At 37.8% G+C, this 62,691-nt stretch overlaps 1 long non-coding RNA gene and 1 pseudogene across 2 annotated transcripts; both read right to left on the minus strand.

Moving 5' to 3' along the window:
- Nucleotides 1-33,286: 33,286 nt before the first annotated feature.
- LOC118534186 (uncharacterized) lies at nt 33,287-60,708 on the minus strand. Of its 2 annotated transcripts, none has more exons than XR_013443141.1 (3): nt 60,485-60,708; nt 58,135-58,248; nt 33,287-34,071 (listed from the first exon to the last, which is right to left on the minus strand). It is a non-coding gene; the product is annotated as an uncharacterized LOC118534186 (long non-coding RNA). The 2 variants fall into 2 exon arrangements; XR_004916533.2 differs by lacking the exon at nt 33,287-34,071 and adding an exon at nt 56,234-56,370.
- On the minus strand, nt 41,089-42,190 carry LOC118534183 (lathosterol oxidase-like; annotated as a pseudogene).
- Nucleotides 60,709-62,691: the final 1,983 nt, after the last annotated feature.

The raw sequence follows: 62,691 nt of genomic DNA on the forward strand, positions 1-62,691 counted from the left end.
ATCAGCATCCACTTTAATGGCGAGTCCCATGGCTGTGAAAACATATCGGTGGCAGTTGGGCGATGGGACTGAACCTCGCCACACATCCTTATTATACCAGATGCTTGCCTTCCAGAGACTCAGCAGCTTCTGTAGTGGGAGTGAGCCAAATGTGCATGTTAACAGAGCAACTGAGAAGTAGAAAATCCAGAAGTTTCCAGGACCAAGTAAAACAACCATAAGGCAAGTTTAGGGGCCCTTGGGGAAATCTTACCTCCTTTCTTTAAAGCCAGAATTTTATAATATTTTTGTTAAGATTTCCACTACAAAGTAAGAAAATACACCTCTGTATCAGGGGAAACATACAATTCCTTCCTAAAATAATGTAATTATAGTAAGAACATTTTGGGGAGGCAATTTTTCATTCAGTGCTATTGGTGGTATCAAAATGAAATGAAAACTTATTTTTAACCTAGAAACATTACACTTAGGGAACTAAAACTGTCCTTTGGAAGCATGGGGTGTGATTTTATTTGTGGCCTGCCCATTTCTTGACCTAATGGGACCACTTTCCAGCCATCGCTATTCACAAATGCTGAGAGAACTTAGCATAATTCATGCATACATGTCTAGAGATTCAAAAGCAGATCTCCATTTTACAGTATGGGAGGATCACACGCAGTTTCACGGCATGATACGGATGCTTCTCTACACACAAAGGCATTTCTCAGCATGGTCGAGACGGTTGTCTTTAATATCAGTCACATCTCAGTCCAGGTGCTGCCACTCACTGACTAAAGAAAGTCACTTCCATTCTTTCTGTAAGATGCATACCTCCTAGGATTTTTCCGGTTTTTAAATGAGATGATACCTGCACAACCTGACAGATACCCAGTGCTCCATTCATTACGTGCCTTCTTTAATACCGATCACCAGGCTAACCCATCCCCCCACCCCCCTCCCCTCTAGAACCCTCAGTTTGTTTCTCAGAGTCCATCGTCTCTCATGATTCGTCTCCCCCTCCGATTTCCCCCCCTTCATTCTTCCCCTCCTGCTATCTTCTTCTTCTTCTTTTTTTTTTTTTTTAACATATAATGTATTTGTTTCAGACGTACAGGTCTGTGATTCAACAGTCTTACACAGTTCACAGCTCTCACCATAGCACATACCCTCCCCAATGTCTATCACCCAGGCGCCCCATCCCTCCCACCCCCCACCACTCCAGCAACCCTCAGTTTGTTTCCTGAGATTAAGAATTCCTCATATCAGTGAGGTCATATGACACATGTCTTTCTCTGATTGACTTATTTCGCTCAGCATAATACCCTCCAGTTCCATCCACTTCACTGCAAATGGCAAGATTTCATTCTTTTTGATGGCTGCATGATATTCCATTGTATATATACACCACATCTTCTTTATCCATTCATCTGTCAATGGACATCTTGGCTCTTTCCATAGTTTGGCTATTGTGGACTTTGCTGCTATAAACATTGGGGTGCACGTACCCCTTCGGATCCCTACATTTGTATCTTTGAGGTAAATACCCGGTAGTGCAATTGCTGGGCCATAGGGTAGCTGTATTTTCAACTTTTTGAGGAACCTCCATACTGTTTTCCAGAGTGGCTACACCAGCTTGCATTCCCACCAATAGTGTAGGAGGGTTCTTCTTTCTCCACATCCCCGCCAACATCTGTTGTTTCCTGACTTGTTAATTTTAGCCATTCTGACTGGTGTGAGGTGGTATCTCATTGAGGTTTTGATCTGGATTTCCCTGATGCCGAGCGATGTTGAGCACTTTTTCATGTGTCTGTTGGCCATTTGGATGTCTTCTTTGGAAAAATGTCTGTTTATGTCTTCTGCCCATTTCTTGATTGGATCATTTGTTCTTTGGGTGTTGCGTTTGATAAGTTCTTTATAGATTTTGGATACTAGCCCTTTATCTGATAAGTGTTTTGCAAATATCTTCTCCCATTCTGTCGGTTGTCTTTTGGTTTTGTTGACTGTTTCTTTTGCTGTGCAAAAGCTTCTTATCTTGATGAAGTCCCAAGAGTTCATTTTTGTCCTTGTTTCCCTTGCCTTTGGCGATGTTTCTAGGAAGAAGTTGGTGTGCTGAGGTCAAAGAGGTTGTTGCCTGTGTTCTCCTCTAGGATTTTGATGGACTCCTGTCTCACATTTAGGTCTTTCAACCATTTTGAGTCTACTTTTGTGTGTGGTGTAAGGAATGGTCCAGTTTCATTCTTCTGCATGTGGCTGTCCAATTTTCCCAACACCATTTGTTGAAGAGACTGTCTTTTTTCCATTGGACATTCTTTCCTGCTTTGTTGAAGATTAGTTGACCATAGAGTTGAGGGTCCATTTCTGGGCTCTTCCCTATTCTGTTCCATTGATCTATGTGTCTGATTTTGTGCCAGTACCATACTGTCTTGATGATGACAGCTTTGTAATAGAGCTTGAAGTCCGGAATTGTGATGCCACCAGCTTTGCTTTTCTTTTTCAACATTCCTCTGGCTATTTGGGGTCTTTTCTGGTTCCATACAAATTTTAGGATTATTTGTCCCACTTCTTTGAAAAAAGTTGATGGTATTTTGATAGGGATTGCATTGAATGTGTAGATTGCTCTAGGTAGCATTGACATCTTCACAATATTTGTTCTTCCAATCTATGAGCATGAAACGTTTTTCCATTTCTTTGTGTCTTCCTCAATTTCTTTCATGAGTATTTTCTGAGTACAGATCCTTTGCCTCTTTGGTTAGATTTATGCCTAGGTATCTTATGGTTTTGGGTGCAATTGTAAATGGGATCGACTCCTTAATTTCTCTTTCTTCTGTCTTGTTGTTGATGTATAGGAATGCCACTGATTTCTGTGCATTGATTTTATATCCTGCCACTTTACTGAATTCCTGGATGAGTTCTAGCATTTTGGGGTGGAGTCTTTTGGGTTTTCTACATATAGTATCATATCACCTGCAAAGAGTGAGAGTTTGACTTCTTCTTTGCCGATTTGGATGCCTTTTATTTCTTTTTGTTGTCTGATTGCTGTGGCTAGGACTTCTAATACTATTTTGAATAGAAGTGGTGATAGTGGACATCCCTGCCATGTTCCTGACCTTAGGGGGAAAGCTCTCAGTTTTTCCCCATTGAGAATGATATTCGCTGTGGGTTTTTCATAGATGGCTTTTATGTTATTGAGGTATGTACCCTCTATCCCTATACTCTGAAGAGTTTTGATCAAGAAAGGGTGCTGTACTTTGTCAAATGCTTTTTCTGCATCTATTGAGAGGATCATTTGGTTCTTGTTCTTTCTTTTATTAACGTATTGTATCACATTGATTGATTTGCGGATGTTGAACCAACCTTACAGCCCAGGGATAAATCCCACTTGGTCATGGTGAATAATCCTTTTAATGTACTGTTGGATCCTATTGGCTAGTATTTTGGTGAGAATTTTTGCATCCATGTTCATCAAGGATATTGGTCTATAATTCTCCTTTTTGATGGGGTCTTTGTCTGGTTTTGGGATCAAGGTAATGGTGGCCTCATAATATGAGTTTGGAAGTTTTCCTTCCATTTCTGTTTTTTGGAACAGTCTCAGAAGAATAGGTATTAATTCTTCTTTAAATGTTTGGTAGAATTCCCCTGGGAAGCCATCTGGCCCTGGGCTTTTGTTTGTTGGGAGATTTTTGATAACTGCTTCAATTTCCTTAGTGCTTATAGGTCTGTTCAGGTTTTCTATTTCTTCCTGGTTCAGTTTTGGTAGTTTATAGATATCTAGGAATGCATCCATTTCTTCCAGGTTATCTAATTTGCTGGCATATAGTTGCTCATCATATGTTGCTTATAATTGTTTGTATTTCTTTGGTGTTAGTTGTGATCTCTCCTCTTTCATTCATGATTTTATTTATTTGGATCATTTCTCCTTTTTTTTTTTGATAAGTCTGGCCAGGAGTTTATCAATCTTGTTAATTCTTTCAAAGAACCAGCTCCTAGTTTCGTTGATCTGTTCTACTGTTCTTTTGGTTTCTATTTCATTGATTTCTGCTCTGATCTTTATTATTTCTCTTCTCCTGCTGGGTTTAGGCTTTATTTGCTGTTCTTTCTCCAGCTCCTTTAGGTGTAGGGTTAGATTGTGTATTTGAGACTTTTCTTGTTTCTTGAGAAAGGCTTGTATTGCTATATACTTTCCTCTGAGGACTGCCTTTGCTGCATCCCAAAGATTTTGAAGAATTGTGTTTTCAATTTCATTTATTTCCATGAATTTTTTAAATTCTTCTTTAATTTCCTGGTTGACCTATTCATTCTTTAGTAGGTTGCTCTTTAGCCTCCATGTATTTGAATTCTTTCCCACTTTCCTCTTGTGATTGAGTTCTAGTTTCAAAGCATTGTGGTATGAAAATATGCAGGGAATGATCCCAATCTTTTGGTACTGGTTGAGACCTGATTTGTGCCCTAGGATGTGATCTATTCTGGAGAATGTTCAATGGGCACTAGAGAAGAATGTGTATTCTGTTGCTTTGGGATGGAATGTTCTGGATATATCTGTGAAGTCCATTTGGTCGAGTGTGTCTTTATTTATTTATTTCCTTGTTGATCTTTTAAAGTCTTTATTTCCTTGTTGATCTTTTGCTTAGATGATCTGTCCAGTTCAGTGAGGAAGGTGTTAAAGTCCTCCACTATTATTGTATTGTTGTTGATGTGTTTCTTTGCTTTTGTTACTAATTGGCTTATATAATTGGCTGCTCCCATGTTAGGGACATAGATATTTACAATTGTTAGATCTTCTTGTTGGATCGAGCCTTTAAGTATGATATGTGACCTTCCTCATCTCTTACTATAGTCTTTGGTTTAAAATCTAATTTGTCTGATATAAGGATTGTCACCCAGCTTTCTTCTGATGTCCATTAGCATGGTAAATGGTTTTCCACCCCCTCACTTTCAATCTGGGGGTGTCTTTGGGTCTAAAATGAGTCTCTTGCAGACAGCATATCGATGCGTCTTGTTTTTTTTTTATCCAGTCTGATAGCCTGTGTCTTTTGATTGGGCCATTTAGACCATTTACATTCAGGGTAACTATTGAAAGATATGAATTTAGTGCCACTGTATTGCCTGTAAGGTGACTATTACTGTATATTGTCTGTGTTCCTTTCTGGTCTATGTTACATTTAGGCTCTCTCTTTGGTTAGAGGACCCCTTTCAATATTTCTTGTAGGGCTGGTTTTGTGTTTGCAAATTCCTTTAGTTTTTGTTTGTCCTGGAAGCTTTTTATCTCCTATTTTCAATGACAGCCTAGCTGGATATAGTATTCTTGGCTGCATATTTTTCTCATTTAGTGCTCTGAATATATCCTGCCAGTCCTTTTTGGCCTGCCAGGTCTCTGTGGATAGGTGTGTTGCCAATCTAATGTTTCTACCATTGTAGGTTACAGATCTCTTGTCCCGAGCTGCTTTCAGGATTTTCTGTTTGTCTCTGAGACTCGTAAGTTTTACTATAAGGTGTTGGGGTGTTGACCTATTTTTATTGATTTTGAGGGGGTTTCTCTGTGCCTCTTGGGTTTTGATGCCTGTTTCCTTCTCCAAATTAGGGAAGTTCTCTGCTATAATTTGCTCCAATATACCTTCTGCCCCTCTCTCTCTTTCTTCTTCTTCTGGGATCCCAATTATTCTAACATTGTTTCGTCTTATGGTTTCACTTATCTCTCGAATTCTGCCCTCGTGATCCAGTAGTTGTTTATCTCTCTTTTTCTTAGCTTCTTTATTTTCCATCATTTGGTCTTCTATCTCACTGATTCTCTCTTCTGCCTCATTTATCCTAGCAGTTAGAGCCTCCATTTTTGATTGCATCTCATTAATAGCCTTTTTGATTTCGAATTGGTTAGATTTTAGTTCTTTTATTTCTCCAGAAAGGGTTTCTCTAATATCTTCCATGCTTTTTTCAAGCCCAGCTAGTATCTTTAAAATCGTCATTCTGAACTCTAGTTCTGACATCTTACTAATGTCCGTATTGATTAGGTCCCTGGCAGTCAGTACTGCCTCTTGTTCTTTTTTTTGAGGTGATTTTTTCCATCTTGTCATTTTGTCCAGAGGAGAATAGATGAATGAGAGAACAAAATGGTAACAGGGTAAGAACGACCCCAGAAAAATATACACTAAACAAATCAGAAGACACCTGAAGCTGGGGGAAAAGAAAGGGAAAGAAAGAAAAAAGAAAAAAAAAAAAAAAGAAAAAGATAAAAACAAAAAAACAGAATATGATCAAATATGATCAGGCTGGTGCATAGATCAGTGCCACACACTAGATTTTGGGCGTATTTTGGTCTGTTAGAAGAAAGTGCCTCCCAAAATTTTAATGAAAGAAAAACTTACACATGTACAAAACTAAGGGTAAATACAATGAAGGGATGGAATATGACTGTAAAGATGAAAATTATAAAAGATTTTGTAAAAGGAATTGATAAGAAGTTGGTTGAAAAAAGAAAGAAGAGGATTAAAAAAAAAGGGGAGAGAATGTGATCAGGCAGGAGACTAGAATAAAGCCATACACTAGAGATTTAGGGTATATTTTGGTCTGTTAGAAGAAACTGTATCCCAAAATTTTAAAGAGAGAACAACTTATATATATATACCAAAAATAAGGTTAACTACTATGAAAGGATAGAATATGACTCAAAATGAAAAATAAAAAAGATTTTTTTTAAAAAAGGGATTGATAAGATGTTGGTTGAAAAAGGGAAGAAGAAAAATTCAAAAAAAAAAAAAGAAAAAGAAAGTTTAAAAAAAATTAACTTTGAAAGGCTAAAGAATCATGGGAAAAGAGCCATGAATTCTATGTGCAGTATTCCCCTAGTGCTGGAGTTCTGCCGTTCTCATTGATCAGTAAACTTGGTCTTGGCTGGCTGGTCTTGCTGATCTTCTGGGGGAGGGGCCTCTTGACGTGGTTCTCAAATGTCTTTGCTGGAGGCGGAATTGCCCCGTCCTTGCCTGTCAGGGCTAAGTAATCTGCTCGGGTTTGCTCTCGGGAGCTTTTGTTCCCTGCAAGCTTTCTGTACAGCTTTGGAGGACGAGAGTTAAAATGGCGGCCTCCCAATCTCCACCCCGGAGGAGCTGAGAACTCAGGGCCCCACTCCTCAGTGCGCCCCCAGCGAAAAGCAGTCAATCACTCCTGTCTCCCTGGTCTCCGGCCACACTCCATGCTCACCTGGCCTGTGACCAAGCATTTCTATTTCTGGCATAGGACCCCGCTTGGAGTCTCCAAACCCAGTACATCGCTGTGGTGTGCTCCCATACCACTCCTCCCGGGGGAGGAAGGGGAGTCTCCCCGGATCTGCCGCTTGTTGGGTCCCTGCTGGAAGAGCAGTGGCCCAACTGTGCCACGGATCACAGTTTATGGCCACCCCGAGCTGAGAGCCCACTCCTCAGCTCGGTCTTTGCAGCCAGCTTCCCTGCTCCGATACCTGGGAGCTCTGCTGCACTCAGGCACCCCCGGTCTTTCTGTGACCCCGAGGGTCCTGAGACCACACTGTCCCAGTGAGGGTTCCACCCCCCACTTAGCCACTGGAGCGATGTCCCTCTGGAGAGCCAACTTCTAAAAGTTCGATTTTGTGCTCCGCTGCTCTATCACTTGCCAGTAGCGGCTGTCAGAGGCCCCCTCCCCCGCTGTCTATCCTCCTGAATATTGCCTCAGATTCCCTCCTCCAAATGCCCTACCTTCCAGAAAGTGGTCACTTTTCTGTTCAGAGAGTTGCTGCTATTCTTTTCATCGATCTCCTGTTGAATTCGTAGGTGTTCAGAATGGTTTGATTCCTATCTAGCTGAATTCCTGGGACCAGATGAAATTTAGGTCTCCTACTCCTCCACCATCTTGCTCCTCCAAGATTTTATTTATTTGAGAGATAAAGAGCGAACCTGTGAGCCCGAGGTCAGAGGGAAAGAGAATCTGAAGCAGACTCTGCACGGAGCTCAGAACCCGGCATGGGGCTTGATCTCACGACCATGAGATCATGACCTGAGCCAAAATCAAGAGTTGGACACTTAACCAACTGAGCCACCCCAGCACCCCCTGACTTAGTTCTTGAAAACACATCTCTGGATCCCAGCTCGGGAATGCCATAAAAGGCACAAGGATGAAGTGGTAGCTCATGTGAGAGATGGTAGGTGGTTGCAAGAGTTTTGATTGATTACAAAATAGAAGCTATCCACATTTTCATTAATTTGGATGAGAGGGTGATAGCAATGCCGCCCTGATTTTGTGGTTAGTAACTCTACCAATAACTCAGTAGTAACTGTAACTGCGAGTGACTAGTAATGGTAACTGCCCATGCAGGTGACTTCACAGATGTTCTTCGTTAATCACAAGAGGAGCACGGATGAATCAGTCCAAGTCCTCTCTTCTACTGAAGAAAGAATCTCAGATTCCTACTATGGAATGAAAACCATTTTTTAATGAGAAAGAAAATGAAAGTTTGAGAAGCATTAAGTAATAATAATATGCTATCCGATAGTATGGTGCATGAGAGTTTAAAACACTTTCATATGAGTTAATTCATCTGATGAACCCAGAATCCCAGGAGCTAAATGGGAGGGCAAAGATTACTGGATGTTTCCTCCCACTTTGTAGATGAGAAAACCAAGACTCTAGGAGGATAAGTACTTTTTCGTTTCCACAGCTAGAAAGTGACTGCAGTGGGATATAAACATTATCTCCTGATTCCTGCTATTAAGAGTATTACCTCTAAATGATATGTGAACTGCCTCTTGTGGGGTCTGATTCTAAAGGAATTTTCAGAGTGTAGGCTGGGCCTGCGTTTGGACTTTTACTTTCTGTCCTGGGCTATTTCTATTCCCAATGGCCAACTCCAATTCTGTTCAGCCCATTATTGCTACCTTTGTTATTGATGAAAAATTTGGAAATATAAATATGCACTCATTATAAAATGAGTTCTGATGACCTTTTACTATTTGTTGTGTACGAACTGTAAGCAGCAGTTAAAGATGAAAAGGAATTGGCATTGAGCCTTCTTAATTATTGTTCCTGTTTCAGACCTTTATTATAGCTCTGGCTGTTGCTGACACATCTAAATGAGGTTTACAGAACCTGGAGCTGTGAATTCAGTGCTCATTAACAGAGGACTGACAAGACTGTGGAGTTTTCCTTTTTGCCCTTTTAGAAAAGAAATCATCTTAGATATCAAGTTTAGATGTTTTATTTTACATGTGGATTACCTACTGATTTGGAATTATTGTAAGTACGTGCTTCTAAAGAAAAGCCTAAAATGAGATCATAGAAGCATGGCAAGAGAGAGAATGGAGGCTGCGCTTGGTTAGGCTTTCTGGATTCTGTAAGTCACAACCATTATAACTAGTAAGAGGACTCAATGTACCATTGTAAATGGTGCTATGCAAAGAACGCTCACTGGCAGAGGTTCATGTGTCTGGCGAATTCCACCTCCATGGATACCGTGGCCAATGCCATCTTTTCTGGCTGCAGGTTGTTAGAACTGGTCTTCTGACCTCTAGGGTCTTCTCATTTTGAGCTCACCTATACATCACTGCCAGATTTGACTTCTAAAAGGGGCAGCTCTGGTCAGGTAATGTCCCCATAAATCCTGTTGCTGGTGCCCTGTTTTTTAGTGAATTATACATAAGTCCTTTTAGTGATTAACAGCTTTCAGTTATGGTGTACGAACAATTAAGTCAACTAGTTAATCTCAAAAGGCAAACTTCAAATTAGTAGATCTGCTTGGTCTGTTGTAGTTTACATATTTAATGGGCATGAAATTCTCATTTAATAGACTTTTACGAGAACTACCGTAGCATCCATATTTCTGATAAATCTGGAATTTAGGTTTTCTGACAAAAACAATGTGACTTCTTGTCTCTATTGTGTGGGTAGAGCACAGAACATGGACATGAATGGAGAGGTTTACGGCAAGAAACACATAGATAAGGAAGTGAGTTCCAGGGCAAAGTAGATGGGAAAAGATGCCATGACTGAGCTGAAAGTATATGGTGGCAGGTACTTAGCATAATATACAAACTTTTAAAAATAAAATTAATGAAAAATATACACCAAAAATCTTTAGCTTGAGCAATGACTAAGAGAATAAGAACTTTCTATAATAAGGAATTTGCCATAAGGAAGCAATTATCCCTGCACAAAACCATGTGAAATAAAGTGGTGGAGGACCAGAGAAGGATCAATAAGACTTAGATTCTAAAAGAAGAGTAGTTTTAGAACATAGTAAATGGAAGTGATAATTTCTTGACCATGCCCACTTCTTATTAACCTGCTCTCTAGTAAGAAGACTTACAGATATTGGAACTAGATACTGTAGTCATTTTTGTATATACCTGATGTTTATTTACATTTACTCTGTAGTTCTGATTTTAGCCATTCTCAGCTCACACTTCTCTAATCCATATAAAATCCCAAACATGAATATACATATGATTACAAATAGATTCTGTCTTTATGCCTCTTAGCTTACCAGAGTTTATTCCTCTGTGAGTGAGCTCGATGTTACAAATGCATTCTCAATTTAACATTCTGTTTCTGTCCTATATGATTGATCTTGTTAGGGGCTCCCTGTATCTCAGTACCTTACCATGGTCTCCTGGCACATAGGCAGTATTCTCATGCCTTCATGTTTTACTTCAACCTGGTGACCAAGAGAATTAGCAAATGGAAAAAAAATGCTAAAATGGAATATCCAGATAGAAGAAGCAGTACCAAATGTAATTTTCCTCATTCTGAATCTAGAAGACCTCATGATGGCACAGGTCATTTGCTGATTTGTTCATTGAATAAAGTTATTAGTGTCTCATATACTATTTACTTTGCTTGGTCCTACAGATATTTAGATAAATAAAATTGAGTTACTGTCTCCAAAAGTTCAGAGTCTAGTTAGAACCTAGATATATAAATAAATAATATAATACAAGGTACAAATATCATAATGAAAAGATGTACAAGATATTCTGATGATAGATTTATCCAGAACAGATTGAGGAGGGATTAGTAACATCTCCAGGAAGTAAATGACCTTTGAGTCATAAAGGGTTAATTCAGTAAAGTCATTTGATAATGCGGGAAAGCAACATGATAAAGAGTGGATGTCTTAACCCCCCATCCCAAAGTATGGATGTCTCAGCCCCCCATCCCCAGCACATGCTTGCACACATTCATATATATCTATAACATTGTTCTAAAACTTAGTTGGTCCTCAGAACATTTGCATCAGGATCATCTATGACAATGTTATACATGCAAAGTTGCAGACATCACTCAAACTTCTTAGATCTAAGTCACTGGGAATCAACTTGGAAATCTGCTATCAGAACCAGATTCTAGGTGATTTCAATGCACACTATAAATGGATAAGAACTTAAAATAGTTCACTGTAACTGGTGCTTGTAGGGAATTTCACAAGTGATATGAACATTTTATCTTAGACATTTCATCCTGGCAGCAAGACAGAAGGTATATTGGAAGTATCTTAAGTTTATGAAAGAATGATTATTCCTTAATACAAACTGTGGATATGGTTCTGGAAGAGAAAGAATAGATTTCAGGAACATCTGGAAAAGAAAATTTATAAGATTTATTGCTAGATTGCTTTGGGTAGGAAGAATTAAGGGAGAAGGTATATTCCACATTCTAGGAGGACTCACAGAACCTGGGTGACACAAATTATAAAGGGAAATTTAAGAGGAGATAATGAGACTGAGATGCTTATGGTATATCCAGGTGATTATTAGCAGTGCACAACTAGATTTCTAAACTTAGTAGAAAGACCTAGATATTTGTAAATTACAGACTTACAGATGTCATTTCATTGATGAGATTTTAGAAGGTACACACATTAAGGGGGAAGAGAGTCAGTGGAGCTGTCCAGAGTACTACCATACAAGCTATGCTCTGAAAAACCAGGTGGAGTTAATGGTGCAGTTCCAGGGTCAAAGAGAAGTGGGAGAGAAGGGCTTTAGGGAGTAGGGAGCTCCAGCCCTGCCCACAACTCCCCTCTCCACAAAAAATAACATTAGCACATTGATCTAGGTAGGACTAGTTGTAGGACAAATATGACTCATGACTCAAAATGCCATTTTATTTTTGTCTCTAATTGCCCCTTTAAAATATCAAGTGGGGCTTTCTTCTCTGACCTCTTATTGAATGCTCCTACAGACTGATGATTTTTCTTCTTAGTTGTAGGTGACAAAGAGCTCTGGGTTAATATTAAGTCATAATCATAAGCTCAATTATTTAATTAAAATTTTTATTCCTTCCTCTTTTTTTAAAACTCCAAACTTGACATAGCATCAAGGTCTTGTCTCTTCTCTTGGCTGTGTGTGTTTCAGGTTGGAAGCTTGTAGTGGGAAAGGGGGCTGCTCTGGGACTGGCAAATGGGAAGGGGAGGATGGGGGAAAATGTGGAAAGTATTTTGGTGAAGCAGTTCTCAGCAATCTGGCTTCTCACTCTCTGGTTCTAAGATATCAAGATTGGCTTCTTTGTCTGGTGGGACATTTTCATGATACCTTTATGAGTTCCTTCCTGGGACCATCTAACTGTAACGTTCTTAATCTCCATGGATGCAACTTCATTCCATATGAGTCACCTGCCCCTTCTTCCTCAGCCCCTTGGCTTGTCCCAGCTTCTTGTTTGTGGGCTTCTTTTAGTGATCCTACTGAGCAGGACTCGGGGTCCCATATGCTCACTCTTTCTCTCCTATATGTCCCACATATGACCCATGGGAAACATACTCACCTCTTGCTCACAGCCTCTGCAATTGCACAGTAACCCCAAGGCAGCAGAACACTCTAGCTGTACATCTCTCTCTTGTGCTAGATCCTTCAGTGGGTCCCAGTCCCAGATCCTAAAGGATATGACAGAATCAGTTTAGCTCAGGTAACCCTAGATGAGGAATACACTAGACCTGGATTCCTATTTGGCTTCTTTGGACTCTGAAGGTCCTGACAGGGGTTTAACAAAGATGCAGTTGGTCTGCACATCGAAGCCTCGGAAGCCCAAGACTGGGAATGCTGGGACAAAAAGACCAAGTCATAGAGTTCCTTAGCATTCCTGGAACTTGCAGTGTTCATATGACTTGTGATTTAGTTTCAATATATCACCCATGTTTTCTCCCGAGTGTGCTAGAGAATGATGAAAGATACGGTATAACACTTGCCAGAACAAGCATTGGTGGAAAGAAGAAAATCATGTGGGATGTATCATCTTTCTACATGCAGGCAATTCTAGAGTATAGCATGATGATAGTTTTAAGTGTAGTTTAAGGCCTTAATTATTGTTGTATTTTATGCTTAAGGAGAAAAAAAATCTCAACCAAAAAATGAGGACTCTTTCTACTTCCTTCTTTGCTTTTGATGCCCTGTGAGGGAAGTCGAATATACCATGGACTGTTCGATTCTAAGAGACATTTAATTTTCATTTATCATTGGCATTTTGTAAGAGTAGGTGTATTAATTTTAAACTGAGAATGGATCCCAGGTGATTATTCAGAGGGAATCTTGGACAGATATAGTAATTGTTCTGCTTAAGTGTGAATCTGAAACTCCATCCCTAGGTATAGCTCTATTAGGAGATATTTGCTTCATGTTTGAAACCTTTTATTTTAAATGTTAGATTAATTAATCAAGTTAGGAGGAGCCTTAGTGTTGCTGATGATGACAACTGTGACTCACTGAGTACATAGCATAGTCCTAGCTTGTTCAAAGAAATTTACATAAATCTGTTTCTTTAATCCTTATAACAACCCTATTAATATGCTCCATTTTATAGGTGACAAAACTGAGTCATAGAAGGGTGACATTTTGTTGTGTTATTCTAGAATGCTGTGAATAAGGGGTGAAGGCAAATTACTAAGATAGTTGGATCCCTTGAGCCTAGGCTCTGAACGTCTGTCTTTATGCCTGGTTCTGAAGTTTCCAAGTCTATGTCATATTTTCCATCCAACATTCATTATTTTAATTTAGCAAATCCTTCAACTTTCATGATTCTCATTTTGAGATTTGTGAAACAAAAAGACAGTCATGTTCTTCTGCTATATCTTAGATGAGCAACTAAAGATCATATCAAGCCTTCCCCATTCTCACCCAGGAGCACTGTGTCAATTAGCAGGTTATCCTCCTCCCTTCTCTCAGTGATATGCCTCTGTTTGGCTCAAGAGAAAAGAAAATTATTCTCCTGGCAATTTGGCCAGTGAAGCTTCTGGTTCAAATGATTTTTCATCCTTAACAGTAACATGGGATACTAGGTTTTGGATACACAGTCAGAGGGAAATAGTGCCAGTTTCTCCTGGCACCATATTCCTCTGAAGGGCATGCTAATTCTAAACCCAGGAAAAGCCATGCTGTTTCATAACCCACAAAATTAGGGAAGAGAAAACAATTTTCAAGTGCTCCATGAGATGACTCCTTCTCCTTTTCCTTCCTTGAATGGTAAGTTGTATTTACAGAAAAATGAGCTTATTAAGACCATTGTAATGACCTTTCTCTATTTCTTTAGCATTTCATAGTATAGTATATAAATGTCCTCCTTGATATAATGAATATTCTAATACCAGTTCACATTGCACAATAATATTCTTTGGTATGTTACAAGACAATAATAATACATACCTGTTTAAATACATTTATATCATCAGCTGTAATAATTAAGCTGGTACAAAAAGCTATATGTCATTGCACATCTTTCCCTTCTTCTGATCCTCTTCCATGGATTTGTGCTTCTGTGTTATAATAATAATGTAGAAAGAAAATTATCTCTCACTATTTAATATGCCATAAATTTTCTAAAAAATTGAGACTCTGTCATTCACAGATGACCTGCTTCTTGGCTAGGATCTGTTAGCACACCAAGCCCTTGTTGAAATTTTCTTAAATTTAGTTTGTGATGAAACCTGCTGTCAGCACAAAGACTAATTTATCAGTGAGTATCTTCCAATTTAGATGTTCTTCTTTTTTTTTTCTTGGACAACTTGTTCCTCACTTTTATTCCCTATCGCCACCCATACCCCAAAATAAAACAAGTATAATTATTCACTAGATGACAGAAAAGACCTAAAATTCATTTCAGAAAAAAAAAACATTATTTTTAATCACAATAAAATAGAAAGTATTAATAGCAATATGAGAAATTAAAAGGTAAAGCAATAAAACCCCAATCATTTGGAAGTTAAAAAAATAAAACAGTTTTTTCCTATATAACTATTTTGTCAAAGAGAAAAACAAAATAACAATTATGGACCATAAAAATAATGCATACTAGGACTGTCAGAATGACCCTGTGAGGATCTCAGTGGGCACATTTAACATGCAAATAATTAAACAACAACAAAAACCATTTAAAGTCTCTGGAAAATGTCATAAGGACATACAGCAAATGGAGACGTACTTATTTTATAAAATGAATAAATCTCTACGGACAGTCAAGGTCTGTTGTGTTTTGAGCAAAGGCCTGCTCCCATTCTTCGTTCCACTCCCTCAACTCCCCATGTTACAGCAGCTCTACCCTGCAATGTGTGGCCAAGAAGATGGAAACTCTCTCTTCTCTAATTTCGAGTCTGGGTCTACAATTTAATCCTAGGAGGGGTAGGCCACTGATATCAGTCATCTCTCCACCTTCGCCCCATCTCCATGCTCTGGAAACTCTATTCCAAACGGGCATGGCCAAGAAGATTAGGCTTCCTTGTGCCACCCACCTAGCCCTCAGTGGTAGGGTGGAAGCCCACCCCAGACATGGAGGTTATGAATACAGGGCTCCAGTTGCCCCAATATAGTTCTCATAAATTGGAGGTTCCATTCTGGGAGGGATTAGCTGAGAAGACCAGCAGCTACTATCCTCCCACTGACACAGACCACTTGTAGAGTGGAGGTGTCATTCTATGAGAATTCGGCTACTTTCCCTGACCCCAGCATGTCACAGTAGTGTCAAGGCTTTCCCCAGGAAAAGAGGCAGGCCATAAGGACTGAGATCTCCACAACTTTGCCTGATTTATTTATTTGGAACAGAGCTTAGACAAGTTTATGCCAAAAGGCACTTTAAAAAACAGTGGAGACCTTGGTGGTTAGCAATTAAGAGGGGCTTGTTAGCTCCATGATACTAGTAGCAGCAAGGAAAGGGGCAGACCAGTTAGGAGATTAACAGAGAGAACCAGAGTAGGAAGATACCTCTGGGACATCATGTATCACCATGGCTTCAGAAGGGTGTGTGCAGATGCTAGGTTGCAGTCAGGAATAATAAAAGTGAAAAGTGAGGTAGACCTGAAGGCCTTCCCCAAGTTACGTACAGATCCATCAGCAAAGGGCCTTGAGCCTTATTGCCTCAAGGGGCTGAAGAACAACCTGACCAAACATGGACTGAAAAATAAGCTACTCTGACCCATGGATGACTTCTAAGAAGCCAGGCTTAAAAATAAAATCACACTCACCTCTAGGGATCTAGAATATTGTGTGCATGCCCAAGACACTTGCCCTCACATAAATGACTGTAGAGAGAACCTCCAAGCTACTAGTCCCTGGATAAAAACAAGTCAAAATCGTAAAAAGTCTCTGAATTATAAAAGCAGTCTCCAAGCTACACACACATGCAATGGGAAAAGGCAAGAACCTAACTAGCTCAGAAGAATTAAGCAGAAGTCAGACCAGTAAGCGATATATGTGGACCCAAGGAGAACCTTAGGAAGCCTGGCTAAAAGATAAAAACAAGGAAAAAATAGTGAGTTGTAACATAAGAGGCTGCATACTGCAGAGGAATGGATTTCACAGATTTTTTCCTGCCAAGTCATAAACACACAAACAGTAGCCAGAACAAGAAGTCTAAAAGGAGAAGATTGATCAGGATCCAGAGTTGCTGTACTACGTGTCTAAAGTGTCAGGTTTTCAATAAAAATTATGAGACATGAAAAGAAACGATATGGTTCATATGTAGGAAAAGAAAAAGCAGGTGATAGAAATTGCCTTTGAGGGGCTCATATGTTGGACTTAGCAAGAACTTCAAAGCAGCTATTACAGAATTAAAGGCAAATATGATAAAAATGACTCATCAGATAGTGAATATTAATAAAGACATAAGAATTATTAAAAAAAGAAACAAATGGATATTCTGGAGTTGAGAAGTACAAGAACTGAAATTAAAAAATCACTAGAAAAGCTCATTGTAGATTTAAGCTAATAGAAGAAAGAATCAGCAAGCCTATAAAGATAATACAATCTAAAAACAGGAAAAAAAAAGAATGTAGAAAAATAAACAGAAACTCAGAAAAATGTGGGACATCATTAAGACCACCAACATACACATAATGGGAATACCAGAAACAGATGAGAGACAAAAAGAGATACAAAAGTTATTTGAAGGAATAATGGCAGGAAACTTTAAAAATTTTATTAAGGGGACTCTGGGTGCCTCAGTCAGTTGAGCATCCAACTCTTGATTTCCAGTTGGGTCGTGATCTCAGGGTCGTTGGATTGGGCCTCGTGTTGGGCTCTGTGCTTGGGGTGGGGGTCGACTTCTGCTTGGGAGTCTCTTCTTCCCTCTCCCTCTGCCCCTCGCCCCTGCATGCTCTCTTTCTCTCTCTCTCTCTGAAATAAATAAGTCTTAAAAATAAATAAGTAAATAAAATTTTATTTAAAAACCTTAATTTACACATTTAGGAAACTCAGCCAACTCTAATACATTTGACAGTAATACAATGGAGTGGGGTGGGAGTGAAGCTATACTGGAATAAGGAAATGACACCAGATGATAACTTGAGCAGGAGAAAAAAAGAACCAAAAATGGTAAATAAGAAAATTAACTATAAATATTTGTGTACTCCTTTCTCCTCATAACTTCTTTAAAAGACATAATATTGTGTAAATAAATAATTAAAACAATGTATTATTGGGTTTATAACCTATATAGACATAATATGCAAAACAATAGAAGTAAAAAAATAAATAAAGGGAAGTAGAATAGCACTATCTAGAAGTAACACTTCTATACCCTATTGGGACATTTAAAGAATTTAACACAAATTCAGTGGGGGAAAGAATAGCCTTTTTTACAAATGGTGCCAGGACAACTAGATATATACATGCAAAAGCATGGAATTAGACCTCTACTTCACACTGTACAAGAAAATAACTCATAATGACTCAAAGACCTAAATGTAAGAATTAAAACTCTAAAAATGTGAGATGAAAGCATAGAAGTAAATCTTTGTGACCCTAGATTAGGCAATGATTTTTTTTTACATAGGTTTACATATGACACCATGTAGATAAATGGCAGTTCATAAAAATTAAAAACTTCTCTGCTTCAAAGCATGTCATAAAGAAACCAAAAAGATAATATACAGAGTTGGATAAAATATTTGCAAATTATATATCTCAAAAGGGACTTGTATTCAGGATATATAATGAACTCGTACAAATTCAACAATCAACAGATAAATAACTCAATTAAAAATGGGCAAATGATTTGAATAATTTGATTAAATATTTCTCCAAAGAAGATATACAAATGGCCAGTAAGTACATGAAAAGATGCTCAATATCATTAGTTATTAGGGAAATGCAACTTGAAATCCCGGTGATATTCCACTTCATGTCCACTAGAATGGTTGTAATTAAAAAGGCAGCAACAAATGTTGGCAAGGATGTGGAAAAATTGGAACCCTCATATACTGCTGGCAGGACTGTAAAATGGTACAACCACTTTTGAAAATAATTTGGCAGTTCTTCAAAATGCTAAATATATAGTCACTGTATGATTCAGCAATCCCGCTTTTAGAAATGTACCCAAGGTAAATGCAAACATATGTTCACACAAACACTTGTACATGAACATTCACAGAAGCATTATTCATGATAGCTGAAAGTCCAGACAACCCAAATGCTTGTCAATTGATGAATGGATTAAAAATGTGGCTTTTTTCTACAGTGGGCTATTATTCAGCCATTAAAATGGAATTCGATACTGATACAGGCTACAACATGGATAAACCTTGAAACCATTGTGCTAAGTGAGAGAAGCCAGACACAGGGGCACCTGGGTGGCTCAGTCGTTAGGCGTCTGCCTTCGGCTCAGGTCATGATCCCGGGGTCCTGGGATCGAGCCCCGCATCGGGCTCCCTGCTTGGCGGGAAGCCTGCTTCTCCCTCTCCCTCTGTCTGCCGCTCCCCCCTGCTTGTGCTCTCTCTCTCTCTGTCAAATAAATAAATAAATAAATAAATAGATAGATAGATAGATAGATAGATAGATAGCCAGACACAGAAGGCCACCTATTTTATGTTAACAGTCATATGATATAGCCAGAATAGGCAAATATATATATATATATGATATGAATATGTGTATATATGTATATATGGATATACATATATATATCCATGTATATATATATAGAGAGAGAGAGAGAGAGAGAGGGAGAGTTTAGTGCTTGTCTAGATTGGGTGAAGCTTAAGGGGATGGCATGTAGGGAGGGGAAAAGAAGGAACTGCTCATTGGTACAGGGTTTCTTTTCTTCTTTTTCTTTCTTTCTTTCTTTCTTTCTTTTTCTTTCTTTCTTCCTTCCTTCTTTCTTTCTTTCTTTCTTCTTTCTTTCTTTCTTTCTTTCTTTCTTGCTTTCTTTCTTTCTTTCTTCTTTCTTCCTTCCTTCCTTCTTTCTTCTTTCTTTCTTTTCTTTTCTTTTCTTCTCTTTCTTTCTTTCTCTTTCTTTCTTTTCTTTCTTTCTTTCTTTCTTTCTTTCTTTCTTTCTTTCTTTCTTTCTTTCTTTCTTTCTTTCTTTCTTTCTTTCTTTCTTTCTTTCTTTCTTTCTTTCTTTCTTTCTTTCTTTCTTTCTTTCTTTCTTTCTTTCTCCCTTCCTTCCTTCCTTCCTTCCTTCCTTCCTTCCTTCCTTCCTTCCTTCCTTCTTTCTTTCTTCTTTCTTTCTTCCTTTCTTTGGAGTATAGTTGACACACAGTGCTACATTAGTTTCAGGTGTACACCGTAGTGATCTGACAGGCTTGTACATCATGTTGTATATTCACCACCAGTGTCGCTACCATCTGTCCTGATACATCACGATTACAGTATCACCCACTATATTCCTTACGCTGTGACTTTGATTTCTGGGACTTACTTATTGCGTAACCGGAAGCCTGTGTCTCCCACTCCCCGTCACCCGTTTGCCTAACACTCCAGCACCCTCCCCTCTGGCAACCCTAAGTTTGTTCTCCATATCTATAGTCTGATTCTGCTTTTGAGATAATGAGAATGTTCTAATATTTGATTATGGGGAGAGTTGTAAAACTCTGTGAACACCTAGAAACAATTGAATTGTACATTTAAAATGAGTAAATAATATGACATACAATTATATTTTAATAAAGTTAATAGGATGCCAGCCACAAAAATAGTAAATATGATTCCCACTGTGTCATTGAATATATTAATTAGAAACCTAGCTAATCACATATAATAATTGTTGTCATTGGGTTTTCCTGATATAGAGGGTTTTTTTTTTCCATTTTTCTGAGTTTTCTAACATTTTCTCAATGAATAGGAATTACGTTAAAATAACTTTTTAAAAACTCTTATTTCAAGAGAATAATGAAAGTGGTTACATTTTCAGCTTTCTTTGAGAACATAGACCTTGTTAAGTTTTGTGGTTTTCTCTTAAATTGTAATAAATATATGAATTTTTTTTTTTTTAATGCCTTGTATCTCTGCTTTAGGAATAGAGATAGTGCCTCTCTAGTGAGGTTAGGGCACCATTCCTCGGTCTCTACTCCCCACTCCTGGGCTAAAAGGACAAGGTCATTTTATTGTTTGGGGCCCAAAGTGAAGCAGCACTCCAGCCTCCTCCCTCAAGAAAACCTCAAACAAGATTTTGTGTTTTGAATATACAGGGCTCATGGAAGGCATAAAAAGCTCCAGTTGAGAGAGCAGAGTAGTTGGGGTCAGTACTTTTCATTTTGAGTGCTGGTAAAGACAAAAAAACACTCAACTCCTATAGTTAGGGTAGAAAAAAATGAAGCTGGTGGCAGAAAAGGACAGACTCTAGGTCCTGGGAGTCTGAATTCAGAACCATTCTGAGTGCTTTTCAATGTCTGCTGCCTTGCTAGAAAGTCTATGCGATCTCCAAATTGAAAGATCTAGGAATAAGGGAATGGTGCCCTGGCAATCAGGAAGAAGCATGCTTGAACAATTTGAGCTCAGAGGCTGAGCAGTTGGTTTCTGTTAAAGGAAATCAAGAGGACTGAGCAGCGAGGCACCTTACATTATGGCCTCGGAACAGCTCTCTGTCTTGGGAAGCCCACATTCACCAGCAGGATTGGAGGCAGTGTGAACTACAGCTAAAGAAGGTTAATTAGACATCAGTGTTCTCTCTCTGGACTGTGAAAATCCAAGCAACTCTTTCCTACACTGGATGGGATATAAGCTGGGAGTGTGTTATGGGGGGAAATGCAGGGAGTGGAGTTGCTCGTTAAAGGGATAGCAGGACCTGTCAGCTAGTCTAGTAGGCAGGAACTTCACAGTTTTGATCTGGAGAAATAAAAAACAGTAATAAAACTGTCCCTGGTGTTGTGGGCAGTGCACGTGGACTACACAAACATCATCCATGTCTATTTTTGAATGTTATATTTTTCTTTTGGTGATTGGTATTTTATGCTGTGTATTTACTACAAGTGTGGTTGGGAAGAGGTGAAATGAAGCAGGGAAAATGGTGATGTGTGAATGTTATTTTATAATTAAATAATTTATATGCACCTCTTTTTTTCCTTTGACAAGTTAATTATACTAAATGCAATGTGCTATGCTGGATCAGTTCCTAGAACAGAAGAACAGTGTTATTGGAAGAACTGGTAAAATCCAAACAAAGTCTGGAATTCAGTTAATAATGACCCACCGATGCTGGTTTCTCAGTTTTGACAAATGTAAGATGCTAACAATAGGAGAAATTGGGTGAAGGGCATACAGAAACTCTCTGAATTATCTTTGAAACTTTTCTGTAAATTTAAAATAGTTCCAAAATAAAAATTTGATTCAAAAAGTAATTATGAATCACATATGATCTTTGGCATGCTGTTCTTCTCAAAAATTTCCAGCTGAGAATTATGAAAGTTTTAGCAAAGAGCCAATTCTTGTGAAATTGTAACACTACAGACTCAAGATGTTGGCACATGGTTTATCCAAGTATTCGATCTAGGTGCTGCTTATTCTAAGGAAAACTCAGAATCATTTCCTATTTCCTGTAATTGATGAAGCAGGGAGTACAAAGGGACATAATTAAACCTACAAAGGAAAAGAAATCCACAGTTAACATTGTTAAATTTGACATACACTGTCAATTACAAATCAGGTATTTATTCGTTCTTTACAATTTACCTGGGCTTCACTTTTCACTTGAAAATTTCTTCTTGTATTCTTTTTAGTGTGTTATGAAGCATTATTAATTTTGCAGTAATTTTACTGTAATTTTTAGTTTAGTGGCCAGGGAGAACACACACCGAGAAGAACACCTATGCAAAGCACTGTCTCGTGTACCTTTTGGCACTGTTTCTAAGTCATAACCCAGTCCCACTATCGGGATGAAATTTCTAACCTTCATTCTTCCAGTTTATCTATTCTGGAGGTGAACAAATGCCTCATAAAACAACCCAATGGTGCGATGATCACTTTAGTATTAGAGGGACACCAGAAAGTGCTAGAAATTCCATATTAGATACAGCATTTTATTGTAACTATAAACCCACAGTGGCCTTTAGGTGTTTGCTACAGTGTTAGTAACGATTCATTCTTGGCATTTGCCAAGAAATGGAAGGATGTCTTATTGTTACTTTTGATAAAGCCAGTATAGGGAGGTTAAGAGAGGAGTTCAGGTAAACTGTGTGAAGCATAATGGTACATCAAGTATCCAGGGCCACACTTCAAGAAAGTGGTGGCAATTTAGCATGTTTTGTGGGAAAATTTGCTATTCCAAGTTAAATGTGACTATGATTTTCAAAGTTTATAGTGATACCCTGAGCAGTCTTCTTAACAGATGAGAATATGCAGCAGGCTTTCTTTCCATTTTTCTCTTTGCACAAATAGCTCATAAGCTAATCCTAGGTTATATGATTGAGTTGAACCTAAAAGAAAACACTGTACCTTTTACTTGGTAGCAGGTAACCTTTACCTTTTGCTTAGTCTAAATGACAAAATTCTTGTTTTGAATTAATTTCCCCTTTCTCTGGAATTTATGCTTCAACTGTTTGACTTCACTTTTTGATAATAGAGAAAAATCACTGAAGAAAAGGAATACTTTGTGAAAAAATAAAATCCTTATGACTCTTATTGCCTTAATCAAATATACTCTTTATGTAGAATCCTCCTTCACAATTTTTCCAGATGAAAAAAATTAACATCACTATATACCTCTTGTATATTTTGTATTTTTTCAGTTAACATTGATTAAAGTTTTCTATTTCCACATAGATTTTATAATTATAAAGGATAAATAATATTACATCAGGTGAGCTACTACGTCAGAATTGATTGAACTGCTCATCTGCCGTAGAACATTTCGATTTCCTTCAACATTGTGGATGGTACTGCAATTGGGATCTTTATGCAGATTTTTTTCATGTAATTACTTTCTTAATATAAATATCCCAGAAGCACGATCATTGACTCAAAACAGTAGCTGTGTTATAGTCCTTGAGATACATTTCCATATTGTTTTATCACTTTGCTATACCACTCGTAGGCACAGAAATTTCATGAAATATTCCTTTTATGTTAACAGAACTCGTGTTTTCTTTATAATCCCCCAGAATACCATGTGGGTAGAGAATTTGGATACATTCGCATATTTCTGTAACAAAAGTGGTGTGCTTATTTTATTTTTTTAGAAGATAGAATATATCTGCCGAGGATATGAGCAATCTTTCCTTTTTGCCTTTCCAGATTTTAAGAATTGTGCTGTTACCAGGTTGCACATTCAGTATCCGTATTGGACAACAGTCAGTGTTGCTACTTGACGTTATGTTGGCTTTTTTCCCCCAAGGTGAAATTAAGTCTAGTTTCAGTGCTTGCAGTACTCAAAGTTACCAGCTTCATCGAAGTTTTCACGTTGTTAAAGAAGTGGCTTATCGATGATTTTTCTGCTAGCGGAGTTTTTGTGTGCTTCTGTAAAGCTTTATAGTGACATGCTGAATAACAACAAACACTGTCACATAATTAGTTACAAGGAATCAATTCAATTAGTCGCTTATAATCATAAAACATGCAAAACTACTACTCTTCTTAGGATCAGTGAGAGCAATTACAGAGACAGTTTGGTTGGTCTGATTTTTGAAAATTATAATGATTAGATTTGCTTCCACTATTATTAGATAATAATACATTGGTGCTGATTAATAAGCTCTGAACAATGCAGTGATTTAGAAAAAGGTATAACAAGACCAGATAAACAAAAGGATCTATTTTAATTAGAATAATATAATCATTGATACACTTTCAAGGTGTACTTGCTTTCATTTAACTGACTTTCTTCTGTCTTATCATTTCTGTATTAATTGGGATGACCTTATTCAGAGATAATATAATATGTGAGGAGGAGGGTAGATTTCTGTTCTCACTCATCTATTATCAAGCTGGGTATTGTAGAGGATATCACTGAACCATTTTTTTGTGTGGACATGGCCAATTCTAAAATACCGTAATCATACGATGAAGAGTAAGTCGTACTACGACACTGTAAGTCATGGAAAAAAATTGGAAATGGGTGAAGGTTCACTGTTGTCTTGAGAGACACAAAAGAAATCAGTACAAAACAGCTTTCTCTGTGGAGCAGTTTTGAGGGTGTGTTCGAGTGTAATTCGACCACTACCTGTGTTCTCAGAGGATTATTTTCTTATTGTTAGATATGCTGTGTAGTACCCTGTGCAACCACCAGTTGTCTTCATTTTGCTTATTTGTTCACGAGAGGAAAGACATTTATATGTTAGTCCTAAGTGGATTGCTCCTCAACTTTTATGTAGTGAGTAAGATTTCTGGGGAGGGGGTACAATCAAAGGAATTTCTCAGTAAAATTAAGCCACTTCTTGCCACGTAACTAATCTAGTGAGGGCCCTAATAAATCCACCTGGACTGAAATGTCCTTCATGTAAGGCAATTCTGTGCAATAAACAACTAAAACTTCATAAATCATTTGAGATTGAACTGTCTGCAATAGAAATTGCCTGACAACCACTCCTTCCTGTGAAACCCCCTCATGGTATTTCTACATAAGTCTGCCCCGTGGACAGAAAAGAGAGATGGTCCCAGGAAAACAGGAGGCATGGATAAATTTGCTTCTAAAACACTTGCTTTCTCAGTGGTGACCTTAGTGTTAACCCCTTTTCAGTTTTCTGTGCCTTCCAGAAATTTGAAGCCCACCTGTATTAATATATATTTGGTTAATTTCTTTGTTTAGCATGTATCTGTTGAGTAATTAATATATGCCCTATTGATGGTGGGTGGGCAGGTGGGGTGGGTTAGACAGATTTGTATGAATTTTTCCCTGATGAAGCCAGAAGCTGTAGTAAGTTCCTCAGAATTCCTGCCCACAAGCATGGCAATGTGGTGGGAAGTAGAAATTACAAGGTCTAGTCTTGTTATAAATAGGCCTGAGAGAGACCCCATGAATTTTCTGTGGACACCAAAGAGCATCTCAGACTTTCTGGGTCACTGAGAATGATTGAGGGTGTCTTGGTTTTCTCATCAGTGAAATGGAGAAGTAATGTGATAATTAAAGGAGTAGGACGCCATAGAATACTTAGAGTTAAAAATAGGGCATATGATAAGTGATCAATATTATTATTATTCTTACTAGTGTAGAATTGGGAAAAAAATAGACTGAAATGTACCCTCGCTCCACTTGACTATGGGCATTGCAAATACCAGGATAGGAAAGATTACAGAAAAGATTATAAGCTAACAGCAAACCTGCATATTAATTATACATGCCTCTGTATATATTTTGTGTGCACACACCTACAGTTCATTTCAAAGATCAAGTGTAGCTCTTTGCCCATACTTTTTATAGAAAGTCCTTAGTTATAAGGACTAATTATATTTAGTCTAATTATATTTATATAAATTTATATAATTATAAATTTATATATTTATATAATCTAATTATATTTAAATAAAAACACCTGAAATGGGTCTCCTCTGACGCTACAGCCACTAATTTCATGTGGGTTCCCCAGTTGGGTAGACCCATCACAAAGTCTTATTCAACTGACACTCTAGCAAGAAGAACAGAAGGGGACTTGATTGGAATTTGTTTAATTGACCCTTCAATTGATTGGAGAATAATGCAGACTTGCTGTGTTTATTTAATAGATTCCCTCTTCAGAGTAGAGGTCTGGATATTGCCCCCTAGTTATGCATCAAATATTCCCTGTAGATAATTGTATATTTCTATTAAATATCTGTTGAAATGTACCACAAAAAGCTCCAGGTCTGCAGTTTTTTCATGAAAAGAAAGACGAGGCATGCATTTAGTCTGTAAGGTCGATTTAGGGGGTTTAAATACTCACAGATACAATGTCAGAGAAAGAAAAGTGATTTATGATCTAAAAATCCCTACTCTGTCTTTTTCAAAGATCTTACATTAATGTTGCTCATTTTTATGCTTTTCTCAAAATGTTAAAACTCAATTACCAGAATGCCCCTAACCTAATCTTTGTCTTTGTTAGCAAGGTGTTGTGTTTTGGGAATGTACATTATTCAGTATTTGGGATCAAGGCTCAGCTTCACTGCCATGTCCATAGGAATATTTCACTCAGCATTGTGCAGAGAGGGCCAGCAGACTTTCAGGAGGAGACCTGTCCACAAGTAAAGGCAGAGGATGGAATGTGGAAGTCATGTTGATGACAAAGTAGATAGTCTGGCTCTTCAAGAGCAGGAATTCCTAATTGTGAGGTAGAGGGGTATTTGGGTGGAAAGGAACTCTGTGGAGGGAGAAACAATTTGAATACCAGGAAGGTGAGTGTGGAATTTCCTTGGCAGTAGTTGGGTAGAGACTGTGGAAGAAATCTTAAGACTTCGAGGAAATAATTGGCAGTTTTGATCCAGATTTACTGGTTGGTCACTCCTTGTGGCAGGCAGTTGAGAAGCTCTGAATATGAGGGAAAGGTATTCTACATGAAAAATGTAGCTATAGATTCAGTAATTTGGTGCTATTTAATCCAAAATCCAAAATGGAAATAAAAACAAAAACAAAACAAAAATCCTCAATGTACTAGATAACAAACTAGTTGCATTCAAATCCCTCTGTATTCACCAAAGAGACAGAGGAACTTCAAGGGCAAATACCTAATGTGTTGCCCTCAAAGAACCATAATATATGTAGGCTTGTGTTATGCTCATAAATGAGAAAGAGAGCAGCCATTTGCAAAAATAAGATGTTATAAATATGTCACTGGTTGAAGAGGAGGGGAATAATGCAGACCCACTGTTTGTTACCGGCCTGTGGCTAACAGCAGAGTTCTCTGAAATCATGATGTGACATCACTTGTAAATTGATGACATTCATTTAATGGGCCCTTGCAAAAAGTAAATTGCTGTTTCAGGTAATGCTGCATGACTAAAATGAAAGAGAATGAACTGCCCCTTACTTAGTGACCTGCTACTTCTTATTCCCTCCTCATAATTCTAGAAATTTCTCTGGTTCTTTTGGGTTTTGGAAACAAGAAAGTATTAGATGGCTCTGTAAACATTTAAATGCTTACTATATTGGTTCTCAGTCATACTAAAGAAGCAATAAGGAGCAAAAACGGAGAACCAACGGGAAGAGGGGAAGAATGCACACATTTCGTAGCTCTAAGGAGTCATAAAAGATGTGGGCATTAATTATAAAGTTTGGGAAAGTGCATTTTGATATTTAAACAAATTTAGTGAAAGTATTCTAGGAAATTAGGAAAAGAAGAACATAAAATTTATCCCAAATCTTATCACCTTTATATTTTGGTGTCTATACTTTGATTTTCTTTTTTGTGTTTGTATGTGTGTATTTTTACAGTGGAGTCATATGGTACATCTTGTTTTATAAATTGACTTTTTTTTACACCACCTTGATTAATTTATTTTTTAGGTTTTTTTAATTTTTATTTTTTCACTTAAATTCAATTAGCCAACATATAGGACATCATTAGTTTCAGATGTGTAGTATTCAATAATTTATCAGTTATGTATAACACCCAGTGGATTAATTTATTTTTTTAAAATAGGCTTTATTTTTAGAGCAGTTTTATGTTCACAGCAAAATTGAGTACTACCCTTACTGAAGTCCTCTCTATCTGCATCTCATCCTTTAAATGATGCATGTTCAAATAAGGAGGGCCTTGTATTTTACACCAGTTTACCCTTCCCTCAAACAATGTCTTCAGAAATACTCTGCTATACTCCATGTTCCCATTTTCTTTTAAATCAACACAATCTATTAATCATGGTCCTCTGTTGTACAGAATTCCACCTGGAGCTGTCATTCACCCTGCATCAACTGAAAATATTTTAGAGCCTTCTCTTGTGCTCTTCCCCTTCCCCAACAATCTCATGTGTAATCTTTGGGTAATTCTATAGTACTTTTTTTTTTATGACTGAATGTATCCCTGATCAGGAAGTAGCAATCACAGAATAATAAGTGTAATCACATCAAGGAGGGTTTTGTTGTTCTGTCTGTGGAGCATGCCTATTGAAACCTGCACCTGCTCCAAATCAGGAAATGCTTTCAGGTTGTCAAATATCAATTGTCAATGACTTCCAACGGAACTGTACTGAAAACAGAGTTAATGTGTTTCCTTGAAAAGTTATCTGAATTGGCTTGTCCATAGTTCTCTCTAATTGCTTTATGGAGAGGAAACATACACCATATCACAGAAACAGAAAAATGAAAATGAGGATTTACGTTCATCTTTTGCTCCTTTTATAGTCTAAAGAACAATTATTCTTTTGGTGGGTGGCTGTTTAAAGGAATAACACACACACACACACACACAAACACATACACACCCCTTCTGAATTACTTAATCTCAAAATGCTAACACTGTTGAAATTTGGAATCCTTATAGAACCTGTAAGATTAAAACCAGAGTGGATGAGTATTGACTTAATAGCTTTCATTTGGCATTGTTAGAGAATTCAAGGTTAGCCCCCCAAAATATGTTATTGTTTTACAATAAAGTTACTATCTTTCATGTCAAAACAGAAGACATATTTCCTATGAAAACTTGACAAAATAACTTCTCATTCCCTTCTATGCAAAATGACTATAAAATTGTTTTTCAGTGTGTCTCTAAATCCTGTTTAATCAGTAATCTGTGGGACATTTCCTTTTAATTCCCAAACATATAAGTCTCATTCACTTGATATATATTAACATTTACTATCAGTTAAGAAAAGAAGTGAGATTTAAAATTTGTAAGATGGCTATCACATAAACAAGTTGTGAATGAGGCAATGTTACAGGAATTTTAGAAAAAAACCTGCTTACTGTCTAATTTTTTTCAGACTCTGATTGATCCTTTCCCCTCTTTTGCCCACTCACATCTTCCTTAACAAAGGCTGCTGTTCAGATTGATGGGGGTTCTCCATAGAGGAGACGCACAAGGGGTGAAGAGCTGAACGAGAAAAGGGTGGATGATAAGCAATCAGAAATCCTGCATAATTAAATGATGCTTTGCTGGCTTCAGCTGAGAGCTTTTAAAATGATTTTAATGCGCATTAGAGGGCCTTGATGAGATCTTAGTCAGCTGTGACATTATCCTTAAAGGAAGTCTTCTGTGATGTCTGGAGAAATACCATTTCAGAGATCAGATGGAGCTGTAGTTAGGATCATTTTTGTTAGCAGTCAGTTTGAATGTTCTCTTTAGATAGCAAATTGGGGTTCTTGGACTTGGGATTGCCTCTTTTTCATAATGGCCTCAGGCATTTGTCATTATTCTAAGCTGATTCGTTGAGTTTAAGGGATCAGAAGTCAACTTTTATGAGAGTCTTAGAATTCAGCCATCATTTATTGGATGCTTAGGATGAACCAATCATCGTTCAAAGGCTTAGAGGGTCTAAAACAAATAGAAACATTACTACCTACAAATATTTCATACTATATTGGCAATAAACAAACACCAATAAAATAAACAATAACAAATTATGTAAAAACTTGGAAATGGAATTTGTTCTCTAGCTGTGTTAACTTGATTTGGTTATGTTGTCTACTAGTTGGCATTACTTTTTAATGGAAGAGTGTGCTGACCAAAAATGGCAAGCATCTAACTTTTTGTCTGTCTGTACATTTCTATTCTTTTATTATAAAAATGTATACTCCCCTTAAAAATATCTTCTGTACCTATACTGTGTTTCAGTATCTTTACTGACAAGCATTACATTTTAATGAATAATTATTATAATGAAATCCAGCAAAATAGGAGTGTTTAAAGTATAAAGTATAAAGCTCCCTGATGTGTGTGTGCGGGTGTGTGTGTGTGTGCGTGCGCATGTGTGTATGTATATATGTTGGTTTATTTAAGACAATTGGGATGGAAATATATCCATAGCACCAAACTTTGCTGTTTTTAATTAAAAACATCTTTACAGGATAATATATGCAGATTCATCCCATTCTTTTATGATAGCTATATTGTATTTCATTTCATGGTCATATTATGTTATATTAATTTGATGTCCTTTTGGTAGACATTTAGACTGATTCTAATTTTCAGTAGTATTAACATCATTGCCATATGGGAGGGTTTCTATGGAATATGAAGGGTTACTGGATGCAAATGATTTTTAGATTTAGAGATATTGCCTAGTTGCCCAACACAATTTTTATGCCAATTTGTATTTTCCCCAATTATATTTGAAAATAACCTGTTTCTCCCACTAGAATGTTGGTTCTTTGCAGGCAGACCTTTTCTGCATTTCTCACCACCATTTCTGGTCATGTCACTCGTCTCCTTAAATCTCTGCAGCAGCTTCTCATTGCCCTACAATCTGCTCCCTTTTTGTCTCTCCACCTCATCCCTGCTGTTCCCTTCTTGGCCCCTCGCCCCTGTGACTCCAGCCACACTGATTTTTCTTATAGTTTCTCAAACACACTTGTTCCTACTTACCTTGTGCTTTTGTTCGTGTTGTGGATTTTGCTCAGAAAGTGCTTTCTCCACAATTGGCCCTACTAATTTCTGCTTATCTTTCAGAGTTCAGATGAAGTGTTAATTCTTCAAAGGAAAATTCTCCTGCCCTAACTAGGTTAATTGTAATATTATTAACTCGTATAGGAGCCACAATATCTCCTTTACAGCAGTTTTCACTGTTTTATATATATTTTGGGGTGTGTGTGTTTTAAATGTCTATCTCCTCTGCTAGCATGTAAGCTCCCTGAGGGCAGGAACCATATCCATCCTGTCTACCAGGTACCCCCAATCCTCGGCAAGCCACCTCATACACAATAGATGCTTTGTAAGTGTTTGTCAAAGAAATGCATGTATCATTGCTGCCTAGCAAAATACTCCGGACACAGTAAGCACTCAATAAATCGTTATCCAGTAGAATAATGTATGGTTTTCCACAGCTCTTCCCAACATTGGATATTATATTTTAAACAATCCATACTAAACTAAAAAAAGGAAAAATCTCATTGCAATTTGATTTTCACTTCTTTAATTATATTGGGACTTTCATGTTTGTTGCTTCATGTTTATTATTGTCTTTGATTTCTTTAGAGAATTCTTTATTCTTGTTCTTTGCCTACCCTTCTGTTAGGATGAAGAATAGTGTCTATTCTCCAACACGAATGAAAATATGAAGACCGATCCAGCTTTTAGCTTAGGCTGCTGTGTTCCTGCTGCCTTCCACAGAAACTCAGGTAGGAAAAGTACCTTCTCACTCATACCACTATTACAAAAATTACAAACTCTGCTTCTAATGCTGCTTGATGGCTTTCCAAAAAACACTTCCTTTAGTTTTGCTCTCTTGTCCTCTTCTTAGGACTCAGGAATAAGCCCTTTTCCTGTCTTTCTCATAATAATTTTCAATACCTGAAATGATGCTAGTTATTGATTTGTTTGCCTGTTTATTATTTGTGCATTCCCTCCTCTTCAATCCCAATAAGAGAACACTGTTTTGAAGACGGAGACTCTGTATTTCTTGTTCACTGATGTCTTTACTGGTAACAACAGTATCTGGAACATAGTAGGTGCTCAAGAATTATTCATTGACTAATTGAGACCGGTCTAAAGAACATTCCAAGGTACAGGCATCGTGATGTCAAAAAAAAATTGTGTGTTTCTTCCAATATTGATTTTTGATCCATATCTGTGCTCTTTGGCCATCTCTTCCAGTGGAATTATTCTTCCGTCTGAACGGTTCTCAGTTTGTCAGACAAACAGAGCCCAACAGAGTGAGGATGGCTGTGCCTTCCAGGGTGGGGCTAACTGTTCTGCATCAGACCACAGAGCTAAACATGGCTGCACCCCATGCTGGTGGTATAACCTTGGGCAATCTATTTAACCTCCTTAGTGTCTGCTTTCTCTCACCTACCCAACTTTCCTCAACTGAACTAACAAGAGTGTCTGCCTCTTACGGTTAGTGTGAGGATTAATAGAGGTAATATATGTAAAGCACTTAGAGCAGCGCCTGACACATAGTAAGTGCTTGATAGATGTTGTTATTATTATATCAGTCTGGGCTCCTAGCAGGAGTTATGTGTCTGTCTCCCTCTCTTGAGGTTAACAAGGAATCTGCATATATAAAGGTGGTGGCTGAGGTAGATAGAGCTTGTTTGCAAATTACTGCCCGGGAATTATTTTTTTCTAAAGCCTTTTTATGTAAAATGCCAGAAAGTTTTAATTCTGATTTTTTTTCTACAAATGCCTGTGATGGGAATAGGTATTATCCTACTTCTTAGAAAAGTCTGAGGCATAGAAAGGTTAAATGATTTGCTCAAGGACGTAACAAATGAATGGTGGCTGGGAGATAGAAATTATATGACTTCTAGTCCACTGCCCCAGACCGGGCTCATTCTATTTAGATGTTATGTTCATACTTGATATTATAGATCCAAATGACCTGAACTCATCTCCCATTTCCTGTATCGTAGCAGTATGCAGATGGTGCACATAAAGGGAAGGTTACAAGTCAAATGTTGTATCATGGACAGAAAGGCTATAAAATTGAAACATGATCCTCTCTATTATTCCACTTTTATTTGAGGCCTATTCTTTCTTTTTATTCACTTGAAAATACTGTTTATTTGCTTTGTGGAGAAGGCATATTCTAGTTTGACATTATTTCTGTCAATTGCAAAATAAAGTTATCAGCTATATAAAATAAAAGATCACCTTGGCAACTTCAAAAATAATAAAGTATGCTATTATAAGAGGTAAATTTTTACACTAGCAGCAATTTATAATAAAACATTAAATCCGTATTTATTGCATGAAAAAATAAATTGGACCACATTTGTACCCACTATTTTATGGCCACATACAATATTAGAGAAGAAAGCTGTAATACAGAATGGAAATACACAAATAGAGAAATATTTCCTAGAGCTGTTTTAGTGACTGAGACTAAGGTAAGCTTCTTTTGTTAAAACTGCATATGGTATTTCATGGATTGAAACTAGAGTAGAGGCTTAGTGAACACAGCACCCTGGGTTTTATCCAGTGCGACGGAGTGGAATTATTCAGCGTGGGGGTGGGGCCAAGAACAGACTGGAACATCTGGCTGTGTAGCCAAGGCAGGGCAGCTGGAAACAGATGAGAAGTGGCAAGGGTGAAACTTCAAACAGCAGCAAGAAAGGCAGTGGTCCAAACATCACAAACAGCACTGAGATCCAACAGATGAACAAGGTGAGTAACGGGTTACCAGCATTGACTCAGCGGAAGAGAAGAGTCCAGTTGCCAGCACCCTCCCTGAGAAGGCCACAGGGCCAGCTCAGAGCTGCCTGGTGGCAGTTGGGCAAGCAGGGAGCAAAGCAAAGGAGCAGTTGGATTGAAGCCTGGGTCCTAGCAGTGGGAGTGAGGGAGCCCAGCCAGTAGACTCAGGGGCTGGTGAGTGCAAATGAGACATCCTCTTCATGTGTCTCTCCATTCTGGATGAGGAAGGAAATATTGAAAGGGAAAAATAAATGGAAACAAAAATCATGTGTAACTTGTAACATAAAATATCCGAGGCTAGTAAAACCTGGGGCCGTTTCTGTTCACATGATGATTTTTTAAGTCAACACACACACACTACTTATTTTAATAAAAAGAATACCACAACGTTCTGTGACTTAACTGAACACTCATTCTATGTCAAGCACTTCTTATCTCAAAAAACTCTTACAAAAACCCTGCTTAGGAAACGTTATTATGCTCATTGTAGAGTTGATGACAATGGGTTCAAAACATGTTATGTTAATTTCCCAAGGTCACCTTGTGGAAGCATCAAGATTCCAGCAGATATCATGAACTTGCTAGCTGGCCCTACTCTCTCTGCCACTTAGGAACCCATGTCTCAGGAACTTAAAATCAGGATGTGGTCATTAAAGCAATTCAACCAATTGAAAAGGCAGCATTTTCTGGAATACAGACCACTAATTTGTCTAATTTGTCTTAAATTATACACATATACCCACTGAAGTTGTGTGTGTGTGTGTGTGTGTGTGTGTGTGTATATATATATTTTTTTTTTTTACAAAATGTGGAAGCACTGCTTTGCTTGTACCTTTCTTTCTCCCAGGGATGGATATTGCTTGGTAAATTCGTCCTACTACAAGGAGGGGTGCTGCCAGTTAAGGAACTTTGTACAGCAAGTAAAGTAAGACCAAACCTGCACTGACTTAAATAGAAAATAGACTCAGGTCCTAGTCACTGAATAGGTCGGAGCTTCAGGAAGGGATTAAATCAGAGTCGCCAGAGTCCTGGCCCCTTTCTGCACACCTTCCGGCTGTCTTCCTTTGTGCGTCCAGGTGTGCTAAATAAATAGCAGGGTAGCAAAATAGGTGAAGTAGCTCCAGGCCTTACATTCTTTACATTCAGGAAACAGTAGAGTTTCTTGGCCCCATCATTCCCAACAAGAGTATTGAGACTCACTGTGATTGCGTTGGCAAATGTCATCAGCAGCCAAATGTGGTTTGCTGGTTGACCAGGGTTTGGGCATTATGAACCATTCCCAAAGTCAGCTGTGAGCACTGAGAGTGGGAGAGTGGGAGGTTCCTCTAGTTGGAAGGTAGCATTAGGGACCAGGACAATGAACATTGGATGCTGAGCAACAAAACATAAGACACCCTTGTAGGGGGATAAGACAGAGGAGAGGTATAGTAAAAATCTGAACTGCAAAATGAATACCAGATGTTTAACTTGGGCTCTGTGTGTACCCTGAAGGTTACCTCTAATATGGTTTTAAAAGTGCTGATGGGATGAGTTTATATTTGTGGTAAAGAAAAGACTTTAATTCTTCAACATTTTTTCCTTAAGTTATCATGTAATATATGAACATGATGAATAAACCAAAGAGCTCAGGGAGATTATGATGAAAATAGAGGTCTCCTTCTCCCTTGTCATCACACTATTCTCTAAGTCTTTATCCCCCTCCCCCTGGGTAACCACTGTAATAGATTTCCTGTGCAATTCCAGAGATAAAAATTCATACATTGATATGGTTTTTTTCCCTCCAAATTTCCATAATAGAAAAAGAAGAAGCATTTCCTAACTCTTGATTCAAGAAGGCTAGTATAACCTTCATTCCAAAACAACAACAAAAGATATTATAAAAACAGAAAAGCTCAGGCCCATTTTACTTTTTAAAATATAGATTCCCAAAATCTTAAACAAAATTGCAGATTGAATGCAAATATGTATAAAAAAAAGATAATATACCACAAATAAGTGAGTTTATCTCAGGTGAACATGAACAGTTTCTATCAGAAATCCATAAATGTTGGGGCGCCTCGGTGGCTCAGTCGTTAAGCGTCTGCCTTTGGCTCAGGTCATGATCCCGGGGTCCTGGGATCGAGCCCCGCATCGGGCTCCCTGCTCTGCAGGAAGCCTGCTTCTCCCTCTTCTACTCCCCCTGCTTGTGTTCCCTCTCTCGCTGTCTCTCTGTCAAATAAATAAATAAAATCTTTAAAAAAAATCCATAAATGTTATTCATCATATTAACAAATTAAAAGAGAAAAATCAAATAATCATCCCATTAAATGGAAAAGACATCTGATAAAATAACTATCCAACACAAAACTTTTAGTACACTAGAAATAGCCAGATGAATACTATCTATAATAAACAAGAGCAAGCATCGATCTCAATGTATGTGTCAAAGCATTACCTTTAAAATCAAGAATGAGACAGAATGTGCATATCATGACCTCTAATGGCAATCTTAGCATAATGAGACAAGAAAAAGGGATTAGAGGAATAAGGAGTGAAATAGAGGAAATTAAAATACCACTTTTTACAGATGATAAGATAGTTTTCACGAAGACCCGGAAGATTCTATAAACACAGCATTAGAAATTATAGAAAAAATGTTTCCCAAGAGGATTAGATATAAAAATAAATTAAAAAGTCAGTTGAATTTCTATATACCAGCAACAAAGTACTTGGAAACAATTAAAAAGAAGGTATTTATTGTAGTATCAGAGAATATCAAATACTCTTAGAATAAATATAACAAGAAGTGTGAAAGAAATCTATAGAGGCATTATGAAACATACTTTAAACACAAAAAGCCCTAACTAGAGAATAATCATGATCATGCACAGGAAAACTGAATATTTAAAGATACAGATCCTCACATTACAATAGATATTACATTTCCAGTACTTTTATAATCAAAATCTAAGTAGTTTATTGACTTAAGATGATATTAAAATTTTAACAAAAAAGCAAAGGGCCAAAATCAGGTATACTATTTTTGAAAAAGAGAATAGGAGCCCACCCTATCAAATACCAGGATTTACTAAGAAGCTAAGAAAAGTGAGTCAGTATAGACATAAACCAATTGACCAGTGGAACAGAGAATCCTGAAACAGAAAAAGACAGCTATGGAACTTCGGGATATCATACATGGGGCATTTAGATCAGTGGAGAAATGAGGGACAGTTCAATAAATGGAGCTGGAAAAAAAGTTATACATCTGGAAAGAGATGATTTGGGTCTCTATCTTAATGTAATGTATAAGAAACTTCAGAAGGATTAAGGACTTCAGTGTCAAAACCAGAATGTTTAAACTTTCAATAGAAGCTGTTTATTACTCTTTTAGATATACTGTAGTCTATTTATACAAATAAAAAATAATGGGATATTCTGTAGCAGTCAAAAGTAATGAATTAATCAGGCTGACACACAACAATATGAATGACCCTAATCAATCTCATATTAAGAGAAAAAGTAAGTCCTAAAAGATATCTACAGCATAACGTCCTTTTTATAAGGATAAAAAGCTAATACATTATATGTTTAAAAAAAAGAAGATAGTAGGAAGGGAAGAATGAAGGGGGGAAATCGGAGGGGGAGACGAACCATGAGAGACTATGGACGCTGAGAAACAAACTGAGGGTTCTAGAGGGGAGGGCGGTGGGGGATGGGTTAGCCTCGTGATGGGTATTAAAGAGGGCATGTATTGAATGGAGCACTGGGTATTATACACAAACAATGAATCATGGAACACTACATCAAAAACTAATGATGTATGGTGATTAACATAACATAATAAAATAAAAAAAATTTTAAAAAGCTAATACATACATAATTAGAATATTTTTAGGAAATATTTTTAGTTTTGTATTTTATATTCAGGTCTGTGTTCCATGGAGTTAATTTTTTGGAAAAGATGTAAGTTCTGTGTCTACATTGGTCTGTGTGTGGATGTTCAGTTGTTCTGGCACCATTTGAAGAGAGTGTCTTTTTTTTTTTTTTTTTTTAAAGATTTTATTTATTTATTTGACAGAGAGATAGCGAGAGCAGGAATACAAGCAGGGGGAGTGGGAGAGGGAGAAGCAGGCTTCCCGCGGAGCGGGGAGCCTGATGCGGGGCTCGATCCCAGGACCCTGGGATCATGACCTGAGCTGAAGGCAGACGCTTAACAACTGAGCCACCCAGGCACCCTGAGGAGAGCATCTTTGCTTCATTGTATTACCTTAGCAACTTTGTCAAGGATCAGTTGACTCTATATATGTGAGTCTATTTCTGGGCTCTTTTTCTGTTCAATTGACCTGTTTGTATGTTCATTCACCAATACAACACTGTCTTGATTATTGTAGCTTTATAGTAAGCTTTGAAGTAGGTGGCGTCTTTGTTTTTCTCCTTCAATTGTGGTGGCTATCCTGGTCCTTTGCCTCTTCATATAAACTTCAGAATCACTTTGTCAGTATCCCCAAAATAACTCCCTGGGATTTTGATTGAGATTGCAGTGAATACATAGATCAAGTTAGGGAAAACTCACATCTTGTTAACACTGAGTCTTCCTGTTCAACAATATGGAATATCCATTCATTTATTTAGTTCTTAGATTTTGTTCATCAGAGTTTTGTAGTTTTCCTCATATAGATATTGTACACAGTTTTGTTAAATTTATACCTAGGTATTTCATTTTAGGTGGTACTAATATAAATGGTATTACGTTTTTAATTTCAAATCCCACCTATTCATTTCTGTATATAGGAAATCACTGGCTTATGTTTGTTAAACTCGTGTCTTGCAACATTGCTATAACCTTTATTAGTTCCAGGGATTTTTTGTCAACTCTTTTAGATCTTCTGCATAGATGATTATGATCATCTGTGAATAAAGATGGTGTGTTTCTTCTTTCTCAATCTGTATACCTTTTATTTCTTCTTCTTTGTCGTCTTCGTCTTCATCTTATTACATTAGCTAGAACTTCCAGTATGATGTTGAAAAGGAATGGTGAGAGGAAACATCTTTGCATTGTACCTAAACTTAGTGGGAAAGCTTTGAATTTCCCACTATTAAGTATGACAGTAGCTGTAGGTTTTTGTGGTTATTTCTTTATCAGGTCAAGGAAGTTCCCTATATTCCTATTTACTGAGAGTTTTTACCATGAATGGGTGTTGATTTTGTTAAATGCTTTTTTCTGCATCTATTGTTCATGTGATTTTCTTTTTTAACATATTGATGTATTGGTTTACATTAATTGATTTTTGAATGTTGAACCAGGCTTGCCTACCCGGGATAAGTCCCACTTGGTCATGGTGTATATAGGCACACCTTGGAGATATTGCAGGTTCAGTTCCAGACCATTGCAATAAAGCAAATATTACCATAAAGCAAGTCAAATGATTCTTTTGGTTTCCTAGTGCATATAAAAATTATGTTTACCCTACAGTCTATCAAGCATGCAATAGCATTATGCCTTAAAAAAAACGACACACACACCTTTATTAAAAAATATTGTTAAAAAGTGCTAACCATCATCTGAGCTTTCAGTGAGTTGTAATTTTTTTGCTTGTGATAGTTCTTGCCTGGATCTTGATGGCTGCTGACCAGCATGGTGGTTGCTGAGGACTGGGGTGGCTATAGCAATTTTTTTAGAATAAGGCAACAATGAAGTTTGCTGCATCAGTTGACTCTTCCTCTCACAAATGATTTTTCTGTAGCATATGAAGCTGTTGGATAGCATTTACCCATAGTAGAACTTCTTTAAAAATTGGACTCAATCCTGTCAAACCCTGCTGCTGCTTTATCAACTAAGTAAATGTAATATTCTAAATGCTTTTTTGTCATTTCAATAGTCTTCACATCTTCACCAGGAGTAGATTCCATTTCAAGAAACTACTTTCTTTGTTCATTTGTAAGACTTTCTTTGCTAATTCATAAGAAGCAACTTCTCATCACCTATAGTTTTATCATGAGATTGTAGCAATTCAGTCACTTCTTTAGGCTGCACTTTTAATTTTCGTTCTCTTGCTGTTTCCACCACATCTGCAGTTACTTTCTTTACTAAAGTCTCGAATCCCTCAAAGTCATACATGAGGGCTGGAATCAACTTCTTCCATACAATTGTTGATGTTGAGTTTTGACCTCTTCCTATGAATCACAGATGTTCTTAATGGCATCTAGAATGATGAATACTTTCCAGAAGATTTTCAATTTACTTTGCCTAGATCCATCAGAGGAATCACTATCTATGGCACCTATAGCCTTATGAAATGTATTTCTTAAGTAATAAGAGTTGAAAGTCAAAATTATTTCTTGATCCATTCGCTGCAGAATGGATGTTATGTTAGCAGGCATGAAAACTATATTAATTTCATACATGTCCATCAGAGCTCTTTGGTAACCAGGTGCATTGTCAGTGAACAGTAATATTTTGAAAGGAATTTTTTTTCTGAATGGTAGCTCTCAACCATGGGCTTAAAATACAAACCATGTTGTAAACAGATCCAGGCTTTGTTGTTCCATTTACAGAGCACAGGCAGAATAGATCTAGCATAATTCTTAAGGGTAAGCTTTTCAGAATGGTAAATGAGCATTCAGCTGGAAGTTACCAACTGCATCAGCCCCTAACAAGAGAGTCAGCCTGTCCTTTGAAGCTTTGAATCCAGCACTGACTTCTCCTCTCTAGCTATGAAAATCCTAAATGGCCTCTTCTTCCAAAGTAAGGCTATATTATCTACATTGAAAATCTGTTGTTTAGTGTAGCCATCCTTATTAATTATCTTAGTAGATCTGGAGAACTTGCTGAAACTTCTACATTAGCACTCGCTGCTTTTCACTTTGCACTTTTCTGTTACGGAGATGGTTCCTTTCCTTAAACCTCACAGGTGGCTTAAAGCAAAAGGACATAACCTAGTCTCTTAAATAATTTATTCTCTATCTTTATAAAAATTGTTGTTGAGGCTATACAAATTACAGATATGCTGGCTAGAAAGACATGACTTGTCCTTTAGACCAACACCTAGTATTGGAAGCACAAGGTTAAAATCTTGGTGTTCACACCATCTTTCCTTCATCTACTATCACAGTCATTCCTCAACAGTACCCAAAATGCAGACCTTCAAATACCATTTACTTGCTATGTCTCTTGGTTGTCTCTTGGTTGCTATATATGTAGATTATTTTTCCTTATTAAAAATATTTCATAATATTTAATAATAGGGCAACAACTACTCAGTCTTTGTCAACTCTCCATTGAATAGTTTTTCATTTTTACAACCATTTTCTGAATGGCTATTGCACTTTTATCATCTTCTTCACATAACTAAGTGGTCCCTTCCCTTCAAAGGAGGAAGGATTTTTTTTTAAGATTTATTTATTTATTTCAGAAGGAGAGAGAGAATGCACAAGCAGGGGGAGGGGCAGACAGAAAGGGAGAGAAGCAGACTCCCTGCTGAGTGCGGAGCCCAATGTGGGCTCAATCTCATGATCCTGAGATCAGGACCTGAGCCAAAAACCAAGAGTCAGATGCTCAACCGACTGAGCCATCCAGGCACCTCAAAGGAGGAAGGATTTTTGAGCAAGCCTCCAATTCTATCCCACAAAGTGAAATACTGTCCGTATTTATAGTCAAATAACATGTAGTGGTCTGTATGATGGGCTGAGCCATTAACAAATGGCCTTAAGATTTGGGGAACATGGAAATCGTCATCATGAATGGAAATTGTCCAGATATTGATTAAGATGTACAAACTTAAACTACCTTGTGTAATATGGAAGGATAAAAGGGTATATATGGCAAGGTAGAATCTAAAGGAAGCCATCCAAAGGATGAAAAGCATGACTTGCAAATGGAGTAGGAATCTTCCAGAGATGATGAGGTTTGTATTTTGCTTATATGCAAGTCTATGGTGAAGGCCTCTATGAATCCAGTAGATCAACATATCAGTGAAAAGGAGGAAAGAAAATATACTAATAATGAACCAAAACCAGCCTCTTGGAAACTCTCCTATGTCATCATATAATTTGTTGTACTCAACTCTAGCAGAAACAATGAAACAGTGGGAATATTAATCTGTGGCAATAATTGGACAGTAAATGTAATCTCTCTATAGACTTGATTCTTTAAAAATTATGGATGCTTCATTAATGAATGATAACAGACAAAATAATAGCTCAGTGTTGCAAAAATGAAATAAAGTATATAAGCACCAAGATTTGTTACAATCTGGAGACTAATAGTTTGTAGAAGAGGTCATCCTCAGACCATGAGGCTGGATAGATGCATGATGTAAAAAAATAAGAATCTGCAAAGCTGAGTACAAGATTCATCTTAGCCCCTGGAGAGGATCCGCTGATTAAGCCTCTAGGGGGTCATAGGATGCCCTTTTTCCTTAAACCTTATGAACCAACCTCTGCTAACTTCAGAATTTCTTCTGCAGCTTTCTACTGGTCAGCCTTCAGAGAACTGAAGAGAGTTAAGTCTTTGCTCTGGGTTAGGCTTTGGCTTAAGGGAATGCTGTGGCTGGTTTGATCTTCTATCTAGACCACTAAAACTTTCTCCATATCAGCAATAAGGCCGCTTTCTTATCATTCACATGTTCACTGGAGTAGCACTTTAATTTCCTTCAAGAACTTTTCCCTTTTTTGGCTCACTCTTTGGTGTAAGAGACCCAGCTTTCAGCCTGTGTCAGCTTTTATGTGCCTTCCTCACTAAGCTTAATTATCTCTAGCTTTTAAAGTGAGAAATGTGTGGTTCTTCCTTTCACTTGAACACTTAGAGGCCATTGCAGAGTTATTAATTGGTGTAATTTTAATATTCTTGTGTCTCGGCAAATAGGGAGGCCCGAGGAGAGGGAGAGCGATGGGGGGATGGCCAGCCACTGGAGCAGTCAAAACACATGTAACATTTATCAGTTAAGTTTGCTGTCTTATATGGCCACGGTGGGGGGCACCCCAGAACAATTGCAATAGTAACATCAAAGATTACTGATCACAGATCACCATAACAAATAAAATAATAATGAAAATGTTTGAAATACTGCAAGAATTACCAAAATGTGACACAGAGACATGAAATGAGCAAATGCTGTTGGAAAAATAGCACCGATAGATTTGCTCTATGCAGAGTGGCCACAAACCTTCAATTTGTAAAAAAAACCACAATATTTATGAAGCAGAATAAAATGAGGCATGCCTGTACTATATATATTTTACTCCCCCCTCTTTTTTTTAGGGGGCGAGGGGCAGAAAGAGAAGGAGAGAAAGAATCTTAAGCAGGTTCCACGACCAGCACAGAACCTGACACAGGGCTCGATTCCAGACCCAGAGGTCATGACCTGAGCTGAAATCATGAGTCAGACGCTTTACCAACTGAGCCACCTAGGCACCCCCTACTCTACTCTCTTCTTGCTTGCATGGTTTCTGAGGAGAAGTTGCACATAATTCTTATTTTTGTTCCTCTGTAGGTAAGGTGTCCTTCCACACCCTCTCATGGCTTCTTTCAAGATTTTCTCTTTCATTTCAAAGTGATACGCCTGGGTGTAGCTTTTAGGGCAGTAATCTACTAGGTGTCCTCTGAGCTTCCTGGATCTGTGTTTTCATGTCTGACATTAATTTGAGGTAATTCTCAGTCATTATTCTTTGGACAATATTTCTTCTTTTCCTTTCTCTCTTTCTTCTCCTTCCAATAGTCCCACTATGCATATGTTATATCTTTTGTAGCTGTCTTAAAGTCCTTAGATATTCTGTTATGGTGGTTTTTTTTTTTTTTTTTTTTTTTTTCAGTCTTTGTCCTCTTTGCTTTTCAGTGTTGGAGGTTTTTTTTTTTTTTTTTTTTAAAGATTTTATTTATTTATTTGATAGAGACACAGCGAGAGAGGGAACACAAACAGGGGGAGTGGGAGAGAGAGAAGCAGGCTTCCCGCTGAGCGGGGAGCCCGATGTGGGGCTCGATCCCAGGACCCTGGGACCATGACCTGAGCCGAAGGCAGACGCTTAACGACTGAGCCACCCAGGCGCCCCAGTTTTGGAGGTTTTTGTTGCAATATCCTTAAGTGCAGACTGTGTCCAGTCTACTAGTAATCCCATCAAAGGCATTCTTTATTTATGTTACGGTGTTTTTGATCCCTAGCATTTCTTTTTTTGTTCCTTCTTAGGATTTCCATCTTTCTGCTTACCCATCTGTTCTTACATGCTGTCTACTTTATCCATTAGAGCCCTTACCATATTAATCATAGCATTTTAAAGTCCTGGTCTGATAATTCTAACATCTCTACCATATCTGGTTTAGATGCTTGTTCTGTCTTTTCAAATTGTCTTTTTGGCCTTTTGGTATGCTCTGATGATATCCCAGCAGATTAGGCTCTGCTTAACTAGTTTCCACTGAAAACAGGTCTTGTTAAGAAGAACAGAGTGCTCTGGCATATTTCAAAATAGCTCCTCTTCCCCAATACCGCTGCTGGACGCACTAGGGCATTTTTTTTTTAAATTTTTTTATTGTTATGTTAATCCCCATACATTACATCATTAGTTTTTGATGTAGTGTTCCATGATTCATTGTTTGTGCATAACACCCAGTGCTCCATGCAGAACGTGCCCTCCTCAATACCCATCACCAGGCTAACCCATCCTCCCACCCCCCTCCCCTCTAGAACCCTCAGTTTGTTTTTCAGAGTCCATCGCACTAGGGCATTTTTATTAGACACTGTAGGAACCTGGTCAGGTTCCTAGTGGTAAATATCACAAAGTTGTGGGGCCTCCTGAAGACTAGGACTCCCTAGGGTTTCTAACTCTCAGACTTGTCCATGCTGAGCCTCCAGCAACGTGTCAGTTACGGTTCAGGTTTTCCTTCCCCAGCACTGGTTCCTGAGGCAGGCAGTTTCCACTTTTCAGTCTCTATTTCAGTAAACTGTTATTCTCTATATTTGCTGTAGGTCTCTCCAATCACTGGGATAGTGGTTCGCAGTGTGCCCTCACCTCTCTCACATATACTGGAAATGTTGTTGATATTTCGGTTTGCTCAGCTTTTTGCTACTGGTTAGGATGTTGTGGCAGCTTCGAGTCTCCTTACATGCAGAACCAGAAACTGGAACTGTAGTTGTATTAGTTTTTATTGCTACTGTAACAAATTGCCACAGACTTAATAGCTTAAAACAAACCATATTTATTATCTTATAGTTTTGGAGTCAGAAAGCTAAAATGGCTCTCACTGGGTTAAAATCAAGGTGTCAGCGTAGCTGTGTTCCTCCTGGAGGCTCTAAGGACATCTGTTTTCTACCTTTTCCAGCTTCCAGAGGCCACCTGCATTCCTTGGCTTGTGGCCTCTTCTATCTTCAAAGCCAGGCTTGACTGCTTGAATCTTTCTCCCATCACTTCACTCTGTTGCTAACTCTTCTGCTTACCTCTTCCACTTTCAATGGCCCTGGTGATTTCCTTGGGCCCACCCAGATAATCTTGGATAATCTTTCTATTTTTCCATCAGCTCATTAGCAGCCTCACTTCTATCTGCAACTTTAATTCTTCCTTGCCATATAACATAATATATTCCCAGGTTCTGGGGATTAGGGCATGGGCATCTTTAGAGCACTATTACCCTGCTTAATACAGCAGTCATGTAGCTTGTGACTTTTAAGACAGCTTTTCAGACAACTAATGACTCTTATATAAACAGGTACTTGCAATAGTGGAGATCATGCTTTGTCTCCTGTTACCTATTAATATTGACATAAAAATGGCCATTCTATTTTAGTTCTTTAGCTTTCTGGTTTGACTCATATCAATCTTAATTTAAAAAACCTAATTCACATTGTGTTTTAATATATCCAGTATGGTACCTCCTTATTTTATTGAGGTCACCAAAATAGCTCAAATTAGTAAAGAATTCAGTGAACTTAATTTATCCATTGTTTTGGCCACATTTGTCACATTGGTCCAATTTGTCAGATGAGCAACTTTTATATATATGTCTAAGTTTCACTACTATATGTTTTGATCAAAGGCAAATAAAGGAAAGACTGCTAATATAAAAGTATTTTTTAAAAAATTATAAAAATTATATATATGCTTTAAAATATAATTTGTTACATAAATTATAAAAGTTATATATATTACATAAGTTTTTAAATTATAAAAAAATTTTTATAATTTAGCTATTATTCAAGTAAAGTAGATAAACAATAAAATATTTTTTATATTTTTTAATGTAAATTTTTGCCAAAGTGGAATTTATATTTATACCCAACATGTTTTGGAGAAAATTATTTCTCATTAGAAATTACATTCTTCTATTTATACATGATTGAATATTTCAAGACATCCATCAGTTATTCCTAGAGGCAAAATCAAGCACAAATATTTACATTAAAGACGATTTAAAAATTTTATTATTAGCTTTTGCAGCATTCTAGCCTAGATACAACTACTATTTTTTCTTTCAATAGCTTACCTATGTTCTCAAAGAGTGGTTGCCATTGACTTAATTTTTTAATTTAATTCAATTTTAATTTTACTGAATTATGTTTTAATAATTTGCAATGGTCTCTATTTAACAAAGTGTAAAATATATAGGCATATCTGTCTTTATCTCAGCAGCTACAGATGGCTGATCCCAGCTGCTAACAACTTTTACAAATATAAGGCATAAGTGGGTAGAAATGACCTTTTGGAGCCCCTTCTTGTGTTAATCTCCAGGTATCCCCATTATGTATGTATGTTTCAATGTTGGAGTCTTAAGATCTCAAAAAGCTTTAGTGAAAGCATTTTCAGAACCAAATAGAAGTGTACTTTATTTTAATTGTCTTCCATTTGAAAACCAAATCCAGAACAGGATATTGCTGGACCTGAAAGTTTATATAACATAACCCTTATTTCTATCATGCTCCATTATTTACGTACTATATTCTGCCATCACTGGTTAATTAACTCTCTTTGTCCTTGGTATCCAGGTGGGTGTTACTCCCAGTCACATTTTACTCCTAGGCACCTTGAAAAAATGCGTATGTGAATGGTATGCCTACACATGTTCTGCATACAGGTCCTTTTGAATGCCACTAACGGGAGGCAGTATGTAAGGCAGAGCTTCCCTGATGAGATAAGAGATGTAAGGAAATGTTTTAACCAGTGTTTTGAACCTAGTTTGTTGAATTTAATTGCATGAACCTGGGTTAGAAAAGCAAATATTGTAAGGTCTGTGGAGGATGCAAAGATAAATACGATGCGATTCTATCTTTCAGAGTTAAAAATCAAGAGAGGCAGTGGATTTGTAACGATAAGGCAGTCAAAATGTTATAATAGAGGTAAAGGAAGAAGAGAATGATTTCAGTTTTAATTTTGTTTTTTGAGATAGGCTGTGAATTTGGGGGTATTTTTTGAAAAACTTTTTATTTTAAATAATTACAGACTCATAAGAAGTTGCAGAAATAGCATGGAGAGATCCATGTACTCCTCATCCAGCTTCTCTTAATGGTACCATGTTATAGAACCAGTACATTCATCAAAACTAGGAAATTGACACTGATACAATACAATTAAGTAGACGAGACCGACTTTATTGAGTAGTCTTTTAATATGCAGAAATAGAAGAGGGAAGGAGAAAGGAACTCTAGGTTGACAAAACAGCATTTGGTTGAGTATAGGTCATGAGAGAATTTCGATTATTCAAGAAATCTGCCGAAAGGGACTTTAACAAGTAAGCCATTCCCTTCCACTTTATAAATGAACTAATGAGGCCCAGAGAGATTAGACAACTTGCTTATTTCATTTTCTTGCCTTGGTTAGTGACTGAATTTAGGTATATTATACAGCATACATCTGGCTGCTGGTCTCCAAGATCTTAGTCCAGGAATATTCCTTCCCAAACTATGTTTTCTTAGCTGGAATAAATACATGGTTATTCTTTTGGAACCTCTGTCAAGATCCCACTCAACGTGTATTTTTTCCTCTGAGTCCCCAGAGCCTCAGAGTGCAATATCTGGCACACAATAGATGCTCAGTAAATATCTGTTGACTAAATGAACCAATGAATTTCTTTTTTAACCCCTACAACTGAAGGAGAGGCACTTCAACCGGGGATAATAAGAATAAATCACACCCACAATTAGCGCACTGCAATGGAATTCATTACTAAAAGTCAATTTGCATTTGGGCAAAATGACAGAAGGAAGTTGGGCAGAGAAACACATTTTATTTGAATTATGATGAATTAAAAATATACACAGGCAATTACTCTTATTTCAGCTACACTGTGCAGTAAATGTGTAAATAAAAGGTGTGAGTGTCCAACATGGAAAACAGCATATTCTCCTTTTCTACATAACACATGCATCAGATGTCCCTTCATAGGGATCATTATAGTTTTTAGCTTAATTCCAAGCTAAAAAACAGAATCATTACGGAAATGCTGCTTTTTCTTATTGAGCAGTCTGTAGGATAGCTTGTTGCCAAATTAAGCAGCACACAGCACTTGTTAACTTAATTAGCAACCTAACGGCTGAACCTCAGCCTGACAAAATGCATGTTGCGTTTGATGGAAATTGCAGTGAAACTGTAGCCACTTCAAAAGAAGCACAATTCTGTGGATATTTATTTTCCCTTTTGGGCTAAAGGAAAACCTGATCGCCTGGGAAAATCTTCCAGTTGCTATTGTAGCCCAAACAGAATTATCAAGAGTCAGCACCTTGTAGGCTGTGAAACGTTCCTTTTTCAAAGGCTGTGTGCAAGAGAACTCCCAAAGGGCTAATGGACATACTTGTGCCTCCATTAATAGCACAGAAAGCAAACTAATTAATTAGAGCACACACTGAATAAACTCCATTTATCATCAAATGGCCCAAGTGATAAACAAATTATTTAAGAGCTTATTGAAAGCAGACATCAAGAAGGCAATTGTCAAGGCTTCAAACTGATGTGTTTGTGAATATCCCTAGAGTAACAGCAGTTTCAAGGCTCCTTGCTGGGGACAGACATGGAGATTTTATGGGATAGAGGGTTTGTGTAGGTTGTCTCACCAACAGATCCTAAATTGTTGCTGGGTTGTCTCTCCTGTTTAGAATCTGTTGGTGTCCTTCTGGCTCAGATGAAATCTGCTGGAAATAGTCCTCCTGTTCCTGATTTTTGGAAAACAGAGGCTGAGGTCTGGTAGGCTGGCATAAAATGGGCAAAGGCTTAGTCCTGATGTTACACTGGCATTTCAAAATGCAGAATTTTCTGCCTTTAGGCTGCTGTGTACTTTAAGTGAAAATGCTTCACTTTAAGTGAACTATGAGAGGGAGAGAGAGAGAGAGAAGAGAGACCTAGAAGCAATGAAGACTGTCATAATTTTTATTATATACTGACAATATCCACTTAATGGGGCTTAGGGATTTACCTAACAAATTATTGTTAATTTCTATGATTATTATATAGATTTAAAATTTTTTTCTCACTATCCATTTGGGGATGTTTCCTAGGTCTCTGGCATGTAGAAGAAAAACAGTAGTACATAAGATGAAAGGGGTTTTCCAGACAGGTCACATGTTCCCATTTTCTCCATTATTATTATTAATCTCGGCTGAGCCTCTTTTCTCATGTAACCTGTCATGTTGCTGCATTTTGCCAGCGCCTTAGAAGCCTTCATTGATTCTTTTCTCTCACACACACAAAAGGTGCTGACTTGTCTGCAGTATATTTTGTGCCACTAAACACTTGGAAAAGGCCTTGTAAATGGAGGGCAGTGCTCTTGGAAGTGGTTCACCCAAACTAATTTCAAGATTTGAGTGTGAACCTGAGTTAATTTTGAAAGTCTGCTACTCGTAAGTTATCTTAGCTGTTATCAAACTAAAGAAAAACGTTCCTAATAATTTGGAGAGTTGTTCTGTGGTGTCTAATTATGAGGGTAAACACTGATTTGGGTATGATTTACAACTGGAAAAAGATGAGAAGATGAGGCAGTCTCTGTGTAAGGATGACAGATTTCTCACGTTCTCCGTCTATGTTTTATGGCATTTTGTGTCCATCTTGATGTAATAGTTGATACTTTACAGATCTTCTTTATCTGATGTGATGGCTTAATGAGAATGTGAATTCTTGGTGATAGGAACTATGTCCTTTTCATCTTATTAATTCAGCACTTCCCATGTACCCGGTGCTCTAGAGCCTGGTGATAGTTTTGTTAAATGAATTAAAAGTTCTACTCCCTGTGTACTCTGAAAATGGCATTTGATAATATACCTTCTATAAGTCAATGTTTATTAATTCAGCCGGAGTGAAGCATGTGGTTCTGGGGACAGCAACAGTTGATGTGCTGTACTACTTAACAGGCCTTCTTTGGCCAATCGGTACAGGGTCAACTGGAAGTGGAAATGGCTCGTGTCATGGCACTACGCAGTTTAGACTTTGCCTTATCTTACAGAATAATTCTAATTTATATCCAGCATCCTTATGGTATCCCTAAAACTGTTTATCCTGATATTAGGGAGGTGACATTATGCAATGAAAATTATGGAATAAGGGTCAGTGGATTGCAGCCCTATAATCCTGTCATACTTTTAGGTCCATGATTTTGGGGAAGATTCTTAACTTTTAACTTGCAGTGTCTTCATAAGTCTGGAAAGAATATTGTCATCTCTTTGTAGAGCACACTTTCTTATTCATTGTTTGGATCTTCATTTTGATTATAACCTTGTTTGGCATGTGGTGTGAACAATAGAGAAAAATGAAAGAGAAAGAGAATTATCAGCAGGATGGGAAAAGAAAACATGCACAACACAAAATCCGGTGTACGTGCCCTCTTGTGTTTTCCAGATGGGTACCAGATTATTTCTGAAGAGAGCCGTCATAGATGTGTTCATAACACAGCTCTGTGGGAGTTGTACATAACCCTTGGATTAAGTTTTTGGGCTGGTTTGTCAGCTTCTGGTCTGTTTGGCTCAGTAGGTCCTATCTGAACAATCAGAATGATTCTGTGTACTGCTGTTTAGTTCCAAAAAAAATGTCTCCTGAGCTGGACAATCTCAGAGAGTCAAGGCTGATGTGGTATCCGCGTCACTTCTACTCACTCTGAAAGAGTGAGTCTGAGCCCCAAATATATTTTGAACCAACCATCTGCATTTTCACCCCTCAACATCAGCCATCTTTTTCTGATTAAATATAAAGATACTATATTTGCTCAGCAGCAGCTTGTACATTTTTATAAGCCAGAATTATGTATTCTTTACAAAGATAATTTCGTATAAATGTTTGTGATTTACTGTTTCAATCATTTTCCAATATGTTTTGTATTTGTCTTTTAGATGCACGCTTTCATAGATTTGCTTCCTATAGATTTGACAAACTGCTGTCCTTATTTTTTAATCTATCCCAATTGTGAAGCTGTTGGTTTTTACCTTCAAACTCACCCTTCCATGCTCTGCTTCTTCGTGCGGGAGCTGGGACTCTGCAAAATACATTCCTGCTCTGCAGTTAGCTCCTTGCAAGACTGCCGATAGGGGTGCCAGACGGAGAAAGGAGTGACTTGTTCCTTTTCGTTTCACATTTCTTTTTAATGTGTTTTTATTGAGATGTAACTGACATACAACATTAAGGTGTATAACGTGTTGATTTCATACGTGTGTATATTGCAGTATGATTACCATGGTGGTGTGAGCTAACACCCCATCACTTCAGTAAGCATCCTTTCTTTTTTGTGGTGGGAGCAAGTAAGACCTAGTCTCCGAGCAACTTTCAGGTTTACATTGTCTGTATTGTGTCCTTAATTTGTTTGTATTGTCTGTAATCACTATGCTGCCCGTTCAATCTCTAGGCCTTATTCATCAACTAGTTGCTAGTTTGTATCCTTAAACCACATCTCCCCAGTTCCCTTAGTGTTACTTCTTCGCCACAACAACAGCAGTTCCTTGGGGAAGCAGCAGTTAACTCCGTTTTGGAATTTATGTACCACTTGCAAAAACAGCCCCAGCCAACCAGCGTCCCCTCCTGAAAGGCCCGATCTTCAGCTCCCTGAGGCCCATCTAAGGTACCTTCCCACATGGGCGTGGCCACTGCCTCCTGCGGGCGCTGCCTCCATCTTGTCGCAGTGTTTTGGGTTTTGTTTTGCCTTTTCAGTTAATCTAGTTAACAATTCTTTATGCCAGCTTAATTTCTATATTAAATTCTGTCGGTTAAAAAAGCTGTTCTGGGGGGCGCCTGGGTGGCTCAGTTGGTTAAGTGACTGCCTTCAGCTCAGGTCATGATCCTGGAGTCCTGGGATCGAGCCCCCAACATCGGGCTCCCTGCCCCTCGGGGAGCCTGCTTCTCCCTCTGACTTTCTCCCCTCTCATGCTATTTCTCTCTCTCAAGTAAATAAAATCTTTAAAAAAAGCTGTTCTGATTTCGGTCTCTTGAATAGACTGTGACTGACACAGACCGGGTAGGCGTCTCCCCAACATCTCCATTCCTGGGTCTCTTCTGGAAGCCAGTCCTAGAGAACCCTTCAAACCATTTCCTGGCCTGTTTTTCTGACCTCACAAGAAAGAGGTCTAAGCAATTGCTTTAATAGGTTTTGGTAAAAACCTCATGAATACGTGTAATGAGTCTCGGTCCTTCAGCAAAAGGTCACATCTCCCTTACTCTCAAAGCTCTGAAGCCACATCTCTAAGGGAAAACACTCAGCGCTGACAGCATGTCCACACATTTTGTGTTTAGTCATCTCTTCCACAACCTCATTAAATCCTAGGACTTGGTAGGAAAATTGAGAAATCATTTAGTTAATTTGCTTGCTTCGGGCAGGATTAAATCTCAATACTGGCGTAATTTAGTTTTTCCATCAAAACTAGACACTACACATTCATAAAGTGAGTAGATGAAAGAATTTTACAATCTAGATATTATAAAGTACAATAACTTGATAAGAAATTTCTTAGGTCTCTGGATGATTTTTACCCCCAAATCTGTATATTTTTTTTCTAAGTTACCTTATATTGATACTATTTTCTTGAGTTAACACACATACTCTTTTGTTTGTATCAAAGATTCAAATATTTTTTTTAAGATTTTATTTATTTGAGAGAGAGAGAGCGAGAGCATGAGCGGGGGAAAGGCAGATGGAGAAGGAGAGGCAGACTCCCCGCTGAGCAGGGAGCCCAACGCAGGACTCAATCCCGGGACTCTGGGATCATGACCTGAGCTGAAGGCAGACGCTTAACTGACTGAGCCACCCAGGCTCTCCTCAAATATTTTTAAAGATACGAAAGAAAGTACTATAAAATTAACCTTAAAATATCTAAATGGTTACTTAAAATAGACTCTTTAAATCTTGCTTGGCATTTTATAATGCACATAGGTTTCTGTATTCATAAATATTATTGTTATTTGTGGCCAAGTCAAGTAAGGACACTACAACTTAGATACAGAGCATGAGTTTTTCTATAACAGACTACATCTTGCTCTCAAGCATACATTCATATGATTGTCAGAAATCATTTAATCTTTTTTAATTAAAACATCTCAGTCGCTTCTCTTTTAATAGTCTTTTGTGGGTCATGTATCAGAAGGTAACCCCCTTCTTAAGGAATCTCCCTTGCCCCTTCTCCTTCCCAAGATGCTGCCTGGGTGTGCAGAATCTAATATAAGCCCCAGCACAGAGAGGGGTGGCTTTGTATCTGGTCTTTATGCTGTCCTCTGGTCAAGATGCTATGCCTTCTGGTTTCTAGCCATTAGCCTCAATCCTCAGTGTATCCATGGTGATGTGATCTGGCTTGTTTGCTCAGTGCCTTTCCTGACCTGTTTTTACTGAAGTGAACTGGCCTGAACTTTGGTATATGATTTGGCAAATGATACAAGTTATGATTCTTAATCTTAAAGAGGATATGGTTCCATGATGAGACTTCCTTCTGTTTATCTTTTCTGACTATCAGTCTGTGAGGCCATGTCATCCCTTCCTATCTCAATCCTGTTATTATCCTATGAGTTGTATACACACACTTTACATCTAATTCAAGAATTTCTGGTATTGGATTTCTAGCTATGCCATAAGGCCTAGAATATTTTGACATAATATAGGGTCTCTCCATAGGATGCACAAGTCTTTACCAAAATAGATTAAGCTATACTCTACCATAAATGTCCTATGTGCCCTGCTCGTATTGTTACCTCTTTTTGTGAGATTCCCAAACATGAGCTTTGATATGACTCAGGCCTCTTCCACTTCACTATCTTTGAGAAATTCCACACTCTTCTTGGGTTCTGGAAATTCAATATCAGTGGAATTTAATTTATTTTGCTTGCACACCCCTCAAATATTGTTGAAAATCTATTTACTGCTCATACATTTTTAGTTTAGCTTCATCATAAATTTAAATAGTTGCAAAGGATATAAGTTTAGTATGTTATAAATATTGACATTTTAAAAGAGAACCACTGTATCACTTTAAAAAATATATCCAATGTAATTGAATTCATGATGATCGAATACTCACCATCATCCATATTAAAAACACTGAGCAGACTCTTCTTTAAAAGTCACAAATTCTACCTTGGTCCTTTACCTCTACAGTTCAGGTTTACATTTCACTTCCCCTTCAGAATTTTTTCTTATATATATTTTTTTCTTTCTTTTTTTTTTTCTTATATATTTTAATACTTGAAAGTCTTTTAATTATCACCCTGCAGTAGATTGCAAAAATGGTCCTCATGCTTCACCCATCCTTTGCCATGTTACTTTGTACTACCTTCCCACTTTGACTCTGGGATTGATTGTATGTCTTGCTTTGGAGTGTGATACTAGGCAATGTGATTTAGAGGCTTGTGAAGCTTTTGAGAGCTGGGGTTTGCCTCCTCTCTTCGGTTTCTGCCAGGGGTAGTCTCCTGGAGAGTGAAAGACACCTGAAGCAGAGCTGAGTGTCCCCTAGATCAGTCAACAGTCAGACAATACAGATGTGTGAGCAAGACCAGCCAAGATAAGCAGAGTCACCAAGCCAGCCTCCAGCTGCTGCAGATGAATGGACAAGTGCATGCTTACTGCTGTATGATCTTGAGGTTCTGTGATGCTTTTTATGCAGCATAATTCTTGTAAAATCTGATTCAGTCTAACGTAATCGTCTATAAAATAAGATTAAAATTGGTGGGGGGTTTTGTGTATGTGTGTCTATGACCATAAACTCTAGATTTAAAGCAATAAGTTTCTTCATGTTTATCAATTCCATTATTATTAGTGCCTAGCTAATCTAACGAACCTAAATATACTACAAAATTTAATGCGTATTTATTACATAAAAAGGTAAAATTCTATTATTTAAAATCCATTCTGTATTGAGAGAAATAAGGATTTTCCAATTATTTCAAGAATTTATGGATGAACATCAAATGAAATAAGACTAATAGTCCATTCTATTCATTTCAAAAATATTTACAAATGTAAGTGTTCAAAAATCTTGCCCATATACATACGTTTATGGAAATGACAGTGATTTTATGATAGCAATGCCATTCAGTTGTTTTGTGTCTTCCCTAGTTATATGCCAAATTTCACAAAGGGATATGAATATTTTTTAGTGATTTAATGGTTGACAGCTGTATAGATTCTACCTGAATTTTTGAACATAAAGACTGGATAACCATCTGATTTAAAAAATAATCTTTTTAACTCAGTTATTAGAGGCATTTATTTTCTCAACAGGAATTACCAATCTTTCAGGCTGTTTCTTTATTTTGTGTCACATAGGTTCTTACAACTGGGGCAGTGTGCCAGAGAATTTGTTCTTGTTTTGTAAAATGGAAGAACCATTATAAAAAGAGAAGGGGTGAGTTCTTGGTGAGTTCTCACACCAGTAAAATTTTGGAAGGAGTACATTTGTAAGTCAAACATCTGGAAATCTTACATTAAACCTTCAAATACTATGACCCTTGGAAATATAGGTGTACTTCAGAGGCAAGCTTGCCCTGATGTTTAGATCACTGCTCTTCCATAAAACCGGACAGGTAAGGCTGCTTCCGGGCTCATGTACCCAAACCTTAATCAGCCATTTCTCCTCTTTCATTTCGGTAACATGTTGTATATGATGCTTCAAATGTAAAACTCCTCTGAAAGGCTTATCCTCTTCCTAGGCCAGATATGGGGAGATTCACTCTAACTTACCTACATGTTTTTTATTCCATCCCAACTGGGATTTCTATCCTTAGTGTTACTCATAACTCTACTGTCTCAAACCTTCTTGTCCCTCTTGTCCACTCCATTTTGACTTCTCCCCACTCACAGTCCCAGAGAAGTGTTTCTCTTCCTGTGAGTTAGAACTTCTTAAATAACAGAAATAAGATCTTCCCCCCCCAACCCCTCCCCAATTCAGCATTGATTCTTTGGGCAGTCCTCTAAGCTTTGTTCTTAATATGGGTATCTATTCTCTCGTAAAGACTGGGTATACAAAATCATGATGGATTTCTAAAAGCCTGGTGAAGGCTAGACTAACTTCACCACTTTGGCTGCATCTGTTTTCCTTTTTGGAGGGTAGCAAAGTTCCTGGATCTGTTGTATGTAGAATAATTGAAGGAGGAAAACAAACACTCTACAAGAAGGGGAAAAATTATGTGATATTTCAAAACATTCTCCAAGTTACTATAACCTTTAACTATACTTAAGTGTTTACATTGTGTTTTGACCTATGGTTTCCCGAAGTACACCTTTTGTATTCAGCAACATGTTTTGCTTAATTATGTACTCAAAACCATGCCTCAGGTCACTGGGACCCCACAGTGAGGCTGCCTGAGCAATTTTCAGCACATCGTCAATACTTGCTAGAGTGTTGCAGAAGACAGAGAGAAGGGCGCAGAAGACACCACTTTAGGTGGTGTTTCATCACCCACAAAATAAAGCCTAAATTCCTTAGTGTGGTATCTACAGCCTCCCTTAATGTATTGTATCTAGCTCTTCTGTACAAACTAAATCTGACCTTACCAATATATTCAGCCTCTCTCACTATCCTCTTTAAAACCTTCTACTCTAGCTAGGCTCTTCTGCTCAGAAACTCTGAAGTAGGGTGCGCATCCATCTCAGCCTCCATCCTTTCTATATTCCTTTCAAGGCCCACATCTTAAGTTCCATACCTTGAAAGCTGTGTCTCCCCTCTAAACTCATTGATTTCATTGCCTTTATGACTTCTTATGAACTGAATGCATTCTACTTGGTATTATTATTCATATATTTATTTTATCCAGTCTCTCAACTGAAAGAGCAAGTTGCTGGAGAGGTGAGGAACTGTTTCATGCTTTGAATCCATATCATTAAACACTGAGTTTTACACATAGTGGGTATCTTAGTGGGTGTCAGCAAAGGTCTAAAGCCCCTTTCACCATTTCTGCCTCACTGTCAATATATGGTATGCCTTCGGTTTCTCAGAGACAGTTGAGATAATCTAGGGGAACTCATTAACATTCAGCCCTCTACATCTACACAGTTGCCTGTAGCTGCCCCTTGGTGCCTCCCCACTGCTAGCCATCAGAGAAACCGATGCTCAGGCTTTACCCAAGAGTAACTAAATCAGAATATCCAATTAAATCAAGACCAATTAGGTCAGAATGAGGATAGGGCCTGGAAATTGGAATTTTAAAAGTCTCCCGTGATTGATAACCAGTGTTTTCAGTTTCTAGAATAGATTCTAGTCTCTCTCATCTTCAAGACTATTTCTCTTTCTGGTACCTTCATCCTATGTCTATGTAATTATTTCCTTCAACTTTCTACAATGCTAAACTGTTTTCCCCAAGCCAAAGCAAACCAAACCAAAATAATACTCTTGATTCTTCTTCCATCCCTCCTATTATATTCTAAGCACTTTTTTCCCATTTATAGGTCACTTTGGGAAACATATTCAGATAAACTATAGCAGTTCAGGTCCAATCAGAAGATAGAAACTACATAACAGGCTAAACAAGGAAGGTTTAATATAAAGAAGTTCTGACTGTGATAAAAGAGTAAGATATAAAATAAGATGTGCTCCAAATGGTACCCAGGGCTGTTGGAGAGGGGAGGGGAGGGGTTCAGCCCTAATTGGAGGAGGTATGGTTCAGCCATCAGATAGCAGAGAAGTTTGCTGGTGTAGCCAGGCCAGAGTTGATCTGGAGTTTCTGGGATACCAGTAAGTCCCTGTGGTCAGCAGAATAATGGCCCCTCAAAGATGTCCACATCCTAATTCTGAAAACCTGTGAATATCTTATCATACATGGTAAAAGGAACTTTGAAGATGCCATTCAATTAAGGACCTTGAGATGGAGGGATTATCCTGGATTATCTGGGTGGGCCCGATACAGTCACTTAGGTCCTTAAAAGTTCTCACCTGTACTCAAAGAGAGATTCGGCTACCAATGGATGGTCAGAGAGATGCACCATTGCTGACTTTGAAGATGGAGAAAGGGACCATGAGCCAAGTAATGTGGACAGCTTCTAGAAGCTGGAAAAGGCAAAGAAACAGATTCTCAGTGAGAGCCTCCAGAAGGAACCAGCCTTATTGACCCCTTGATTTCAGTCCAGGGAGACATGTTAGACTTCTAACCTGCAGAACTTGAAGATAATGAATTAGGGTTTTAAGTTTGTGGCAATTCATTATATTTGCAACAGAACACTAACACACTCACTCTTCAGAGTGTAGGAAGGGAGCAGGTGATCAGCAACTGGTGGCATAGGTATGTATAACTCATAATGGGGGTTCTGGAGCTGGTGATGGTAGGAGACCCTCACAGTGGTAGGACTCTGGGTTCTGAGTAGAGTGGGCTACAGAAAGGTTATCAATAGGCTGAGGCCACAAGATCTCACAGGGGTACCAGCGGGGGCCGGCTTCACTAGCTGTCCTCATACCTACTAAGCCCACCTATGGATCCTAAAAAAAAAAGAAACGGTAAGAGAGCCCCTTCCTTTCTCAGTGACCCTCCAGTGTCCACTACCACAAAAGCTTAGCATCATGCTCACTTGAACGGAGACATATTTAAAGGATTTCTGTTGTTTATCACAGAGCAGATATTGAAAGGTGTATTTGGAGCAGAGGTAATAGATTGATAACTGACATGTATGTATTTCCAAAGCATGGCTGTCCTTTCATTACGTCCCATGGCAGCTTGAAATCTGTGCTCAGCTCTCCACTGAAATTACCCTTGTCAAGGCAATCAGCTATTAACTGTATTTAGTCCTTATTTGTGTAACAATCGACAATGTTGATTAATATAGTCCCTGCAAAACTGCCTTTTCTCTTGATTTCATGACATTATTCCTCATTCCTCTCCCACATCTCTTGAGTCTTGATTCATATTCTCCTTCCAGGGGTTTTTTTGTTGTTTTTTTTTCTATGCTATTATTCTTTCTTCAGCTCACCATTTACTTTACATTCTGTTCTTGAGTGAACATATCCACATCTATACATGAAAATTAAGTCAGTGGTAGATGATAATTCTCAAATCTATACCCTCAGCCTGGATTTCTCCTCAGCTCTAGTCCTCTATCGTCAGGTCCTTCCTGGACATATATCAATAGGAACCCCAAGTCATCATGGCCAAACCAAATGCATTATCTTCCCTAATTCCACTTCACAGGGTACATATTGGTAGATAATGCTAACTATGCAAATTTTAAACAGAACTCATTCTCTCATGTGCTCTAGAATCCATTCTTAACAAATATAATAAAATTGAATATACTTTCTGGAAGTCTCTCAAGTCCAGCCATTTCTACCCTCCTCCTTGCCTAAGTTTAAGCAGGCTTTTCCTCCCATCTGACACATCGTGAGAGATTCCAGCTTATCTCTAGCTCTTTAAGAAGCCAGTCTTTCTGGTTCCTACCTCTCCATGCTCTAAAACGAATAATGTAATTTTTTGATTAAATGAACAATGTCCCATCTCTGCTCATCATCACCCCTAGAGAATAGGCTTCTGCACAAGTAAAGGGATTTTATTGAGGGGAGAGTTTGTGTTAGGCTTGCAGAATAGATCAAACTCGGATACCAGGAGACATTGGAAGGAAATAGGGAGGATAGAATTACAGTGAGTACTTTCGGGGATATGAAACTTTTTTCCAGCTAAATTTATATATCTATATAAAGATGCATGCTATAATATTTCAAAAATCCATACTGGAGTCTCTCGAGTGTCTGGTTGAAGACTTTGAAGTGACTCTATAATTAAAAGGTATTGATTGAGCAAGGAGATTGTCAATTTTAAAACCTTTCTTAAATCTACAAATTTAACTGCATCTTTATATTCTTTTTTTCCTGCTGTTGTAATTGATGCCATGTCCCTCCTATCAAAAGGCAAATCCTTTCGTGTGTGCTCAGGAGCTAAACTGATTCTGCCCTCTTAGATATTTCTGTGTGTTATCTCTTTCCTACACTAAATCTTCATCCCCGCTCTGTACTCTTTATCTCATCATTTAAATAAGTTCTTATATCTCTGATACCCCACTTGCACTTGATTGGACTTCCCCTTCCATGATATCCCCTGTGCACATATACATTCTTAATTTTCTCACAAAGGATTTCACTTTTCAAACACTTCAATCTGGTTTCTGCCTCCAGCTCTTCACCAAAACTATTCTTGCAAATTTAACCAGAGATGTCTATACTATCAAATCCTATGGATATTTCTCAAAGTTTCTTGATGTTTCAGTCCATTTTCCACATTATTCCCTGGCTTTCTACCTACCTTTTTGGCTACTCCTTCACAGCCTTCGTTGCTAACATCATCTTCTCTAGCAGAAATGTTGGCAATCTTTGAGGTTCATTTCTGGGTCAGCTTCTCTCCTCACATTATATTTCCACCTTAAATGTTTCATCTGCATTGTTGTCTTCAAAAACCACATGCTAATGACTGCCAGGTTTATCTTAGGATTGCAGGCATCCAGGTATGAGCCCAAGCTAGAGGCAGTCACGTCTAAAGCAAAAGGACAGATGGAGACGCATTTTGAAAGATGAGTCAGCCTGATTTCATTTGTCATTACTTCAAACCAAAGCTGAATTTTGGAGAAACTAGCTACATTTTAGTCCAATGCTTTAAAAATCTTCAAGAAATGAATATTCATTTAGATAAATGAAGAGTTCTTCTCTGTCCCATTGCATCATAAACCCTTTGTAAAATACCTTAATTCATCTTCTAAATGTGCCTACTGATTTTTTTTTTTTAAACCAGATCTTGAATATCTTAGAATATTTGTGGGTAAATCACAGCAACTTTAAATGGACGTAACCTGCCCTTGTGAGCCCTTCTTTCCTGGCAAATGTCCCTTTCAGTCCTCCCAGCAAGACTAGCAGCTATCTCCTAGGATAGTTGCATGTTGATATTGTTCTTAAAGTATGAATGATGGGACTGCCTTTGAAATTACTGCCTTTTTTTTTTTTTTTACCTATGCCATAATTCATACAATTTTCCTGTCTGTTGTCATCAAATAATATGCCTGTTGGTTAGGCCAGTATGACTGCCATCCAGTTGGATCTTTTAGAACAACGTTTGTATTTCAGTAAGACAAATTTATTGAGCTTTTTGAGGCATCAGCTTTAAGCAAATTTTTACTGAAAATTAAAGGTTTTCATTATCTTACTCTAAAACCGGGATTATATTTTTATAGCCATTAAAATGATAAGAAGTAGTAGCAAAATTTCAATCAAAATAATGATCATTTCCTTCACACTATGGTCTTTTAATTAGCATTGCAACAACCAGTTCTGCTTTTCTTCATTTTACAAAATTGTTTCTTTGTATCTGAGTGAGATTACATCAGCATGAGAGATGAGGTGACAGTCCTTCTAATGTCACAAGTATTCTTTCTTTGTAGTAACTTCTGCATTGTATTTTTTAATACCAATATTTGTTAAGTACAAATCGTCAAGCAGATTTTTCTCTGTAACTTGACATGATCAGATTTCCACATAAGTTCTTGATTCCTTCATAGATAATGATGCAAATTCATTAGCTTCTCTTCTGTGCTACATTTTTTTACTATTTCACACAGTTTTTCATAGAAATTTTATCTGAAAACATCTACAGCAGTTGGAAACATTTTTCTAGTACCTAACATATTAGTGTCTGCTATTGGATCAGCTGTTCGCTCACAGAGTTGGTCACACTTCTTAGTATTAGTATACACAAATCAGTTTTGTTTATGCATTGGAAGCCTTGATTAGAATTAATAATGAACTGGCTGTCTCAGTATCATACTTAAAGATTTCATATTTGGGCATCAAATCCTGCCAATTACTTGTTCTGCTATTACTTTAAAGATTTATTTATTTATTTATTTTGGCGGGGGGGGGGAGAGCGCATGCATGCACAAAGTAGGGGGAAGGGCAGAGGGATAGAATCTTCAAGCAGACTCCCCCCATCCCCTAGCTTGCCCAGCAGGGGCTCATCTCATGACCCATGAGATCATGATCTGAGCTGAAACCAAGAATCAGATGCTCAACCCACTGAGCCACCCAGGCACCCCCACACACACCATTCTACTATTACTTTAAAATTAAAGCTACAAAGTCACATTTCCCCAGTTAACATACCAGCAGCTATTGCAGTAACTCAATTCTTTGCATGCCTTCTGCTTATGGGCCCTTAAATTCATAATCTCATTTAATTCTTATACTAAATGTCCATGTTAAACGCAATGAAATTGAGACTCAAAAAGGCTAAATCACTTCCCAAAAGTCACAAACAAATATAAGCGGCAAAGTGGGCTCAAAATCATGACTGAGTCTTAAAGCCATAACCTTTCCACCGCTACCATTCCGAACCTTCCCATTGCCACTTACAGCTGACATGGATCAGTGGTAGTAACTTCAGGGTAACAGATGTAAAATATGTTTTGGTTCACATAAAGGATTTATTTTATTCACATGAAAATCATTCTCCTATAATTTCTGTTT

Source organism: Halichoerus grypus, chromosome 13, assembly GCF_964656455.1.
Source record: "Halichoerus grypus chromosome 13, mHalGry1.hap1.1, whole genome shotgun sequence".
Taxonomy (NCBI): Eukaryota; Metazoa; Chordata; class Mammalia; order Carnivora; family Phocidae; genus Halichoerus; species Halichoerus grypus.